At 48.8% G+C, this 71,472-nt stretch overlaps 1 protein-coding gene across 4 annotated transcripts; it reads right to left on the bottom strand.

Moving 5' to 3' along the window:
* Positions 1-33,968: 33,968 nt before the first annotated feature.
* Positions 33,969-67,575, bottom strand: UBE2V1 (ubiquitin conjugating enzyme E2 V1). 4 transcript variants are annotated; one of them, XR_008557819.1, is made up of 5 exons: positions 67,496-67,575; positions 49,223-49,371; positions 36,852-36,977; positions 34,575-35,675; positions 33,969-34,451 (listed from the first exon to the last, which is right to left on the bottom strand). XR_008557819.1 is itself a non-coding variant. In XM_008141173.3 (4 exons), exons 1-4 carry the CDS (start codon positions 67,515-67,517, stop codon positions 35,529-35,531), a joined length of 444 nt encoding a protein of 147 aa, XP_008139395.2. In that variant the 5' UTR covers positions 67,518-67,575; the 3' UTR covers positions 33,969-35,528. The 4 variants fall into 4 exon arrangements, 3 of the variants coding, with proteins under 3 accessions (XP_008139395.2, XP_054580475.1, XP_054580476.1); XM_008141173.3 differs by having other exon boundaries at positions 33,969-35,675; XM_054724500.1 differs by lacking the exon at positions 67,496-67,575 and adding an exon at positions 50,022-50,082 and having other exon boundaries at positions 33,969-35,675.
* Positions 67,576-71,472: the final 3,897 nt, after the last annotated feature.

The raw sequence follows: 71,472 nt of genomic DNA, 5'->3' as shown, positions 1-71,472 counted from the left end.
ACACTGTGCTAAGCACTTTTTCTTATTGTGGTAAATTACACATAGAATTTACCATTTTAAACCATTTTCAAGTGTGCAATTCAGTGGCATTTAGTACATTCAGTTATTGTGCAATCATCACCACTATCTAGTTCCAGAACATTCCATCACTCCAAAAGGAAACTCTGCACTCATTAAACAGTCCCTCCCCATCCCCCCTTCCCTCCAGCCTCTGGAAACCACTAACCTACTTTGTGTGTGTATGAATTTGCCTTCTCTGGGTATTTCATATTCATGGAATCACACACTCTGTGGCCTTTTGTGTCTGGCTTCTTTCACATGTTGCTCCGTGGCTTAGCATGTGTCAGGGCTTCATTGCTTTTTATTGCAGAATAATAGTCTATTGTGTGGATGTATCACATTTTGTTCGTTCATTCATCAGCTGATGGACATTTGTTTCCACATTTTGTCTATTATGAATAGTGCTACTATGAACATTTGTGTACTAGTTTTTGTTCGAACATCTGTTTTCAATTCTTTTGAGTGTATACCTCAGAGTGGAATTGCCGGGTCATATGGTAACTCTATGTTTAATTTCTTGAAGAACTGCCAGCTAAGCACTTTTAAAGTGTGCGTGATCTTGGGGAACTCTCACAGCAAGCTAATGAGGGAGGCTCTGCATTGCCCCCATTCTGCAGATGAGGAAACTGAGGCTCAGAAAGTGGAATTCACCAGTCGAGGTCACACTGCTAAGAAGTGGGTCCACTGGATTCCACACCACCTTGGACCCAAGCTGGGACAGGAGAGAGGGGAGAGCGAGGCCTCGGCTGTCTTCAGTCCATCCTTAGCCTCTCGAGTTTCCATCTACAGAGGAAGCGGAGGAAAGAGGTAAAAGCCAGTGTCTCTCCATTCGGCCTGGTGGGGTTCTAATCTCCCCTGCTCCTTCCTGGCTGTGTGCCTTCGGGCAAGCCCGTTCCCCGCTCTGGGCCTCACCACATGGCGCTAAAGAACCCCATGCTCTGAGTTGGGGTGACGCTGGGGCAGAAGGGAGTGAAGGACTCCCAGAATCCCCTCTCCAGAGGGGCTTGGGAGGCACCAGGGCCCAGGGCCGGAAGGAATGGGCAGCCCAGGGGTGGAGGTGACGTCCCATGGCCACACTGACCTGAACGTCTCGGAATTCCAGAAATGCTTGGGTGCCACCTCATCGAAGGAGAAAGGAGCCTGTGCTCACCGGTTCCCCAGAACCGCACTGCACTTTTAGCCAGAAATAACAATAACGGTGGCTTGTTCAGTGGGTTCCAGAGAATGAAATCTAACCTGGCCACGCAACTCTAACGGTGGGGGGGCGGGGGGGGGGGGACAGGGCGGCTGGGGAGTTTCACAGACGCGCTTGCAGCACAGACTCAGGGCTTGTAAACCCAGAGAACCACAGGAAGACTTACCTGCTGTGCGCACCGACTCATTCAACAGGAAAAGCAACCCTGGGCGGCGGTGCGGACGGGCCACGGAGACCCACGATGACACTTGTCCAGGGTTGACCAGCTAAGAAGTGGCCGAGCTGGGGTTTGAACCCAGACAGTCGGCATCTGGACGGAGCCCACACTCTGAACCCCCACGAGTCTTCCTCAGGGAAGGGCAGGGAAAATGTCCTTTTGTGTCCTGCAAAATGAAGGGACTGTGTCCGGCTGGTGGGCGGGAAGTTGCTGATGGAGGAAATGGGGGGGAGGGAGGATAAAGGCACCCCAGGAAGCACCCTGTGTCCCGTTGGCTGGGTATTTCCCGTCCTGGACTCTTGGCCAGTTGTTTCTGTGTGTGTGGCTTAGAGAGAGAGAATCCCCAGCTCCGGAGATGGGGGAGTTGGGCTCCAAGGCCGGGGCAGCAGCCCAGGGGCCCTCCTACCAGGGGGTGCCTGGGGAAGCATGTGCTCTGTCCACACTGGCGGAGGCTCGGCTCCACCACGCCTGCTGCCGGGACTTGCCACCGAGCACCGCCACTGTATCCCCAGGGGCCCAGTCCTGCTGGGTGACCTGGGCAAGTGCAGCAGACTCTCCGAACCTCAGTTTCCTCCCCTGGAAAGTGGGAATACCCATCGCACACAGCTGGGAAGTTCGTGTGGTTGGTGCTGCTGCCCTGAGTCCTCCCGCTGCCGCCGCCAATAAGAACCCACGTGGAGTGTCGGCCCTGCTGAGGGGAGGACACCCCTGGCCCGAGCCCCTTGGACGTCAGGTGGGAGGGCCCTTGGCGTCTGCCAAGACTGGCTCCTGCCTGGCCGCCCGGACGTGGGGGAGGGAGGCCCCTAGCCAGCCAGACTCCTGAGTCACAGTTTCCCGTCGCTGCCAGCACCAGGCGGGAAAGGGGGATGTGGGTGGCGGTGGGGTAGGGAGGGGAGTCTGAGGGGGCGTGGGCGGAGAGCTGAGATTCCAGCTGTGGCTGCTGTTGGGCAAGACAGACAGAAAACCATCTGTCAGACAGATGGGGGTCCAGGGGTATCAGAGTAGGATCTTTGTACCTCTGGGTTGCAGGCAGCAGACTCAATCCCCAAATTTCCTAACCCCATGCTTCCTGCTTCCACATTCACGTGGACGACACTCAGCGTCATGACCTTCTTTCTGTTTCCTGAGTCTGTGGATCAGGTTCCAGCCTCAGGGCCTTTGCACTTGCTATTTCTTCTGCCTCAAACATTTCAAGGGACTGGCTCTTTCCAACCTCAGGCTTCAGCTTAAATGTCACCTCGTCAGAGAGGCTCCCCCTGACCACCTGAGTTTTAAAGTGTGCTCTTTCCACCCCTGCCAGTGCCTCCAGCTCATCCATTCTTCCCTTTATCTGCCAGAAACATACTGAGCACCTGCTATGGGCCAGGTCTTGCTCTGGGCATGTGGGACAAAACAGTGACCAGAGCAGACAATCTCCCTGCCCCCATAGAACTGTCATTCTTTCTAGCAAGGGAGATAGACAAGCACCACTGAGTATGCGGTACAGTGTGCGGTAATAAGGGTCCAGAGGGAAGAATCAAGCACAGCTGGGAGAGTCGGGATGCCAGAGGGAGTGGCCTCCGTGTTGAGTGGGGCTGATGGAGTGTGTCTCTCAGGAAGTAATGCCAGGCAGAGTTGACGGAATCAAGGGAGGGGGCCATGTGAGTTATCTGGGAAGAGTTTCAGGCAGAGGGAACAGCAAATGCAAAGGTCCTGAGGCAGGAATACGGCTGGGCCTAATCAAGGAGCAGCAAGGAGGCCGGTGTGGCTGGAACAGAGTAGGTGAGGTGGGATGAGCTCAGCGAGGGAATGGGGTGCCACGGGGAGGAGTTCGCTTTTGCCCTGAGTGGGGTGGGAGCTCCTGTGGAATCCTGAGCAGAGGGGTGAGACGTGGTCCGATTCCAAGGAGGTGAATTGACCTGTCTCAGCGATGGAGTGGGGTGAGGGCTGAGGAGAGGGAGGCACAGAATAATGATTAGATTGGAATCAGGACCTCTCACACCTCCAGGCAGACAGGCAGGAGGGTCCCTCCTACCTCACCACTGCCTTGGCGTGAGGCCTGACCCTCAGATCAGGATCCCACCCCACAAATACATTAAGGCTTCCAAGGTCAGGCCTGAATCTGTGCTTCTCACTGGTCAGCCATCCCCCAGGGAGGGTACCCTAAGTCTTTTCTCCTTCTCCTTCATAACCAGCAGGCCAGCTAGGGCCTGGGTCAGCCTGGGAGGTGGCTGGTGGGAGGGGCGGGGCCTTTGAGAGCCATGCTGGGGGCTGAGAGGGGTGAAGCGGAAACCACTATGAGGCGGGGAAGCAGCCTGTGGCCAGCCCAGCACACCGCCTCCCCCCATGTACACTGACTGTCTCATCCCTTTGGCCACGGTCTCACCCCGCCCCCACCCCCAAATACGATCAAACTCATGGGATTCTGTCCAGAGCCACGGCCAGTGAGTCAGCAGGAATCACCACAGACTGGGGCCAGTACCCCAGTGCCCAGACCAGACACCACCCCTGACCTGTCCGGCTGGACAGGAACAGGGACTGAGTGGGTGGAAAAGCCCTCAGACCAGGAGAGCTGGGTGGAGGCGGCGTGGGAAGACCCCAGTCCAAACACAGCTCTGGGCCCCCAGTGGTGCCTGCTGGGTCCTTGGCCATACTTTTAGGAGGGGGGTCTTGCTGTCCTGTCAGTTCTGTTGAGGCCTTGAGGGTCGGCCTGGCTTTGCTGGGTTGTGCTGGTTGTCATGGGGTATCATGTCCATTCCAGTGCATTGTTTCTGCTCTGTTGTACGTTCTGGCCTGTTCTAGAGCCTTCCATTGCTTTCTTTCCTGTTGTGTTTATTTATTTATTTATTAATTCGACAGATATTTATTGAGCATCTACTATGTGCCAGGCAGTGTTCTGGGTGTTGGAGTTACAACTTTGAATAAAGAAGGCTCCCTGCCCCCGGAGTTCAGCAGGAGACTAGCAACAAATGAAAACACAGCACCAGGCGAGAGCTGTGAGAACAGCCGCAGCAAAACGACACACTACAGCTGGGGTGGGGGTGGGCACTTTCAGCGCAGAGATGGACAGAGGTCAAGAATGGCCTCCCTGGGAAGGTGACATTTGAGCTGAGACCTGAAGGAGCTAAGGGAGTGAGCCACACGCCTATTTGCAGACCAGGAAGAGCATTCCAGGCAGAGGGAACAGCAAGTGCAAAGGCCCTGAGGCCGCAATGTGCCTGGTGTGTTTAAGGAACAACAGCCCAGAGGCCAGTGTGGCTGCCAGCGGAGGATGGGGTGGCACACAAGTCCTCTGCGCATTTTGAGCAATAGAAGGATTTCCAATAATGCTTTTGCCTTTCCCACCAGATTTAGCAGCAAATTCCATCACCCGAGATGTGTCTGTGGCAGTCTGGTCCAAGACAGAATGTTGGGGCCTGATCTTGCTAAATGCTCTTCACGCTGCCGTCTTGCTGAGCTGGACCAGCGGTAACGGGTCCTGGCACTGGTCCATTCCTTCCTTCATTCTTTCATACGCGCATTCATTCATTCCACCAACATGTACTGAGCTGGAACAGTGAGGGGCCAAGCAGACAAGGTCCCTGTCCCTGACCGAGGGGAGCGCAGAAGGTCCAAAGGGGAAGCCTGGAGGAGGATCCCAGAAAGCCTGGGCAAAAGAGCTGGAAACCAGAGGGAGACGACACCCCCTCCCACACAGCAGGACGTACCGAGGCCCTTCCCTTCCCTCAAGCCACTGTTATTGTTCCCGTTGCACAGATGGGGAAATAGAGGTGCACGGAAGTGAAGGGCAGGACGGGCAAAGCCAGGCTTTGTTCCTGGGCGGCTGTTTCTGGTCCTGCTCTCTCGACCTATCCCACTACGACTGGTCATGGAGAGAGGAGCTTATTGTCCAGTTCATACTGTTGTGAGGTGTTGAATTCTTTTAAGTGATACGTCGTTGCCCCGGGCCAAGTTCTTCCCTCTCTGTGCCTTGGTGTCCTCACCCCTGGGTGAGGTCTGAAGGTGTTAGCAGGTACCAAGCACTTGGCTTTATATCCAACAGTGGAAGCCACTCTTCCTCCTGTCTGGTGCCAGCCCTAGGCTCATATCACCAAAGAGAAAACTGGGCCCAGAGAGGGCGAGGCCCTGGCCCAAGACCACACAGCCAGGAAATGACAGGTCCAAGATCAGTCCCCCAAAGTACTCTGTGCCCACGAAGACAGACACATATGTCTGCAAAATGTGTGCGGGACCCACAAACCCGCCCGGCAGGAGCGCGGAGCCATGCGCACGCTGCCCTGTTTGGAGAACGGCCCTGGGTCCGCAGAGGCTGGGAAGGTCAGCTCTCATGCAAAGCCCAGTGCCTCCAGGGCTGCTCTTGGGAGTCCAAATTCTTCCCCCCTCACCCCTGCCTGAAATTCCACCCTTTGTTTTTCTTTTCCTTGCTTTAGGCAAATGTCAGACAACTCCAGGGCCTGCAGGTGCTAGGCAGGAACAAGGTGTAGGGCAAGAGGGCTGGGTAGGGACTGTGGTGGGCGGATTCACTGTGGTGCAGGGAAGTGGGCCCACGGCCATGAGAAAACTGGAAGCCTGGATTTTGTTGGAAATCCGTGGGAAGTTGTTTCAAACCCTGTGGAGGCCAAAATGACTCCTCTGTCCCTCTGTGGGTCCGGCTCGGTGTGAGCGCCTCCCGTGTGGTCTCTGCCTGTCGGCTGAGGCCAGGGGCGGGGAGCTGCGGTGTGCCCTAGAGAAGCCCCAGCCTCTGTGTTCGGTCCCCCCCCCCCCCCCCCCCCCCCGCCGGCACGGCCTGGCGGAGCACACGCAGGGCAGAGAGCTGGGACAGTCCGGGAGAGCCAGCCCCGGACAGCAGGGGAGGCGCTGTCCTGCCTGCAGAAGTCATTTCTCACTCCCACCTCCACCCCACCCGTCTCCTGGCGTCTGCCGGGACCTTAATGGATAAAACACCCAGCCAGAGCCTAAGCCCTTCCTTGCATCCTGAGGTGGGAGCCGGCTCCAAGGAGTGGCGCTGGGCACCGTGGGTGGAGGGGCAGTGTCCGAGTCGGCCTGAGGAGTCCTAGCGTGAGGCAGGTCTTGGCAGGCCCAGGCCGCGTGGAGGCCTTCCTGGAGGAGGGGTGGGGCTGGAAGCAGCTCTGCGGCCGCCGGCCTGGGAGTCAGAACAATTGGGCTCTGAGACATTCCCACAAGGGCCGTGATCCGGGCATCTCGGCCACTCTGTGCCCCAGCTGCTCCCTCAGACCCTGGCGCACAGTTGGCACTGAACACGGTTCTGTAAAGTGTGTGCGGGGGGGAGGGCCCCCTGTGCCTCTCACACGGGCGCTCTCACGCCTCGGGGCGCTGCTTTCACGGGTCCGGCTCCCTCCAAGGCCTTTCTCCTCTTCCCATGGCAGCTCCTTCTTCTGTCTCAGCTCCAACGTCCCCTCCTCAGAGCCCAGCAGCCTGACTCACTCTGAAGTCCCCTCTCTCACCATCCTTATCGCAGCTGAGTAATCCCGCTGGCTTCTTCCTTTGCTTGTTTATTCTCTGTCTTCCCACTGGGAGGTCAGCCCTCCTGGGCCGGCGTCTAGCTCATTCCGCTCTGTGCCCAGACCCAGCACAGTGCCTGGCAAATCCCTATCTGCTGATGGACTGCTTTAAATGAATTGGGACCCACTTAAATGCCCGATGCACAGCAGGTTTTCAGCAGAGGTTACTGGGACATTGATGGCCCCAGGAGAGACGAGCTAGAGGAACAGGAAAAACATGCAAACGTGGGTCCCACTTCTGCTCGCTGTGTGACCTTGGGCAAGTGCCCTGCCCTTTCTGTCTCGGGCCTCCATGGGGATGGGATAAGGAAGGACCACAGACTGCCCCCAGGGTCGTTGGGAAGACTGACAAACTCTGTGAGAAATGGGAACCAGCCCGCCCCCAGCAGGTGCCCACGTGCCCCCTGCCCCTGGGCCCCGAGGCTCCCCAGCAGCTGGTGGGGGTGAGTGGGGAGGCTGGCGCCAATGGGGTCTGTGCAGGGGATGGAAAACTGCTCCCTTCCCGGGCCAGAGCCGGGTGCACCTGCCCCAGGTCACAGAGCACAGGCGGAGCCAAGGGCGTGGGGAGCGGGCGTCCTGGGGTCTCGGAACAAACCATCCATTGTGCCTTGTGGGTGGTGGGGGACGCGCAGGGCCTGAATGAGGGTGAGGAGGCAGGGGCAGGTGTGGGAGCAGGTGTCCACTGTCATCCCTCGGCTTTGCCCCGGGGTGGGGGGAGTCCCCCATACATGCTCCAGAACTGGCCTGGCTGGTCGGACACCTGTTCCCCACTGCTTCTTGTCAGGAGCCCTCACAGGCATCAGCCAGGCCTGGGGAGAGGGGGGAGAGGGGGCTGGAAGGGGGGGCGGGGCATGTGGGGTATAAGAGGAGATGAGAAGGCGGGGGTGAGGGGGGGTGGACGACACCAAGCAAGTCACATCACTTCTCTGAGCCTCAGTTTCCTCATCCATAAAATGGAGCTGAAACTCCCATCGGTATGCAGCATCTGTGTCTGTGAATTTTCCAGGGACATTCGAGGGTGGGAGATGAGGACTCTGAGAAACGTTCTGGGGCCTCAGGCTGCTCACAACTCATTCCCTCAAAAGACTTTATTACTCCCTCACTCAAGAAACCTTTATTGGGCACCCATTGTGTGCCAAAGCCACGCTAGGCACTGGGGACACAGCAGTGGTGAGACCGATGAGGTCCCTGTCCTGGGAAGAAGCCAGAAAATTCACAGCAGAGAGAATGAGCAAGAAAATTCCAGTGACACGGGCAATGAAGAATTAAATGGAAGCTGTGCTGGAGGGTGACCGGCAGGTCAGGGCCTCTCTGAGGAGGTGACACGGAGGAGCAGCGTGGCAGGAGCTGGGGCCGGGGCAAAGGCCCTGAGGTGGGGCCAGCGGGCTCTGCATTCGCAGACAACAGTAAGGAGGCCCCTCCAGGAGGGGCTCTGGCCTGAGGGGACCCTCTCACCCAGTTCCCAGGGGTGGAGGCCAAGGGGCAGGGCAGGGGCCAGGCTGGAGGAAATGGGGCCAAGACCCCGGCGGGCAGACTCCCCTGGGACTGCTCATATCCCGAGTGCCAGTGACGAGATGCAGTCCCGGTAGCAGGGGGTGGGGGCCGGGCCTCCATAAACAGCCTGGCTCGTAAAGCTGATCAAAGCAGCAGGCCTGTCCCAGCGCGGGCCACTTCCTGCAGGGCCCGCAGCCCCGGCCTGGGGAAGGGGCCTCTCGGCCGCCTGGGCTGGCTCCGGGGTCTCTGTGAGCAGGGCCAGTAGGTGCCGGAGCCTGTTCAGACCGGTTTCCCCATTTGTCTCAAAGCAGAGGCTGACTGGGCCTCCGGGCGCCTGCTGCAGGCTGTCATGGACAGAGCTCAGCCCCTGGAGCCGCTGGTCTGGGGTGCAAAGCCCAGCGCTGCTGCTGTGACTCAGGCAGGGACGCCCCGACTCTGTCCTCAGCTCTCCGAGGAGCTAATGGTAGAAATAAATGGGTTTTTATTTCTATGCCTCACCATTAGAGCTCATTACTTATCCAATATGGACGGTAACCAGCTCCCGGCACCCGGGCGAGAAGCTGTGTCCAGGCAGGAGGGCGGGCAGTCTGTGGGTGAAGGCGGGGGCTGCGGGGAGGGTCCGGACCCGCACCTGCTCCTTCGGGTAGGTCTGGGCACGGAGAGGCCCCACAGGCGAGGATTCCCAGGTCGAGTGGAGGCTTGTCCGGGCCACAGCCCAAGGCCCTGGTAAAGCAGCACTGAGGCTCCGGGTCCTCAGCGGCCAAACGGGGGTAAACATCTACCTGGGGACGGTGTGAGGGTGAATCCAGACCCAGGATCCCACGGCGGCGCCCCCCTCCCCTGCCACCGTCCTGGGCCCCGTCCTCTCCCACCTGGACCACAGCCGTGCACTCCCCGGGGCTGCCTGCCTCCCCTCCGCCCCCTCCAGTCCACACTTGGCCAGAGAACTTACGTCAGAACCCTCCGGGGTTCCCCCCTCACCCCACCCTGCCCACAGGCCCCACATGGCCTCGTCCACCTCCATCCTCCCCATCACGCTCAGATCCGGCCTCACCACATAGAACTAGCACAGACTGCGCTCTCGCCTCTCCCTCTCCATCCCCGCCCAGCACACGGTGTAAAACACCACTCATCCGGTCTCCCTGACAGAGTCGGCTCCATGAGGGCAGGGCTGCTGGGTCCTTCCTGTTTTGTTCGCAGTTGTACCCCCAGTTCCTAAGTGGCAGGCACTCACTAAGTATTTGTGGAATGCATGAATGGATCTCACCCAGCTCCGGAGGCAGGCGCTATTGTTGCTTCGGTTTTATGACGGAGGAAAGTGAAGTTGAGCATGGTGGGAAGCTGGTGAGTTGCCCCAGATCTCAGACAGCCGGGGAGTGGGGAAGTGAGGGTAGCAATCATCATCATCATCATCATAGTGCAATAGCCAGGACATATTGAGCTCCTACTATACGCCAGCAACTGTGCTGGGTGTTGGACCTGAAGTAGAAGAAAAAGCAAGGCACACAGTAAGTGCTTTGTGTGGGATAACAGAGTCCTCAGTGGGGCTCGGTCACGCCTGTTTTACGGATGAGAAAACCGAGGCTCAGAGGGATTAAGGAACAGGCCTCTTACAGCAACAGCCCCAGGTGACTGGCTGTGCTGGGGCACTGGTTGACTTCCGGTACCTGTCACTCTTACCACACTTCACATCTCACAGCACAGAGCCCCGGCTTCTGAGGAGCGCAGCAACCCGGTGCCTGTTAGAGGGTGGATGCAGGAGCTGGCGCCCACTTCCCAGGTTCTTCTGCCCCAGGACAGGCCTGGCACCGGGAGGTGGGCAGGCCCGAATACAGAGCCCACTGCATCTCTGGTGCCTCAAAGCCAGAGGACCCTCCCTGGCGTTTAGTTTCCCCACATCCGTTAGGGTCTGAGGCCCATGTTGTCCCCCAGCGTGGAACTGGTGGGTGGCCTCCTGCTCATCCACACGTGGGAGCCCGCCGTCTCTAGAGGGAGCGTGAAGATGTAGTGGCTACTCTGCTGGGTGGGTGAATGGATCCTCGCCCAGCTCCGGACCTAGGGCAAGTTACTGTGCCTCTCTGAGCTGCCGGGCACAAACCGGCTCCATGGAGTCACGGCTGGCTGAGAGGCTTCTGGGATCTGGAGCCGGGGTCCTGGGAGGAGCGAGAACTATGCACAGAGGCCTGGCCCCTGGGAGCGCCTGCTTCCTGCCTGGAAGGAACCGGAGGAGAGAACAGGGCCACCTTCGTCCCGGCCCCAGGCCTGTTTCTCCTTCCCACCTTGCCCCCCATTGGCACTCTGCAAGCTCCCAAGAGATGGGGTGCAGTCCTGTCCACCTGTCCACCCAGCCTTGTTCTGGCCGGCCTGTCTCACTAGGGAGGAGAGATGGATAACCAGGAGGCCCCATTCTCCGGCCCCACTTCATTCCCCGAACCCACTTCCTCTCACTCCTCCTGCTGCCCCTGCCCCTGCCTCCTTCGGTCACTCAGTCCCTACAGTTCCGCCTGGGTCACAGCTCTGCCTCTTTACAGACTGGGACACAGGTGCCCAGAGGGGTCCTGCGTCCAAAACACAGGACATCTTTCCCAGAGGGCCACAGGGCTCTTTCTGAAGGCAGCCTTCCCCACCACGCCCTGGCTGGGGTCATGATGGCTCAGTTGATGGAGCACATGCCCTGCGTACTGTTCCCCATTTTACAGAAGGGAGAGCTGGGCTTCAGAGGGGGGCAGACACCTGCCTGAAGTCACACAGCCAGGAAGTGGCAGAGCTCGGTCTGACCCAGGGCCTGGGACTACAGAGGGGCAGTCCGAGGCGCCAAGAGGGCAAGGGCCTTGCCCAAGGTCACGTAGGCCTCTTAGGGCCCAGATCCCCGTGGAGGCTGGGCTAGTGTTGGAATCACTGGAATCCAGGGGGAGCCTTCCCACACCCTGGGGTGGGGGCTGGGGGGACTGCCTGGCATTTCCTGTTTGTTCGGGCAGGACTCAGGACGGGACCTGAGCAGGGAGATGTGGGGACTTCCCATGGCCCCTTCCTGCTCTCAGGAGATACCCTGGACCAAGGGGCCGGGCCATGCAGTGAGTGGCAGAAGCCTGGGAGTCAAGAGTCCTGGGTTCCAGGCCTGCTCATGTGTCCTTGCTCCCATGCCCCCGTCCCACCCTAAAGTCTCCATATCCTTGGATGTCTCCATTCTTACCACCTAATGAACAGACTCAACAAAAGTTCCAGTCCTCAGGAGCGCCCTTGGCCATGACCTTGAGCAATCACTTCCCCTCTGAGCCTCTGTCTTCTCCTTTGTCAAGTGGAGTCATTTTGAGGGTAAATGAGAAATGCCAGCTTAGCACTTTGGGAGCTTCACTGTCCTAAGGAAGGGAGGGAGGAAGGAAGGGAGAGAGGGAGGGAGTCATCAAGTTCTGACACTGATCTGACATGCAGTTCCCAGATGTAGACAGGAGTGAGGCCTAGAGGTCAGAACACGGCCAGCTGAGGTCTCTCCACTGCCATTTCCTAGGAGACAGCTACCCAGGGCCAATTAGTGTCCGGAACCCTGACTTCAAACCCCAGCCTGGCTACCCACCAGCTGTTGGCCTGGCTTAGGGTCACCCATATCTCTGAGGCTCAGTTTTCTCTTCTGCAAAACGGGGAGAGAAGCAACCGGATGTCAGGACTTAATGAGGTAATTAACATGTAAACCGCCGATGGTGGAATCCGGCACCCAGTAGGCCTTCAAGGCATGGTAGGCCTTCTTCTCAGAGGAGACACTGCGCGTCATTTTGGCTCCATTTGGGGGGAGGGGGGCGGGTTGGGAAAGGTCAAGAGTCCAGCGGGGTTTGCTGGGAGAGTGCGGAGCAGTCGTTGACTCACAGGACCTGGATCTCCTGCATCTTGACCTTCAGTGGGCCCTTGGGGCTGGCACGCTGGCCCCAGCCTCTGTCCTGGGTATGCTCCTGGGTACCTGGTATTTCCCACTTCACCCCAACGCACTGGCACCCTAAGCTGTTCTCACACATGCCAGCCTTCTTCTGTCTCCCCACTCCCCAAGTTCATGCCAGCCCCCAGATCACCTTTTTATTCACTTATTTTGTTTTTAAATACTCACCCGAGGATATTTTTTTCCCATTGATTTTTAGAGAGAGGGGCAGAGAGAGGGAAAGACAGCGAGAAACATTGACGTGAGAGAAACACATCGGTTGGTTGCCTCCTGCACAAGCCCTGACCAGGGCCCAGGCCAGGGAGGAGCCTGCAACCAAGGTATGTGCCCTTGACTGGAATCGAACCTGGGGCCCTTGGGTCTGCAGGCTGACACTCTATCCACTGGGCCACAGCGGCTGGGGCACCAGATCGCCTTTTTTGATTCTATCATTAGAATCTAAAGCAGAATTTAGAATACTCTAGACATTTAATAAATATTTGTCCCATGAATAAATGAGTGAAATTTGATCTAATGTGAGTCTTTGTCTTTTAATAGACCCATTTAATTCATTTACATTTATTGTTTACATGAATCTGATTATGTGCCATCCTGTATTCTGTTCCTATTGACTGAGTGAGTGAGTGAATGAATGAATGAATGAATGAAGCAGAGTAAATCCCAGGTTGCTACAATGGGGCTTCTCCAAGCTGCCCTGGGCCTTTCAGGATAGAAAGAACATGAGACTGACCCCTGACCCCTCACTCTTGCAACCTTTTTATTCCACAGAACTTGGTCCCCCAGATCAGGACTTATCTGCCGTCTCTCCCAGGTCCTTCATCTCCCCCCGCCCCCCAGGGAGTGCCAGATTTAAGATTCTGGGTCTGGAGCCAGACCTGTGTCCCATCCCGCCCTCCCTCCCCCAGTACCCCCCCCCCCCATTAGCTGGTGGTGTGGCCTCAACCTAGACTTACCTCCCTTAGCCTTCATTTCCTTACTCGTAAAGTGGGGGTCGTAGTATTAGCTTTCCACACTGATGATTGTTGAAGGATTAAGTGAAATAATTTGGGTCAAAGGACTTAGCACAGTGCTTGGCGTGTAGTAAGTGCTCAGTAAGCATTTGATTTTATTATTGTTGGTGTCCTCAGTTTCCTTCCATTGTAAATGAGGCTGCTTGTCATTTCCTTCTAGGCACCTCAGGACCCTGCCTCGAAGTCTGGAGCTGGGGGACCGTTCAGGCTACGCTCTCATCTCCTCCCCTCCCCCAGCCCCAGGGAGGGTCATCTTGAGGACTCAGGAGTCCAGAGAGGTCTGACCCACCATCAGAAAGTGCGGAGAGGACATAGCACCGAAGTGGAAGGAGGGCTTTGTTCCCTTTTCACGGCCACACCAGTGTTCTCCCCACTGCACAGATGAGGAAACTGAGGCCCGCTGGCTCCTTTAATCCATGAGCACCTGTCGTGCGTAGTTGTGCTGGGCCCTCTCCCACGGGCCGACAGCCTGGCGGGGAAGACTGGGAAAACAAGCCACCCCGCAGGATATAAACCAAGTGCCTGGCCCCTCAGTGCTCCCAGAGAGCCTCCCACATCCCCGCCTGGCAGGGGCGCAGCTTCCTTCTCACAAAGGAGAAACTGAGGCCAGAGATGGGGCGTCCGGTGCAGAGGCAGCAGCTCCCGAAGGGATGCGGACGCCTTCCTGCCTTTGCCCTGGCCGGTGCCTCTGCCCGGAATATTCCTCCCGGCCGCTCGGATCCAGCTCGGTGTCCGGGCACTGCACGGGCGTCACTTCCTCGGGGGTGCTTCCGGCTGGAGGGCGAGGTCAGGCCCTGGTACCCCTGCTCTGTGACCGGCGTTTCCTCTTTCCTGACACGTGTCTCCTCACTCCCGCTGCTCTCCACGCTTCCCCGGAGGCACAGGCTTTGCTGGCATGTGGGGGTGCTCCGTGGATGTGTGGAGGGGTCACCTCCTGGGGGAGACGCCCCACCTCCCTGGAGGTCAGCCTCCCCTGCAGGTGGCAAGGCCCAGGAACCGCTCCCGCCCGTTCTGCTGCGGGCGGCATCGCGCGTTTTGTTTGTGGGATGACTGCTTTGTTGACCAGCGTCCTCTCTAGAATGTCTGGGCAGAGATCCTGCTTCATTCACCATTGTGTCCCCAGTGCTGAGTACAATGCCTGGCACATAGTAGGTGCTTAGTAACCATCTCTGGAAAGAAGGAAGGAAAGAAGAAAGGGGCGGAGGGGTTGCAATCCATGTATCCAGTTTTTCATTTGTTCCCTTGGCAAATACTGCGTGCCTGCCACCCAGATGGTAGTTCTGGGAGAGTGGGAACGCACTCAGGCTGATTCTTGCCTTCAAGGTGCTGACTGATTGGGTCACTGCGAACACTTGTGACGTCACGTGTTGCAAAGTCTGTGAGGAAAGGTATAGCTGGAGGGGCTGGAGAGAGGGCACCTGGGCACATCCCTGGGCTGCAGCAGAGGGGTCAGCGGGCAGAGGCAGGGGCAGGCCCCAGGCCCCTCCCCTCCCCCCTCCCCTCCAGCTGGCAGATGCAGGTGCTGTCGTCACTGTGGGCAGCCGGGTTGCCAAACTCCACCACAGCCACGTCACTGCGAGCCAGGCGGGCGGGGAGGCTAAGGGAGAGCCTCGGGGAGGGGGGCCTGAGTCGTCAGACAGAGCTGGGTCACAGGCTTGCCCCACGTCCACTGTTAGTCACTCCACATAACGTGGCTACACGGCTACGTGCTGTGATGGGCTATTTTGGACTTGCAAGAAGAGTTGAGAAATGGTGGCTGAGTGTTCATGTTCCCACCTCCTAGAGAGAAATAAAACCTGGTGCAGAGATCCCGGGGTGACCTTATGTATAATTTCATGTTACCTTCCTGGGTCGGCCTCCGTGTGTCCCTGGGCAACTCACTTGCCCTCTCTGGGCCTCGGCTTCCTCATCTATAAGATGGAGGTGATAGAAGCCCCCACACCCAGAAGACTAGTGGGAATTAAACGAGCTCACCTGTGGAAAGTGCTTAGCTGAGGGCCTGTCGCGTAGTGAGGTCATTGTTACCACTCAGCACCCAGAACAGGGGGCAGACAGACGTCACTTGTGTCAAGAAGACAAACTTTTGAACGAACTGTCCCGGTGGCGCCAGGATGCACAGCGGCGGCCGGCTGGGGGTGGTGTCCCTGAGCTGCTGAGGCGCCAATTCTCGTTCATTCCGCTCCACTTCCTGTTAGGTTTGCTTCCCCCATCAGCTCTGAGAAAACCAGGGTCCCGCCTGGCTTGTTCTCTGCTGTCACCCCAGCCCCAGCCCAGGGCCTGGAGACTCGCAGGATGGGTGTGTGGAGTAAATGAAGGGGCCTCAGTTTTCTCATCTGCTTAATGGGTCTCGCAGTCCATAGGCATGAGAAAGGCCTGATGCACACTAGGTGCTTGATAAACTCTTCTTTGTTTCCTCCTCTCTCCGCTCTATCCCCTTCTCCTTCTTCCTCCGCATACCCCCGGGCCAGGCCTGGACCCCACTGCCCTCAGGACAGCCATTATGCTGACAGATCCGGGCTCCCCACTCACTCATTCGTTCATATATTCACGCATTCATTCTTGCATGTTTCTTGAACACCTAGTGTGCCCCAGACTCCGCTGTCCGCGCTAGGGATCCTGAAATGCATAAACCAGGCAAACATCTCTGTCTTCCTGGAGCTGACATCCTATCAAGGGAGACAGACATCTGACAACAGTGTGATCCACGCTGAGATCCACTGGGGCCTGGAAACGGGGAGCCAGGGAGGCACCTGCCGGACCCAGCCTGGGGCTTTGGGGAAGGCTGTGAGCTCAGACAGGAAGGATGAGAAGTTAGACAGATGAAGGCTGGAGAGGGTGATCCTGATGGAGGGGCCGGCCTGGGGGGTGACATGGGCATGGCGATTTGGGGACCTGCCCGTGGCTTGGCCTAGTCCTCAGGGTGATGGGGTGAGCTGGGAGAGGCCTGCCCTCATTTAGATTTTACAAGGTTTGCTCCAGTTGCAAGGTGAGGCCCCAACTGAAGGGTGAGGCTGGAGGTGGAAAGACCTGCGGGGAGGCTGGAGCCCTGTCCACCCATCCGGGGAGACCGGCAGGAGGCACAGCCCCAGGAGCTAAGACGTGCTGGGCCTGGGTTACCCTGGAAACGGGCCCAGCATGTGGCTGCTGAGGAGCTTCCTCCCTCCTCCCAGGGGCCTGGCTCAGGCGTCAGCAGCACCTCTGCCTCCGAGGCCAGTTAGGCTGAGGCCCTGGGCCCTCAGACTGCTTGTCCTGAGCCTGGCCAGGCCCTTCTGGGAATGGACACCCCTTCTCCCCCAATGCTGTGTGGCATGAGGCCGATCAAGGTGCTCACGACATGGTTGGCACCAGCACAGATGGAAACAACCCAATGAGGTGCCTCTCTGAGGTCTCGTTGAAAACCCCGGGATCCATCCAGACAGCAGAATGTTCTGGAGCCTGGGAGAGGCCGGAGGTGCAGAGCTTTGGAGCACAGACCTGGGAGCCTGACAGCCGGGGCCTGAATCCCGGCTCTGCCAGGCACTGCTGTGTGGCACTGGGCAAGTGCCTTGCCACTCCCTGCCTCAGTTTCCCCATCTACAAAATGGGGATGATGAGAATAATAGAACCCCCTCATAGAATCACTTCACCCCATGGTTAAGAAATTAAGCCAGGCTAAGCACTCGGAACGTGCCCACCACATAGTAAGACCTAGAGAAACCTTTGCTGCTGCCATTACTGTTACCAACACTCTGATTGTTAGAAGCAGCCATGGTAGAATATGGATTAATCCAAGGGACAGAAAAGGAAGGGGCAGCACAGGGTGTAAGGTGGCCGCCACCTGTGGACACAATGGCAAGAAGAGTGTCTGGATGCCGCTCACACCATCTCGGGAGATCCCAGACACTGGCCGCATGCTTTCCCCTGGCGGGGGACATGGGGGCTCGCTCTGCACCCTTACAGCCTTGAGCTGCTGAGTTGTATATTGGGGGCATGCGTCCCCCAACGCACTTGTATGTGTATTCAAAACCAAACCCGCCAGAAAGCAATTCTGCAAGAGGTTTCCTTCGGGAAGGCCCAGCTCTCCGCCCACCACCCCCGCATCCTGGCCTGTGTGTGGCCCAGTCTCGCCGCCACTGCTAGTTTTCAGAGCTCTAGGCCTTGGAGCAGGTCCGAGCTGGAGTGCCCTGCAAGAAAGGGGGCTCCTCGGAGACCCCCAGAGCGGCCTCGGCTCCGGGTGGTGCGGGGTGGGGGGGGGGGGGGTGTCCCGACCAACTGATGAGAACTCCAAATGCTCCCCAGCCTGGGCCGCTAATCGCTTCCAGATTGGCCGGGTCAGGGCCAGGGCCGCCGCCGCCTGGCTCCATAAACAGCCCGTCGCTCCAGATGGCGGCTGGCTCCAGCCTGGCGAGCAGGTTCACGGGGGACTGGGGAGGGGGGGGCGGCAGCAGGTGGAGGACCCCCATCCCGCCTCGCTGGGGCAGGGAGGCCCCTGCTGCCGCTCATCCATGCTGGCCAGAGGCAGGAACACCGAGCCGGAGGGGTTGTAGAGGTTGAACCCATTGCTTGGAGGAGAAAAACTGAGGCCCAGAAGGGGCAAGGGACAGTTCAAGGTTAATGACCACTAGAGATGTGAGCGGGGGGGCTCCTGAGGGTTGACACTGGGCTTGCTTTGTCTCTGAATCCAGCACCCAATAAAGACGAGGGAGGGAAGGGAAGGAACGAGGAAGGGTTGCCTCCTGGGTTCAAATTCTGCCTCTGGCTTTTACTCCCTGAGGGGAATACATGATTTTCATTCCCCGGGCCTCAGTTTCTTTCTTTCTTTTTTAAAAAAATTTATTTATTGACTTGAGAGAGAGAGAGAGAGAGAGAGAGAGAGAGAGAGGGAGAGAGGGAGAGAGAGAGAGAGGAAGGGAGAGAGACAGACAGACAGACTGAGAGAGACACTGACTTGTTGTTCCATGCATTTCTGCATTCATTGGCTGATTCTTGTCTGTGCCCCGACAGGAGATTAAACCCACAGCCGTGGCGTATCGGGACAACACTCAGGCCACTGAGTCACGGGCCAGGGCCGAGGGCCTCAGCGTCCTGGCCTGTGAAACGGGGAAGGCTGGAGCACAGGCTGGTCCGCTCCCCGGAGGAGCCAGCGACGCGGCTCACGGCCCCGCTCGGGTGGCCGGCTGCCTGGCTGCAGGTGCTCAGCTCTCCCTCCTCCTGCTACTCCTCCACCTTGGAGCACACGCCCCCTCCAGGAAGCTGCCCTGACCGCGGCTCGGCACCGTGCCCTTCCCATGGCCTCCCTCACGGAGCCTCCCCCACGCGGTGGCACAACTGGTGCCCGTGCTACTGCCATCCGGCCGATGCGGAAACGGAGGGTCAGGAGACACTTGTGTGCTGTCCCCACCCACTTGTCCCTGCAGATGACGGGAAACAGAGGTCAGGGGAGCAGCAGGACGCACTGAGGGCCCCGCCCCCAGGAAAGGCAGAGCCGGCTGCGTCCTCCTGGTCACACGGCACCTGGTCTGAAGACAGACGTGGCTGTTTCTCTGGTCCCACCCACCAACCTGAGAGCCCACATGAGGGCCCAGGTCTGCTGCCTCCAGGCTGGTCCTGGGCCATGACCCCCAGGGGAAGGAGTATGGAGCCCTGGCCTGACCCCGGCTCCCATCCAGGCTGTCCCTGGATGTCCCTGAGTGGCTGGGCAGTAGCCTTGGCCCAGGGGAGCAGGCTGCAGGACAAGGGGGGCCATCTGCTCTCAGGGGTTCCCCTGCCGATCATCTCTTCCCACCCAGCTGAGCAAGGACGCAGATCCTCAATGGCTGAGCCCCATTTTTTTACCATTTTAACTTTCCTGCCCAGCACAGGACAGCTTTGTTGAATGAGTGAGTAATCGTAATATCGAGCACTTACGGACCAGGGACTCTTCTGAACAATTAACTTATGGTAACTTCCTTAATATTTACATAACCTGCCGGGGGAGGGGCTATTCTAATTGCCATTTTACAGATGGGGAAACCGAGGCTCAGAGAGGTTGAGTGCTCAAGGTCACACAGCTAGAGCTGGAATTTGAACCCAGGTCTTCTAGCTCCAGAGCACACACGCCTAACCACATGCACCCACTCGCAGGGCAGCAGTGAGCCTGAAATGAGTTCGGCGCCTGGCACACAGTAGGTGCTTTCCCAAAGCACCCTTTCCTTAGCCCCGCTCCTGGATTCAGAGGTAAGCCCGGCCTTGAGGTCAGCGCCCGTTCTGCCCTGTGCCAGGAGGAATGTTGGTGGTGGCCGCGGCTGGGGTCCGAGAAGAAAGGCAGCCTTGTGGGCGAAAGGTGAGCCGCTGGGTGGGCGCGGGACGTGTTTACCCAGGGCTGGGCGTGTGGCTCAGGGTGGCGCCGCTGTCAGCCGCGACGGCTGCCCCGGGCCTGTGCTGGCCTCCAGATGTGAGCTGGCTCCAGCCGGCCGGGCCCCCCCACCCTGCGCACAGAGGGGCTTTATCAAAAGCGGCTGTGAGGAGGCCCGGGAGGCCGCCTGGCTCCAGCTCGCTGGCTCCAAGCCCCAGGCTTGCAGAAGCCAGCGAGCTGCACTCGGGCTTTTGTGCCCAGGTCTGCATCGACGCCACAGCTCAGCTCCTCTGGGTCCCCTGCGTCCTCTGGGGGTCCGGCAAGGGGCGCAGCCCGCTCTCCCAGGAAGCCGAAGCCCCGGGAGCAATGCGAAGGGGGTGGCAATGCAAGAAAACATCTTTTTAATTCATGTTTCACATCCCTGAGGAGGAAAGGTAATCCACACAGAAAAAAAAAGCGCAAAACTCAATAAAATTCCAGGGATGCTAAGTGAGTAGCAAAGTGAAAACGCTCGTGGGAAGGGCAATTGCAAATTCAGAGTGGCGGGAGGGGAGTTAACTGTGGGGCGTCCCAGGGCCCGGCCCGGCTCGCTCTATAATATTTTCTTTCTTGGTGGTGGGGATGTTATTCTTTATATTTTCTTTGCTGGCCTGACTATTTTGTACCAATAAAGAATAATAACTAGAGAAAAAAATTAATTAAAAAAAAACACACGAAGACTTCCTCTTGCTCCGGACTCTCAGCCCTGGCCCCGTGTCTCTGACACTTTCTAGGGACTGTCTGAGGAGCCACAAACAAATCCACCGATTCTCTTTCCTATTTTGTTCTTGTTTCACAAATGGTCTCAAAATAGAGACTGTTCAGCACCTGGCTGCTTTCACTTTACCATGCGGCCTCGTTCTTTTTCATGGCTGCGTAGTACTCCCCGGCGTGAAGCCACCACGCCTCCTTCTCCAGGCCGGCTCGGTGGACGTTCAGGTTTCTGCCCGTGTGCACTCCCACTGACCACGAAGAGACGACCCCCCTTTGCACGTGTCTGTGGGAACTCAGGCAAGTGTTTTCTAGATGACCGACTCTTAGAAACAGAACCGCAGGGCGGACACATGTGCTCTTCTGAGAGCCATGGCTGACTCGCTCTCCCTGAGGTTTGTGTCCTTGTATGGTCCCATCAGCAATGCAGCCATGCACAGGGAAACTGAGGCACAGACAGTCAGCTGCTCTTACGGGTGAGCGGGAACAGCTTCACCTGATTCTCTCCTATAAAAACTAGCCCCCACGCCCCAACCCTTTCTTTCGGATTGCAAAAGAGAAACACGTTCAGAAACTTTAGAAAATACAGAAATCTCAGGGTTAGAGAATAAAGCCTCACAGTCCCCCTCCTCCCTGGCTCACAGGGCGATTTTGGCCCCACCAGGGGGACATGGGACAGCGTCTGGGGACATTTCAGGTTGTCACAGGGGCGGAGGGGTGTGCTGCTGGCATCGGGTGGGCAGCGGCCAGGGGAGCTGCTTAATACCCCACAGGGCCCAGGACGGCCCAGGACCGAGAAGGATCCGCCCCAACATCGTCAGTGCGGAGGCTGAGCAACGTGCTTTAGACCCACATCACGTCACAGCCGCCCTGGGCTCAGACCTTCCACAGCTCGCACCTCATCCAGGGAACAGCCGCGTCCTCCCAGGACCACGAGGCCCTCAGGAGGTGGCCTCCCCTCCCCCACTCAGCTCCAGCCACATCGTGCCTCCCTCTTCGTCCGCCTTAGCCCTTTCCTCTGCTTTTCCCGAACTCTTTCCCAGACATCTAACACTCCCTCCTTCCCCTCCTGACTCTGTCAAGTGTCACCTCCTCCCAGAGGCCTCCGTGACCCCCTTACTGAATATCGGCCACTCCCCGAGCGCTTCTGTCTTCTTTCTCCCCGGCATCGGGGCCAGACGTCTTACTGATTTGTCTGTGAGTAGCCCGCCTGGAACAGAAACTCCTTGAGGGAGGAACAGGGCTGGTCTCATTCACTGCTATACAGGTTAAACAGCTTCTAGCACACAGTAGGTGTTCAATAAATGCTAACAGCTTGACTAGTGGATCCCTCATCCCCACCCCAAGATCCTGATGTTAGTCAGCAGCTGGGGACAGAAGACCCAGTGGCCATCCTCACCAAGGACAGTAGCTAAGGTGGAGGGTCCCCATAGACAACTCCCCAGTCACTGCCAGCATTTATGGAGCACTGACTGCATGCCCCACTCTGGACTGGGCAGCACAGACACTGTACCTCCGTGAATTCCTGGGGGCCCGGGGCTTATCTCCCTGCCCCAGGGCCTATCAATAGCTACAATGTGTTCAAACATTTATGGAGCACCTACTGTGTACCAAGGACTCTTCTGAGTAGGGTATATCTGCCAAGAGAAAGAATTTCCAGGCAGGGGATTTAGGGAGAGGAAAAAGTCAGTGCACTTTTCTATATATCTTTATTGACTTCAGAGAGGAAGGGAGAGAGAAAGAAAGATAGAAACATCAATGATGAGAGGGAATGATTGGTCGGCTGCCTCCTGCACGCCACACCCTGGGGATCAAGCCCGCAACCCGGGCCTGTGCCCTGATGGGGAATCAAACTGTGACCTCCTGGCTCATAGGTCGACGCTCAACCACTGGGCCATGCTGGCCGGGCTATTGATGCTTTTAATTAAATGGTTTTTTTCCTACAGAAAGCATTATTCGTGTAAATAAATAGACACGAGGCCGCTCTCCCTCCCGTGCCATTCCCTTCCTCCTCGCCCCCACCCCACCCCCATATCCCCTAAAAATAAATAAATAAATAGACACGAAGAATTCCCAAGTATGAAGAGACACAGCCCTACCGCCCACCCATGCTGGGAGGAGCTCAGGAGGCCTGGGAGCCAGCGGGCCCTTTGGCTGGGGAGGCTTCCAGGAGGAGGTGAGCTCTGAGCGGGGCCCGGGACTCAGGGGCAGGACTCGCGGTGGGAGGATGACCCTGCGAAGGCCCTCACACAGACCTGGGGGCCGCAGGCACGGATGGTCAGGCCCCGCCCAGCCCAAGGCCAACCCTCTTGCCGCGTGTGTCCCACGTTTCTCGGCGGCGCTTATGGCAGTGTCGTGTCTGTGGGGGCCCGTTCCGTCTCTCCTCAGCCCACCCTGACCTGGAGCTCTACGAGGGCAGAGCCCACCCTGCCCTGTCCACCACTCTGTCCCCGGGGCCTGGAGCATAGTGGGCGCTCCTAGTGTCCCCCCTGGAAGCTCAGAATGTGACCGTAACTGGAAACAGGGACTTCGCAGGTGTCATTGGTGAAGGATGTTGAGAGGAGATCATGCTGGCTCGGGGTGACTGGCGTCCTTATAAGGAGAGGACACAGAGACACACAGGAGAGGCCACGTGAAGACGGAGGCCGAGACTGGGATGCACCTACGAGCCAAGGAGCACCGAGGATCCCGGGAGGAGGAGCTGGAGCCCTCAGGGCGGGCCGGCCCTGCTGACATCTTGATTTCGGAATTCTCCAGAACCGTGGGAGAATACACGTGTCTTGTCTTAAGCCACCAAGTTGATGGCAATCTGTTACAGCAGCCACAGGAGGGTCATACAGATTTCACTCCTGTGGCTGAGCTGGGCTCCGGCGGCCGCCCAGGCTGTCATGGGTGGGGAAGATGGCGCTCATCCCTTATGCCTGGGAGGCGGTCCAGCCAGGGGCGGGGTGGGTGTGAGGAGCTGCTGGGGTCATCCGGCCGAGGTGACAAGAAATAGGTCCTGGCGATGTCACCCCCCTCCCACCTCCCCAGAAGCCCAGGTCCACAGCCAGCTTGGACACTCAGGCTTAGGGTTCTGGGGGCCTGGCCCCACTGATGCTGATGCCTCTCAGATACTCTGCAGCCAGTGCTTGTCCCTCAATCCTGGACGCTCCTCAGAATGTCCACCCAAGTGACTCTCATCGCCTCCAGTCGGGCCCAGAGCCCAGGCTGCTGGGAGGGCAGCTTTCCACCTGCCTGCGCTTAGTCCCGCTCGCCGCAGCCTCTGCAGGTGGGGAGGTGGCGGGCTGCGGGGGAAAGAGCCTGAACCCGGCTCTGAGCCTCAGGTTCTCCGTCTGTAATGGGAGGAAAGTCCCCAGCCTGGAGGAGGCTGCTGTGAAGGGGACGAGACGAAGCGGGTCCCCGGCTGGCGGAGCCCCTGGCCCATAGGTTCCACTAAGACAGAGGCCCCGGGGCCTGATCCCCACAGACAGCCCCGGGTCCTAACGAGGCCCTCAGACTTCGCCAGCCTCAGGTCCTTTCAAAGTCCTGTGGCCTGCCCAGTGGCCCCACAAAGCCACCCCACCGCCAAGGAGCTCAGGGTCTTCAGAGGGACCGAGGCTTAGATTTCATGCCCATAAATGTCTAAAATCAAAGCAGGGCTCGAAACATGAAGGGTTTTGAAGTTGCTCAGGGCAGGAGAGGCCGTGAAATTCCCCGCGGTCTTGGCCCCTCTCTGGGACCCGTCACAAACAGGGTGCCTGGGCCCGGCCAAGGGGGGGTAGTGGCCAGGTATGGGGGGCACCTGCCATTTTACCAATGATCTGAATCCCCCAAAAGATTTAATCATCTCAAGTGTTAGAGAAGGCAACTGGGAAAATTCACCTGGCAACCCCCTTTACTTGATGTTAGAGGCAGTGAGCAAAGGAAGGGACCCACTGGTTGGACAGTGGGGACCTGGTCCCTGGAGCGAGGGTTCCAATCCCTGCTCTGCCACTTACTCACTGTGTGACATCAGGCAAGTTGCCTAACCTCTCTGTGCCTCAATTTCCTCCTTTGCCAAGGGAGAAATAGTAAGTTTCTCTCAAAGGGTTGTAGGGAAGGTGACCAGTGACTTCACGTGGCCTGGTGGCCCCTGGGCATGGCTGGAGCTCGGCTGCTGACACTGTCACTTGTTTTTCCTAAGGACATTCACTAAATACTTGTTGAATGAATGAGTCTGGAAGTGTGGATGCTGCTGAGTCCCGGGTTAGCCGGGGAGCTCCGGGGCACGGTGATCTGGGCCACCTGGTAACTGTCGACGGCTGTGCTCACTCGACACCGTGGCTGAGTCAGCATGTTCCCCGTGGGAGCTTGTGGGAAGCGGGCAGCGGAGGGTCCTGGGTGTTTACAGTCAGATTCCAGAGCTGGGCGCTGATCAGGAGCCAGGGCAAGGGGGCTTCTGGCTCTGGCTTAAAGCCTCTGACCACAGTGTCAAGTTTGTGGAGCAAAGGGTCAGGCAGGCAGGGAGGCCGGAAGCGGCTGGCCCAGTCTTCTGGCCTGAATTATCTGGGAAGAAAAATAATCACATTCCATGGCTTGGGCACTGAAGCCACTGCAAGGGGGGGTGGAGGTGGGGGAGGGGCAGGCTGGCCTGGGCAGGTGGTGGCCCCACCTGAGGTTCAGCACCCACCAGGTGCTACCAAGTTGTGAGTGGTGGGGCATGGCAGCCAGGACCGATGGCCTCCTAGGATGCTCCTGAGGCGTGTCCTCTCTCTGGGACTGGATGTGCCACCTTCGGGAAAGATCCCGTTCCCTTCAGGCTCGATTCCAGTGCAGGACAAGGGTGGGGAGGGGGCTTCAGTAGCCCCCAGATCGCTGCCTTCCTCCGAGGAAAAGCCTGATGTTTCTGAGACCCACTGCCCAACCTGGCCCAGGGAAATCAGCTCCGCTCAGCTCCCCTCACCCCACACCCCTGCACAGCCACTTGGACTCTGACCCAGTTTCTAGGCCATAGACAAGGGGCTCAGGCCAGATTGGAGGGGGTGTCTGGGGCTGTGCGAGGCTCTTCCAGCCAGAGGTGGCCCTGGAAAGGCATTCCCAACTGGCTGCGGCTGAGGCCAGAACATGTGTGGGAGAGCCTGGGATCAAGTTGATGAAACCGGGGCAGCAACATCTGGACTCTGTCAAATCCTGGATTCATTCATTCATTCATTCATTCATCAGCTATTGCCCTCCCCATCTTGGCCTGGCATAGCACATCCATGTTCATTTATCCACCTGTTCAAAGAGTGTCTACTGTGCACGATGCACTGTGGGCTTTTCATGTGACATGTGGCATGTACCTCAGAGCCTCTGCTCTTGCTGTTCCCTTTACCAGGTGTACCGGTTAATAATGCGGATTTTGTAATCAAAGACAACACGATAATTTCAAGAGAAACATCAAAAGTGCTTTATTCAAAGTAATGTCCATCGCTAGCTACACATTTCCCCCATCTTTCAGGTAATTTGTGGATACCGTCCCAATAGAACTTTTCTTGTTTTGAAGCAAACCATTCAGAGACCCAATTTTCCACTTCTTCGTACGTTTTGAAGTGCTGCTCAGAAAGTGCGTGTGCCATCGATCGAAACAAGTGGTAATCTGAAGGAGCAAGGTCTGGTGAATACGGCTGGTGGGTTAATACTTCCCAGGCAAGATCTTTTAACGTGTCTTTATTTATTTTTTAATTTATTTTTAAAATATATTTTATTGATTTTTTACAGAGAGGAAGGGAGAGAGATAGTTAGAAACATCGATCTGCTGCCTCTGCACAACCCCCACTGGGGATGTGCCCGCAACCAAGGTACATGCCCTTGACCAGAATCGAACCCGGACCTTTCAGTCTGCAGGCCGACGCTCTATCCACTGAGCCAAACCGGTTTCGGCTTTTAACGTGTCTTTAACTGGTTTTGAAGTGTGTGATGGTGCATATCATGAAGCAAAATTACTTTGCCGTGTCTTCTGGCCCATTCTGGTCGTTTCATGATTAAAGCGTGGTTCAAATTGATTACTTGTTGTCGGTAGCAATCAGTATTAACGGTTTCACCTGGTTTTATTTTTTTAAAATTTTTTTTTAAATTACTTTATTGATTAAGGTATCACATATTTGTCATCAACCCCCTCCCCCCGTTCCCTTAGAAGCTCATAATACCACACCTTCCTGATCCCACCAAACGCAGAGCATTGTCTTCTTTATGAAGCGATTTGGCCTTGCAGTCAATGTTGATGGTTGACCTGGATCAACCCATGATTTTGTTCGTTTGGGATTCTCAAAATAAATCCACTTTTCATTGCCAGTCACAATTAGATGCAAAAAAGACTTTCTTTTGTGCCATTGAAGTAACATTTTACTGATGACTTTTTGGTTTTTCATTTGTCTTTTGTTCAGTTGATGTGGCACCCATTTTCCTTCCTTTAAAATTTTTCCCATTGCTTGTAAACGATCAGAAATTGTTTGCTGAGCAACATTTAATCTTTCTGCAAGTTGTTTTTGAGTTTGACATGCATCTTCATCCAATAATGCTTGTAATTGTTGGTCTTCAAACTTTCTCGGTTGACCTGGACGTTCTTTGTCTTTTGCATCAAAATTATCACTTTTAAAGCGTTTAAACCAGCGTTCACAAGTATCTTGAGATGGAGCATATTCACCATAAGCTTCCCGATGTATTCCGCAGCACTTTTCTTCAAAATAAAGTAATGAATTAAAACTTCCCGCAAATGCTCTTTTTTTGGCACGAAATTTGACATTTTTAAGCGTAAAAATATCTATGATGTTAACACCTTCAGAAAATTTGACATATGAAGTTTTGAAGCTTGCTGTCAATACAACAAAATAGCATACATATCAAATCGCATATATATCAACATATGTGTAACTCCATCTATTGAAAAAATCTGCATTATTAACTGTTACACCTGGTACCTGGAACTGTCTACTGGAACTCCCTACCCAGAGCTGCCCTCCCATACTATTCCTTTGGGAATGTGCCTAATGCTCCAAAAATCACTTTGTCTATTGTCCATGCAAAGATCAGCGACACAGTCCTGGCAGGTGTGGCTCTGACATGTTGTCGGTTTGATTCCTGGTCAGGGCATATGCCTGGGCTGACAGTTCAATCCCCAGAGCGGGGAGGCGGGGGGAAGGGGAGAGAGAAGAGTGTGTGGGAGACAGCTTATCGATGTTTTGCTCTCACATCGATGTTTCTCTCTCTCCCTTCCCTTTCCTCTCTCTAAAAATCAATGAAAAATCTTTTTAAAATATTTTTATTGATTTCAGAGAGGAAGGAAGAGGGAGAGATGGAAACATCAATGATGAGAGAGAATCATTGATCTGCTGCCTTCTGCACGCCCCCTACTGGGGATCGAGCCTGCAATCCAGGCATGTGCCCTTGACTGGAATTGAACCCAGGACCCTTCAGTCCGCAGGCCGATGCTCCATTACTGAACCAAACCAGCTAGCGCAATAAAAAACCTTAAGAAATAAACAATAAAAGGAACAGCTCTACAAAGGTAGGGCTTTTGTTTGTTTTGTTCTGTTCCCAGCACAGGGGTCAGCACACAGCGCTCCATGAATACTTGTTGAATGAATGAGTGAATGAATGAATGAATGAATGACGAACCAACAGGTGAAAACTCCATTGGCAAAGCTCAGGGATGGGGTTTGGCTCCTAATCCAGCTGGAGATGACCTGTACACGGAGGCCTGAAGACGGGTGACTGGGTAGGCAAGTGAAGAAAGGGGGGAGATGGTTTTGTCTCAAAATGCTTTACTCCAAGGGAGCATTAAAAGTAGCTCAAGGGTGTCAACTGGTGATTTAAAAAAATTTTTTTTAAGCCTTTACTCCATTGCCACTGCAAAAATTGCGATTTTTACTAAATTTTGATGTCAGACTTCTCTCGAAAAATTGAAGCGTTAGGCCATCCCAAGCCAGCATTCCAGAGACAAATATGGTGAGTTCAGCAGTTCACATGGCCCTCCTGAGGACCCTGAGGCTTTGCGTTTTCCTCCCTGCAGCCGGAGGCAGCGAGGGAGTCTGGGCATGATCCCCTCCCGCAGGCACACCTGGGCTGGGCGACCTCAGTCACGCCCTTTCTGGACCTCAGCTCGACTTCAGTAAAAAATGGGCGGGTAGCACGGGTGCACTCGGTAGGGGTAGAGCTCCTCCAGGCATGGGGGTGGGGAGGGGTGCGCACCCCCGTCCCTGCGTTTTCTGCAGGGTTTCCCTGAGCCAAATGCTCACAGAAAGATGCGAGAGAGCCCAGCTCAGAGATGGTGTTTCCCAGCCTGGAGGCCACATCTAGCGCCTCCTCCACGCCCAGCCCTGGGGCCGGGTTGGGAGCAGACTTGGCCGGAGCTGAGCCGGGCGGATCCGCAGCGCGCGGGCGCCCTCTGCTGGCTCGGGCCTGAACCGGAGCCCTGGGGAGTTTATTTTTCTCTTCCTGGAATGGGGTAGTAACAGTGGCTAGTGTTTACTGAAGGTCTGTTTGTATCGGGGACTGTGAGAATCCCACCACGCGAGAAAACTCACGTTATCCTTACAACAACCCTGGAGAGTGGATACCGAAAGGCACAGAGAGGTTAAGGACCTGCCCAACAAGCTGGGGTTGGCCTACCGACTCCAGGTCCTACGCTGGGATCCGGTGAGGCAGAGAGATTACCCAAGGCCTCACCTCTACTCACTCACTCATGCGTCTCTTCCATCCACTCGCCCATTCAGGCTTCACCTGGAACTGTCAAACTTCTTAGCCGGTCCTTCTGTTTGTCCCCCGCACCAGCCAACCAACTGCCCTACTGTCTACCCATCACTTAATGAGTACAAGGCTGAGGCAGCAGGAGGCCTCACAGGCCACCAGACCCTTCCCTTGTCACTCACTACCCAGGCCCGGCAGGTCCGAGCTGAGAGGAAAAGACCATGTTGAGAAGGCACCCAGACTCACACATAAGAAATGCATATGAGCCCTAGCCGGTTTGGCTCAGTGGGTAGAGCGCAGGCCTGCGGACTGAAGCCGGGTTTGATTCCAGTCAAGGGCACGTATCTCGGTTGCAGGCTCCTCCCTGGCCCTGGGCCCTGGTCAGGGCTTGTGCAGGAGGCAACCAATCGATCAATCAATGTATTTCTTTCACATCAATATTTCTGTCTTTCCCTCTCTCTTCCACTCTCTCTAAAAAAATCAATGGAAAAATATCCTCAGGTGAGAATTAAACAAAGCAAAACAAAACCCCAACAACAGCAACAAAAATAAATGCATATGAAAACTAGAAAATAGCATGTTCAGCTCCAAGATGGGCAGGCAGAGAAGCATGATCCTAGAGCAGTGATGGGCAACCTTTTGAGCTTGGTGTGTCAAACTTCGCCAAAAAACTGAGCATAACTTGGGTAGTGTGTCACTTTGAGGAAAAAACATTATTTCGCGATATTTATAGTTTAAATAACATAAATGTATAATTGTTATATATAATTGTATTTAATAAACCAAAAACTAAATATTTAGTGCTGACACGCGTGTCATAGGTTCGCCATCACTGTCCTAGAGAGAGGGGGAAGGAACCTGTCCTCCCGTGTTGGTGGTAGGGACAGTTACCACTTTGTAGGCAACTTGAAAATGACCAAAAAAAAAAAAAAAGAGAATGACAAAATTAAAAATGTCCCTGTCCCTGGATAAATTCACTTCTAGGACTTTATTCCATGGATGCAAACGCGCCTTCCCCCGCCCCCCCCCTCCTCCCAGGCTGGTGAGCAAAACCACCTCGGTGTGTCAGTCAGGGCCTGGTCACCGGGGTGATGGTGCATCCAGTTACCAGCACCCCGGGGGGTCCTGTGAGGGAGAAAAGTGTCCTGTGAGGGGAGAGCAAAGTGGAGGCCACATCCCCAATGATGTTTATGTTTTTAAAAGTGGGTGGGAGGAGAGGAGAGTTGGGGAGAGCCCCCCACCCATAGGTGCTTGGAAAGGATGGGGTCATAAGCAGGAGGGAACTTCCATCCTATTCCCGTTCTGTCTGACGTTCTCTCTAGGTTCATGGATTCTCTATTTAGTGAAAATGAAAACGGCTCTGCAGCTCAGATTTGCCCATTGGAGTGTAAGGGGCAGATTCATTTGAACAGGGGCTGTGATGTGGTCTGTTCACCACCAGTGTGGCCGCCACCTCTGCTCTTATCCCCACTGACAAATACACCTGCTTCTCCCAAACTCTAACATGGACACCCACATCTTAATCCAGAATTGGGATGTTTCTTAAAAATCACGTCTTGCCTGGCTAGTGTGGCTCGGTGGTTGAGCATCGACCTATGAATCAGGAGGTCAAGGTTCAATTCCCAGTTAGGGCACACGCCAAGGTTGCAGGCTCAATCCCCATTGTGGGGTGTTCAGGAGGCAACCGATCAATGATTCTCTCACATCATTGATGTTTCGATCTCCCTCTCCCTCTCTCTCTGAAATCAATTTTTAAAAATCGCATGTCTAGCCCTACCTGGTTTGGCTCAGTGGATAGAGCATCAGCCTATGGACTGAAGGGTCTGGGGTTTGATTCCAGTCAAGGGCACATGCCCGGGTTGTGGGCTCGACCCCCCTCCCCCCCGCCAGTAGGGGGCGTGCAGGAGGCAGCCAATCAATGATTCTCTCTCATCATTGATGTTTCTCTCCCTCTCCCTTCCTCTCTGAAATAAATAAAAATATATATTTTTAAAAATCGCATGTCTTACACTTATAACTGGCAGCATTTTTTCCTGGTGGCACATAAAGGTGCTTCTCACGGAGGACAGGGCTGCAGACTCAGTGGAATGTGGGTGTCTCCCGTGGCACCTCCATCTGTGCCATAGGTGATGCTGCTGTGCTCCGGACCCACGGCACGTCCCTGCAGAGCGTCCAGGACCACAGGCCTCCGCGAGGTCGAAGGCTGCCATGATGGTCTCAGCTGTGGCCTGAAGCAGTGACAGCACTTGGTTCTGCACAGGGAATGAGGAGTTGTGTGGCTTGCTCTTTATTGTTGACACAAACATTGGGAGATTCTACATAAAAATTCACATTCACGGCTTCTTTTGGCAAGATCTGGCTTTTGTGGAGCCCATGTCCCTGGCACCGAGTAGCGCCTTCACGCCACCTGTCATCAGTCACACACCAGAACCTCAAAGATGTGGCCCACGTTCCCGGTGACAGGACCAGCGGCAGCAACGACGTTGACTCTAGCACCAAGATCCCCCTTCCAAGGTCACTGCAGCCCATGGGCAGCAGCTCTAAGAACAGCAGGTGACCTCCAGGAACGCTCACACAGCCGTCACTCGGCTCCGAACTACGCAAGCTGCCCGTCCCCAGAATTCCTTGTGCTGAATGAGGAAGAGGAAACCCTAATGCTATGTCCTGAGTCCTTCCACTGGGCTCTGTGGTGAGGGAATAACATGGAGCAGGCACACCAAAGGGAACATGACCGAGGGTCCACTTACTCCCCAAGGGGGGAGCGGGGGCAAGAGGGCAAGGGGCCAAGCAGAGACCTGCAGCAGCTGGAAGATCCAAGGCAGGGTCTACGCCAGGGGTGGGGAACGCCCGCCCTCAGGCTCTATGAGGCCTGTGAAATCATCTGGTCTGGCCCTGCCAAGGCATGAGGGGTGTTAATTCAATGTTTGACCCAATAGAGCAGGCTAATTTTTAGGTTGATAACTTCTATGGCCTGCGAATGATGTTATAAATATCCAAGGGCCCTTGGCAGGAAAAAGGCTCCCCACCCCTGCTCGACACCGTCCACAACTGGGGAAGCTGTGCATCCCCCCACCCAAACGGCCAGGCGCTTTCTGGGCAGAGACACAGCTCAAGGGACCTTGCCCTCACCCCGAGATTGCGGTCAGAGGTCATGGGAGACCCCTCACGGGTTTCAGGAACAGAAGACCTGGCGTAAGCTGGGAACTGGAGTGTGATCCAGAGAGGCCACCTGCTCCTTCTCTGTCCTAAGTTTAGGCCTAAACTCCAGCCATACACGTGACCACTGTGAACCCACCAGGAACAATAACGAGCAAGTCACACGACTGTGGGGCACAACCACCACAGCTTGAGGATCCAAGCCGTCGTCACAGGAAGTCTGGTTGTGCTCCTGACGCTGAGCCGTTCCCTGCAGCCTAAGAAGGCAGAGGGATACACCAGGATTTCAGACGGGACTTGTTTCCTCGCTGGAGGCCACTCAGCACAGAGCTGCCCTCTGTAGATTTAGCCTGACCTTGCTTTGGGGTTTCCAGCAGCGTTCTGAAATACTTTTAGAACCTGTCCTTCCTCCCTTTGGAGTTGACTGAGGGTACAGAACCCACAATGTCCCTGGCCCAGCCCTCTTCAGGGAAGTGAAAGACAGCAATTCACTTGCGAGCTGATAGAGGGCCGATGGGCAGACTTGGGCAGTGCTTTCTGGAGGGTGGCCTCTTAGGAAACAATCTGGCTCTTTCCAGACAGCCAGGATCTGACATCTGAGCTGACCCCCACAGCCACAGGGGAATGGCCTGGCTCCTACCACAGGACACCAAGGGCGTGCCTGTTGGCGGTTGGTACCACAGCAGGAAGTTCAAATCCTGGGTAAAAACAGCCACAGATGCTCCCACCCCTCACACAGTGAATGGTTAACAAACTGTCAATCATCAGATCAAAAATCTCTTTCCATAGGCTAGAAACACGTGTGAAAAACCCTTCCTCAAATCCTCCCCCCACCCTCTCCTCCAAAAGACTAAATGCCGTCAATACATAGCTTCTGGTGAATAGCTCGAGTCCCACAAAGCTGCTTAAATCAAAGGATGCCACCCTCTGTCCTGGCTGGTGTGGCTACATGGTTGGAGCATTGGGCTACATATGGAAGGGTCTTGGGTTCGATTCCCGGTCAAAGGCATGTACCTGGTTTTCAGGTTCACTCCCACCCGCAGTTGGGGTGCATGTGGGAGGCAACAAATCAATGTTTCTCTCTTCCCCTCCTTCCTTCCCTCCCACTCTCTCTGAAAAGCAATGGGAAAAAATAACCTTGGGTGAGGATTAGCAACAAAAACAAACAAACAATAAGAATGCCACCCTGTTTGTTTACTACAATCTTTTAGGACAAGGGTTGGAAAATTACGGTCCACAGGACAAACCTGGCCCACTGCCTGTATGACCCCCTGGAATGAAGAATGTTTTACAGATGAACATTTGCAACTGATTTGATAATAGGGAATACAAACTTTATATTCCAACTAAGCAAAATGTTCTCCTCTAAAAAAAGAATTCCCACTACAAAAAAAATTACACTCAATTATTATATTTTTAATTTCATCAATAAAAATAATTTGTGGAAATTTGTTTTCTCTCATGACATAAATACATTTTCTATCTTGCCTCTTGGCCCACGAAGCCTAAATATTGACTAACTTAGGCCCTTTGTAGAAGAAGTTTGCCAACCCCAGCACTAGGAGGTCTACCGGAATCCCACAGCACCTAACACATCACTAGTAAATGCCGATCCTGTTACATGCCAAGAGGAAGAAGAGCAGAGCTTCTTAAATATTAACGCACACTTTTTTTTTATTATATTAAAATCAGGCAATGGTCTGACAATAAAAAGGCTGCTTATGGAATACTGTTATGTTAAACTTTACTTACAGGATGTTAAATCCTTACAACTAAGGTTTTCCCCAGAAAAAGATTAATGAAAACATCAATTGCTTTTCAGACTTGATAGTTGCTGCTTCGAAAGGTGGTTTTACACAAATACTAAATTACAAAAAAAAAAAAAAAAAAAATCCTTTATAACACAATGAATCACTTTTATTTCGGTATGCATCCACATCTCAGCAATTAGTGGTCCTGAACAGAAAAGTGGAAAAACGCAGCCATTTGCCAGGAAGTCAAGCCCGCCAATTTTGGGGTTCTGCCGTGCACATCGAGTTCTTTCTTAATCCATGCTGAGGACCATGAGAAGCTGCAGCACCAAAACCAAAGTATGCACCGAATTCAAGGTTCTTTTTGTTCCAGTTGTCAGATTCCAAACTAGACCCAAATGGATTGCAAAGATGACCAAATGAGATCTCTGTTTAAAACTTCAATTTGTAAAAGCAAACGCAATGATAGGAACAACAACAAAATTCATTCAGAGGGATCATATGTGCTTACAAGTGTCTTCTGTGGCCTTCCTGAGCTTAAAAAACAAACATATCAGCTGATGATGACAGCAGAGTGGCAGGGCTGAGGACCCAATTTCATTTCCTGGGCTGCTGGAGAATAAATGAATGTGGTTCCAAAACTAAAGGAGGGAGGTCAGAGACTCTTTCCAACCTTACCTGATGGCTTCTGGCCAAAGCAAGGGAGTGTCATGGAAAGTGTTGGGTGGTGATGGTGCAAGAAAGGGACTTGAAGAGGAGGAAGGAGGAAGCAGCACCCCTCGATATAAAGGTGGTGGGGGAAGTTATGGGGAAAGCCCTGAATTCCTCACCAAAGGCCAATTTCGGAGGGGAGCAGAGGGGGTTACAATCTATGCTTCGGCCAAGGGTGGTAGTAGAGTGGGGAAAGGATGGTGGCTTGGAAGGGGGAGGGGCATCATTTAAGACTTAAAAAAAAAGAAACCAGGGGTGCGAAGGAAGCACCCACACACACCCAGCAGTAGTCCCACAGGCTGTGACCTGAAACCTTCACATCTACTCTAACAAGCCACCCCAAGCTGGAGGGCTGTTGCAGGGAGGAGGAGGTGGGGAGGGAGAAGGCAGAGCCCCCAGGCCATGTAATCAGCAGCAAGGTGATTGTGTGATGTGTCTTTTCACAGTTGAGTTAGATGTGCCCCACCAGTTATGATGGGAATCAATTTAAATATACTTTCTTGATCCCAGAAGTTCAACTATGTGGACAGTGGTTACACTTGACAGGATGATTTGTTATAGCACAACTTATATATTTCAAATGGACAAAAAATTAGTATCATTTACAGTGTCTTAAGATAAACTGCCTTTGAACGGGAGCTTCCTTTCCAGTACTTTGAGGTCTACAAGACGTATCTAGAAAATTTACTACTGTGGAAAATGAAGACTGCTTAAATCGAATGGGGGAGGGGCGGGCCTGTGGTTTTCTTTTTAATTAGTTGCTGTAACACTGTCCTTCGGGTGGCTGAGGGAGTTTCATATTTTCTTTAGACATCATTAGGCGTCGAAGCTCCTGCAGGACAACTTTGATACTATATGAATTCTGCCATTTCGCTAGCACTGATATGGCTCTTGGGTCCACCTATAAAAAAGCAAATAAAAACAAATTACTGCTGGGCTCTCAAACAAAAGAACTGTTGTACACCAGAGTTAACCTACAGTATAAATTTGAGTAAAATGCATTTTTTAAAATTGAACACGCTGATCATACAATATCTGACATGCAGAATACCTGCAAGATCCCTCCCACCAGTCTGTTTTTCCCTTTTTATGTCCCAAACCCTCACTGTTTGGGAGACGTAAATTATGGATAAGTAAAGCCACCTTTAGAGAAATGGCCTGATACTCGGCGAGACTCAACCCAACCAGCTCTAAAACAATGACCTGCTTCTGGGCGGGCTGCGCCGCTGCCGCTGCTCAGGGCTTGTCCTTTCTCCACTCTACACCCAGGTGGTGGATGATAAAGATATGCAGGGCAGTTGGAAGAGCAAAGACAACGGGTGGCCTGGACCCAAGCTCTAGTGACAAGGGCCTGCCTCAGAGTCATAATCTCTCAAGTTAACGCAGCATTCCCTAAAAGAAATTTCCCAAAGCATGGGTCAAGTTCTGGTTCTGGACTTTAGGTGGAACTTGGATACAACATTAAACAGTGAACACACAGTACAAGGCTCACATCTTTTCAAACCACCCCCCCCAAATCTTTGGAACACCTCAAAATTTAGGCTTAGCTCACGTGAAGTTAACTTATGCCACACCCTCCAACACCTGCTGATCTCCCCTTTGAACAAGAGAGCTCCAAGGCTCCAAGCCCTTGGCAAAGAACATAAGGAGGAAAAATTTATTCACTTTGCTTTGGTTTTGTAGTATTTCTTGTTGCCATTACTGCCTTATGGCAAGTGCGACTGGTTTTCGTTTATGGCAGTAAAAATAAGTTAAAGAAAGCAAGGACATTAAAAAAAAAATTATATACCAGTGGTCCACAAATTAGGCCACAAGGTAAAAGTGTGACCCTGGGCAAGATCTTTCACCTCTGTGCCTGTGTCCTCATTCTACCTCACAGGGGTATAGCATGAGGACCGATGAGCTCATATATCAAAGTGACGAGCACAGTGCCGGCCCGATGCGTGACCCCACCTCAAATGTTCACACTACAATATATGTCATCGTCATGTAACCAAGGAACACGTGGGGTCAGGCCTAAAAGCACAAGGCATTGCTCAATCCTGGGGAACACGTAGGGGCAGGAAAAACAACTTACCACTCCATTAGAACTATTAACTCCGTTCATATTAATTTTTGTTACAAATCTTACAAAGGGGGGTGCTTCTGGGTATTTGGGTCCACACTCTATTTTAAGGCTGTATATTCGGTTTTCATAAATTGTCTGGAAAAGAAGGGTAGAGATATCAGCAATTACAGAGAATTCAACAAAAAGGCAGACCTTCTGAAAGCCCAACACCCCCGACTGCAGAACGGCTGCATCTGCTTCCAATACGCAGTCTGCCTGTTATTTGGTAAGTCAGTCCCTATACTAGTGCCTGTGTATTCTGGCCTTGGGGAAAAGTTAGCATCATTAAATTTTATTTTTTTAAATCCTCACCCAAGGACATGCTTAGAGAATGGGAGGGACGGAGAGAGGGAGGGAGGAACATTGATCAGTTGCCTTCTGTACATGCCCTGAGTGGGGGGTTGAACTTGCAATCCAGGTATGTGCCCGACCAGGAATTGAACTGGCAGCCTTCTGATGCATAGGACAAGACTCAACTAACTGAGCCACTCCAGCCAGGCACTGAAGTTTTAAGTTAGTATTATTAAGTCCAATCAGGTGGACCTGTTTTTATGTTAATTTTTCTACTTTGCAGAGCTGCCCTACACTCTGGGGATGGTGTGGTAAGAGGTGTTCTCTATTCTGGGAAGCCACACTATATGTCTATTCACTCCAGGATCACAGCCAATGCATTAAGTATCAATATGTCCAAAGCACAGAACAGGGATCTCCTCTTTACAGAACTTCAAAATGAAGCAGAAGGTAGGGGTGGGGGTGCAGAGGGTAGGGGTGGGGTGCAGAGGGTAGGGGTGGGGTGCAGAGGGTACAGATATGAGAGCTGCTCTCCCACTTCATCATCACTCCGGGGCTGTGCACTGCACAAGGGATCCCAGCGGGCAGGTACCGACCCTCCCTTGTATTTTCACAACGGCCCAAGAGATTACCAGTCTTTAGTGTATGTGTGTGTGTGTGTGTGTGTGTGGGGGGGGGGGGGGAGTGGGGAGAGGCGCCAAGGTCACCAGGTCTGCATAAAAAATACTCCTTCTTCAAACACCAGCCGTGCTTTTGTTGGGAAACACTGGAAAAGCCCAATGCCCCACGTCAATGAACTTTTCACTGCAATGTCTACCCAGTAAGCAGTAAAATGTGCTGCCACTGCCAGGCTGTTACTTCTGCCTACAGTACCCTGCCCTCACCTGAGCTACCTACCTTTAAGACCCTGTTCAAACATTACCTAGTCAAACACCCCCCAGTTCAAATATGATACAGGACAGAAGGCTAATCCACAGCTGTCTGTCCTATATTAAATCGCACTGTTATCACTTGTGTCTGAAGACCACACTGTGGTGACGTCTCCCCATCACGTGGCACCTCCTATGGTTCCCTTCTTAGGCACCTGTGCCCTTTCCTCATTGCATGCTGCACAAATAACTGTTCCTGTGTAAACAGCGACATCTAGCGGTCCTTGGAAAAATAAAATTAGAAGATGTGGTTTAAACCCCTGAAAACATTGTGTCTAAATCAAGCATGTCAAACTTGCAGCCCACAACAAATATTTTTGCGGCCCAGCCAATATAACGGTACGTAAGAAACGTTTTAATAAAAAATTAGTAACTTAATTTTTACAATATCCTGTTATACATAATTATTAATAACGAACTACAACATTCACTGATTACTATAATCATGTTGCATTCATTTCCCTTATGTGCAGGCGCACCATTTCTCTCCACTAATACTAGCAGCGAACATTTTAGCAGTCAATTGCCACATCATTAGTCTTGAACTGACTTGTTTGGTGTGCGCAATTCGGAGAACAAGAAAAATAGGTTTATTTGAGTTATGCCTATTAATTTGTGTAGTTATTCAGTGCCTGGTAAGTTAACGTTCAAGAAAAAAATATTAATTTTTATTAAAATGTTCTATTATTTTATGTTAACGATTACTCATTTATTTCAGCCCTTTGTATTCAGCATGTCTCTATCGAAATAAACCTACATTTCTATTGACAACTGAAGCTTCCCAGGACCCTTCAGTCTCCAGGCCTACGCTCTATCCACTGAGCCAAACCAACCAGGGCAGCTCACATAAACTTAAACCTGTTTATTTGGCCTGTGTTAACCTTTGAGTTTGACATGCTTGTCTAAATATTGGCCTGTCCCTAATAAAATAAAAAAAACTGGAACATATTTTAAGATTCAGAAGGTATTGATAATATACCCACAGAAACCCTTCACATCCACTTAACAGAGACTATATACTATAACAAAACCAAAACTCAAATCTGGATTTCCACCCACCCTCAACCTGCTCCAACATCTGGCAGTTAGTTAAAGCAAAAACCCTACCTTCTAATCATCAAAAAGTCTCACATCCACCCACTTTCCTCTACCCCTGTACCTCATCTGAATCTTCCAGGTTTGATTTTCCTTCAGCTCCCTACAATCTGTTCTCCATACAGCAACCTCACTGACCTTTTAAATCCAGAAACTGTCCTTTCAGGCTTAGCCTTTCTACTGGCTTCCTAGTTACCTGAGAAGGAAACCAAAGTTTCTGAATCGGACCCTAGGCACCCTTGCCTTCCTCTCCTTTTATTTTCTGCCCCCCCATCCAGGCCCGCTGGCTTCCTTACTCATCAAACACTCCAAGTTCTATCTTGGGCCCTTATGCCAGCTCCTCCTCTGCATCCTGCAGCTCCCAGGCTCAAGTGAACTTTCCTCTCACAAGTCCCACTGACCCCGCATCTGAAGACTCACACCCAGTCTGGTATCAGACCTCCCTCATCAAACACAGAACAAGGAGGGCAGGATCCCAACAGAATTAGTATTCAAATGTTCATTGAATGAATGAATGTTGCCCTTCATATTAATGTAAAATGAGCAGCTTGTTGCCATTAAGGAGTTTCCTCAGAGGAAAAAAAACCCCACTCAGTAAACATAACAAGTAGGAAGCAAACAGGAACATGATTTCCACACAGATTTATGGAAAACATAAAAGGTCTACCTTAGCACAGTCTCTATCAGCAACTACACACTAAGTATCTGTTGACTGCATGGGTCCCAAATCTATCCCTATGTGTGTCCTGCATTCATGCTCAATGGTTTTGTCTGTCATAAAACTCAAAGACAGAATTTCTTACATAAAATGTCCTTGGGGGTATGGGCACAAGGTAATTGCCAAAGTCACAAAGTTCTTTAAAATATCTGATACCACATTTTGGAGGCTCTGATGCACTAATATCTTAATCTACTGGTACGTTTGTGGCTTATCAGTATTGATAAAATTTCACAGATATCTATTAACAATAATATAAAAATGGTTAAAAAGGTGGGCAGTTTAATAGGATTCTGACTATTACACAGATTAAATATTAATATTACTTTTGACACTATGAAGTCTAATTTTAAAACATCCATGCTATGACTGATTTCTAGAAAGAAAAAAAGAAACACTGAGTTCCGACCACTGATGTTCAACTGGAAATCTCACTGGACACAGTATAAAAGGCTCAACTCAGGTAAACATAGAGACCCTGAAGGGTCATTAAAAAGCCCAAAGTACGATTTTTTATAAAAACAGGGTTGTAATTTGGATATGAGTTAGAAAATTAATCTTGTGTTTGTGCGCTATCCAGGGGACCCTCCAGATTCTGAACTTGAGCTAGACCAAGAGGAATCCATGAGGTGCTATCTGGTCAGACTTAGGTGGATTCTATATCCTTGGTTCTCCCTCTACCTAGAACCTCTTATTTTATTGCCCCCTCTTTTAGATCAACTCTCCTTTGATTTGGATATATTGAGGTTTGTTGAGAAGGATTTTGTAGAGTAGATTAACAAAGTTCCAAGAGTGAAATTACAGTGTGTTATGTGTTATTTCTAATTCATCTTATTTTTCCTCTACATGGGGTACAACACTGTGAAATTCAGTCTTCAACTGATGGCCCTGCAGTTCTCCTAAAACATAGATCTTTGTTTCTTTCTTTAACAAAGTTTAAGCCAGTGTTAATAAATTAAAAAGAGAAACTACTTGTCTGTCCACTTCAGCTTTGTTTTAAGCCCATTTCATATTGTTGTCTGTGTTGTAATTCATACTTTTGATACCATTTCTGATATGTAAAGTTGGTTGCATTGTAAATATCTTAAAGACTTCAATCATAAATAAACTACTGTGGCTGTTAGCAAACAAACAAACCAACCCAACAGGGTTCTGGTTTTCTTCTTTTGTTTGTGAGTGCGTCAGGGACCTCCTGAAAAGGTTCCATGGGAAAAGGAAATGTGCCTGATGGAGAATTGTTAGGGTATCTGTCTCTGCATGGTACACAGTTCTTAAAATTCGTTATTTGATCACGAAACAACACTTCCCACATTGATGACGTGGCTTGAGCTTCATGGGACAATTTGGCAGTGCCTATCAAAATGTGAACCAGGCATGCTCAGACCAGCAAGAGCATTTCTAGGAACTTCCTACAGGCAGACTCAGACTTGTGCATAAAAATGTGAAGCACTGTCTGCAACAGCAAAAATAACTGTAAATAATCTAAATGTCTACATGCAAGGGACTGACTAATTATGGCATATTCATATAATCGGATATTTTGTAGCCTCTTCAAAGGCTGAGGCAGAGCACGCACGCACACAGCCAAGGCAGAGCTGGTGGTAGAGCCAGCAAGTTGCAGAATACGTACAATCTATAAAAACAACAGGCGCCTCCCTCCAACTCTGGGTATATTACGTGCACACAGGCTCTTTCTCCATTAGGCACAACAGGTCCAGAGCCTAGAGATTACAAGCTTTTCCTAGTCAGTGATGGGCAACCTTTTGAGCTTGGTGTGTCAAACTTCGCCAAAAAACTGAGCATAACTCGGGTAGTGTGTCACTTTGAGGAAAAAACATTATTTCGCAAATGTTTCATCCTCAAGAGCAGCAAATGTTTCATCCTCGGCATGCGGTAGCCTCAGCGGCTGCGTGTCATCAGAAATGGCTACGTGTGTCAGTGCTGACATGCGTGTCATAGGTTCGCCATCACTGTCCTAGACCCAAATATATATATATATATGATCCAGCCATGGATTTAACCATGAGGAAAAAAACATCAGGCAAATTCCAACAGAGAGAAATTCTATAAAATACTTGACCAGTACCCCTCAACATTAACAAGGGCAAGAAAAACCTGAAATTGTCACAGTCTCAAGGAGCACAGGATATGACGACAAAATATAATGTAGTATCTTGGGTAGAATTCTGAAACGGAAAATAGACATAAGGTAAAGACTAAGACTACCTGAATAAATTATGGACTTTAGTTAATAATAATGTATCAATATTTGTTCATTGGTTCTTACAAATGTACCACACTAGAACACTAATATACTAACAATAAGGAAAACAGGAGGGAGGTGTATGGGAACTTTCTGTACTATTTTTGCAACTTTTCTGTAAGACAATTATAAATTAAAATTTATTTGAAAAATGCATGATATGGGTAAAGGGAAACAGTACTGACTTAAAAATATGCAAAGAAAATTATAAAATCTAAATTAACATATAATAAAATGGTGATACTAGGTCATCTAAACATTACCCGCGCTACTCAATTCAAAACTTATATGTAGTTAAATGTGGCAGTAAGGGGTACCAGGAGAAAAGAAATGGCACTAGGTATTTTAACAGAGAATTTAATATAGGGAGTCGGTTACATCAGTGTCATTGGACTAAAAAAACTTTAAAAAGGGAACACGAGCTAACACAGGGGCAATAACTGCAGGGAGCAGGTGGTAACCCTTAAGGTTGGGGGAACAAAGGGAACAGGCTGCAGCTGATCAGACCTAGAGGCTGAGGAGTGGTTTCTGGAGCTGAACGAAGAACTCTGAGGAGGGGGCTGTGAGGCCGGTGCTCGGGAGTGTCTCCCAAAGCTGAGGCTGGAACCCACAGGTGATGCCTGAATGAAGGGCGATTACCAGAGTGGCAGACACAGAACAGTCCCTTCTCCCCGCCAGTCAGGCCCTCTCCTGTGTCCTGAACAGAGAAAGCTAACAGGAAGCCAGCTGACAAAGGAAAGACGCAGTTTGTAGCATCCAAAGCAGGGCAGGCAGAGAGAGGTGGGCTTGGAGCTTACTAACCAGCACCTGCACACGCCTTCCAGACAGTGACAAGACACCAGTTTCCTCTGTACACACACAAACTCGCTCTGTCCACCAGTCAGAGTATCCTTCCGAGTGAGCCCCAGGACCCATCTAGAGGCCATAGTAATTACTCATTTCTCTATTCAATCCCATGCTACAGGAATATTCTACAACCTAAAGACTAAACTGTCAAGCTTACCACACAATACTAATAAAATACAAAGGAAAAGAGACACTTGCCCCTTCCCACTTACTTTGTTTTTGTCAGTGTCACCCCAGCATGAGCCCCTCCTCTTGGCAGCAAGAGCTGCTTCTGGCCTCTAGTGCTCTCCTAACCAGTCCCTCTGGCCTCCAGTGCTAGGTTCTGATGGCCCTAGCCTCCTCCCCTGCCCTCCCAGCCCCAGAGAGTGGCTGTTTTCTATAGTGTTATCTTTGTGTTCCTACAGTGTACCTTTTTTGCTTTTTTTCAGTCCAACATCTATTTGATCAACTTCCTATATTAAATTATCGTTGTTGATATAACTAGTATGGTTTCTCTTTTCCTGACTGACACAAAGTTAAAGGGAACAAAGTGACTTCTTACTCCATACTCTGTTTTGTTTTTTAAAAATTTGAGATCAGCCGAAGCCGGTTTGGCTCAGTGGATAGAGCGTCGGCCTGCGGACTCAAGGGTCCCAGGTTCGATTCCGGTCAAGGGCATGTACCTTGGTTGCGGGCACATCCCCAGTAGGGGTTGTGCAAGAGGCAGCTGATCGATGTTTCTCTCTCATCGATGTTTCTAACTCTCTATCCCTCTCCTTCCTCTCTGTAAAAAATCAATAAAATATATTTTAAAAAAAAATTTGAGATCAGATGTAACTTGAAGCTATTAAAAAAGAGACAGGTCAATATGCACTGATGTGGAATGACATCCATCATTTGTTGAGTGAAAAAAAGGTGTTGAGAGACAGTAAAGCATCAAACAGACTGTCAAATTACAGGGGGAAAGTTAGGGAGAGGTGGGGGAGATAAGAGATCAATCAAAGGACTTGTATGCATGCATATAAGCATAACCAACGGATGCAAAACTCTGGGGGGTGAGGGCATATATGGGAGTGGGGTGGGGGGTGGCAATGGTAAGATATGTACACATATAATACCTTAATAAAAAAAATTGAAAAGAAAAAAAAAGAAGGAAAAGAAAAAAAGGTGTTGAAAAACGTTATACAGAGCAAGGTCTCACTTGTATTAAAAAGGTATGTACTTGGGTACTCTCTCTCCAGGGAGCACAACCATGCCATTCCCTTCCCCTTTTCCTTCCTCCACAGGCATGTATCCAACCTCTAAGGGACCTCATGAGACTTGCAACCAGAGCAATGGGCAGCGGCAGCTTGTCCCAGGCTAACCCCCTAAACCTGTCTCTAAGGTCCCCTATCATTTGGCTTTCCAGTGAGCCAAAGCAAACCCAGCCTAGGCTCTCCTGTTCCTTCTTCTATGCCCTTCCTTTTTTACTCTCCTATATATAGTTTTGCTACAGTCAATAAATTCTTGCTTGCTTTTCTACATTTTGTCTCGATTGAAATCTTTCCCTCAGGACAAAAAAAAAAAAAAAAGGATATGTATTTGTGTACCCACAAAAACAACCAGTTGTTGTCACAACTGGGGGAGGGAGGTACTACTGGCATATGGTGCGTAGAGACCACGCTAAACATCCCCCAATGTACAGGACAGCTCCCCAACAACAAAGAATGCTGCAGCCCAGTACATCCTGCTGAGGCGGAGAAACCCTGCTCTGTAACCTGGCTACTGTCAGCACCTCTGTGGTCAGAACTGCACTTCTAATGCTGTGAACAGTGGACATTTGCCTGAATGTTACAAGGGGCACTTGGATGGATTTAGGTTTGGAGAACTTGCTTTCCTTAAAAAAAAAAAAAAAAGGCATTCACATAGCTAACATACACATATAAATAAAGCATACTCGAAGAGTACAAAAAGATATATGGTAAAAAGTAAGTCTCCTTTCCACCCTGGCTCCAGCCAGCCAGATCCCTTTGGAAGAGGACAAATACGGTCACCCATGTCTTTTATGTACCCCCAAAAGTATCTGAAGCACAAGAGCACAAGTACTAATGTATGACCTCTTCCTCTCCCACCATGGCCCCCATCCCCTGTGGCAGCATATTCTGTATACTGCTTTGCACCTCCCTTCTTTTCTTTTACTTTTATTAGTATTTATTTTATGCTGAATTTACTCTGGGACCATAAGTGTTTGTTTCTTCAGCTTTTTCTTCTGTGCAACTCCCTCTTCTGGTTTACGAACAATGTGCTCTTTTTCAGTAAGGATCATCTCAATGTGGCAGGGAGAGCTCATGCATGGGTTAACCCGCCCATGAGCTCTGTAAATTCTACGCTGCATCTTGGGAGCCTTTTTCACCTGGATGTGCTTAATGACTAGAGAATCTACATCTAAACCCTTAAGTTCAGCACTGCTGTCTGCATTTTTAAGCTTGTGCAGCAAAAATTCAGCACTCTTTTGGGCCACCAACCCTGCGCTGAGCCCCACTGTTCTGCCTGGGCACACCTACCAACTCCAACATTTTAACGACGGAATGGCACACATTGCTGCTGTAAAGTGACGTCCTTCAGATACTTGGTGGCTTTTCAAATATGCATAACCTTGATGGTCTGGGAAGTCTCATGAGTGTTTTTAAAGTGAACACGAAGATTTGAGCCTCTTGATTTGCAAGATTTTGTGGGTTTTTCTGGGTCAAGTGAATAGAAAACAATTTTCATAGGTCACCTCTGGCCACTTTGGGGAAGAGGAATAGTGGTGCACCTCACTTTTTTCACTTAAATATCATAGGGATTGTCCCATTTGCAGCACATAAATTTGTTTCATTCATTTGAACAGTTGAACAGTACATAATATAGTCAATTGAAAGACCCTGAGGCAGTTTCCAATATTTTGCTACTGTTGAAAATGCTGCATGAAATAACTTTGTATACGTAGGCTTTTTGGCAATACATTCAAGATAAACTGAGTTAATTCCCAGCAGAATTGCTGGATCATATGGCATACATTTAAAAAAAAATTTTTTTAATCCTCACCTGAGGATATTTTTTCCATTGATTTTTAGAGAGAGTGGAAGTGAGGGGAAAACACAGAGAGAGAAACATCAGTGTGAGAGAGACACATCGATTGGTTGCCTCCCACACGCGCCCTGACCATAGTCAGGAATCGAGCCTGCAACTGAGGCACGTGTCCTTGACCGCAGTCAAACCCACAACCCTTCAGTGCATGGGCCAACACTCTAACCATGAGCCAAACTGACTAGGGCTACATCTTTTAAATTTTAATGGCTTTTCTTTTTAATAATACAATAATAAAAATTTAATAGGGAAATGAGTTACTCAAGTGCTCTATTAAATGCTTTAATAACTGCATATACCTTGTATTCTAATCTTAAAACATACTGGTCATAGGAACCACCTAGAAGCAAATAGTTCCTTTTAAGACTAGCTTTTAACCTTGCAAAGTCAGGGCAATCAAAATTATAGGAATAAAAAGACAGACAATAACAAGTACTGGTGAGGATGCAGAGAAATTGAAACTCTTCTGCGTTGCTGGTGGAAATGTAAAATGGTGCAGCCACTTTGAAAAACAGTTTGGGCAGTTCTTTAACATGTCAAACACAGAATTACCATATGATCCAACAATTCCATCCTAGGTATAAAGAGAATCAAAAACATTAGTCCACACAAAAACCTGTGCACAAATGTTCACAGCAGCATTTTTCATGATTGGAAAAATACAAATATCCATCAACTAATTAATGGATAAACAAATATGGTATATCTATATAATGGAATATTATTCAGTCATAAAAATGTACATGCTATTACATGCATGAACCTTGAAAACATTATAGTAAGTAAAAGTCAGTCATAAAAGACCATATGTTATATAATTCCATTTATATGAAATGTCTACAACAGATAAATTCATAGAGGTAGAAAGTAAATTAGTGATTGTCAAGGGTGAGGAGTGGGGGACAGAATGGGAGTGACTGCCAATAGGGATGAGGTTTATTTCTGGGATAATTAAGATGTTTTGAAATTAGTGATAGTTGACAGTTCTACTAGTAAGTATAATAAAACAACCACTGAACTATTTTTTTATATTTTAGAGGTATATTCTATGGTAAGTGAATTCTATGATATCTAAATTATATCTCAATAAAACTGTTATTTTTAAAAAAGGATGTATGGAAAGCAGCTTGCATACTGAAATTATTTCATGAAAAGTTAGCCCCTTTTGAAAGAGATAAACTAAAACTCAAGGTGATCTAAAGTGCTTTAGGTATAACAGAATATTTTCCACAGAACTTAGTGGTTCTTTTTATTTGTTGATTTGTTTAAATGTGTAATTCAGTGGTATTCAGTGTATTCACAATGTTGTGTACTTGGGTTCACTATTAGGTTGTTACAACCTGAAAACCGATCTGTTGATTAACAAATCTACCGAACAACTAGCCCATTCTGTCATTTCCAGGTGTTCTGGAGAGTAAGGAGTAAGGCACAATAGTTCTCATCCTCAAGAAATCTAAACCACTCTTAGAAAGAGATGAAATGTAGTGAAGGGAGCCATCACCATACAATGGACTTTCAGAGGCAGCAAGAAAAATGATCTCCATGAAGAAATGAGTTTTCTAGATCAGGTTTTCCCCAGTATTTAACAGGTCCAGAAAATCCTAGTTTTCATCGATTTTAAAAAAGATCAAGAAATGAGTAAAGCCCTGGCCGGCTTGGCACAGTGGATAGAACGTCAGCCTGAGGACTGAAGGGTCCCGGGTTCGATTCTGGCCAAGGGCACATGCCTGGATTGCGAGATCGATCCCCAGTGGGGGGTGTGCAGGAGGCAGCCGATCAATGATTCTCTCTCATCATTGATATTTCTCTCTCTCTCTCCTTCTCCCTTCCTCTCTGAAATCAATAAAGAAATATATTTTTTTTTAAAAAGAAATGAGTAAAAACATTTTTTAAAAAAACCTCCAAAACAAAACTATAGTGTTACAAAAATTACTCAAGCAGTAACATTAAATGGCAAAGTTAGTCACTTGCCGTGAGTGTGTGACAGCCTAAGATCAACATTAAATTGTCCTAACACTTTATGAGCAGGACACTTTCTTTTCAGTTGGGGCCACATCCCATGTGACTTTCTATCTCCTACAGAGGTGGTGCAGAGCCTTACATGCAGAGAAAAGAATGAACATAATCATCCTTAAGCACAAGCAGACACAGGAAAGGCCCAGCTGCATTCAGGCAGAATCTCCTACTGCTTGTCTGAAAAATGTATCACATTATGGTAATCTATTTCTTCACTCCTACATCACATTACTACTTAAACTGGATAATACTATAATGGGAACAGAGGAAAACTCAAATTATAAACAGGAGGGACACAATGTAGCAGAGTGGTTAAGAGCACAGGCTCTGGAGATAGACCTGTTTTGGAAATTATCAGCCACGTGATTTTGGGCAAATAACATTTGTGAGTCTGTTTCTTCATCTGTAAAACAGAATGCAAGTACACAATAGTAGCACCTAACAACAGGTTCTAATGAGAATTAAATGACATTTCTGGGGGGCTTACTATGTGTCATTAAAAAAAAGGTCAGCTGATTTTATGAAGAGTGGGAACTCTCAAATCACAAAGCTCGAAAAGAGAGGTCATTTTCCACTGTGTCTTCTTTGCAAAGGCCTCTGGGCCTAACAGTGCCTGGAACAGATCAGAGCGGACCAGGCAGGCAATAACCCTTCGTTGAATGGCCCCCAAAATTAGGATACAGATGCATATTAGACTGGGAAACAATGAATAAAAAACCACAACTGTAAAGGCTTTCCAAGGTTCATCTGGACACTGTCTTCAGGAATGTTGGCTACATCTGGAGCCTTGTTATCTGATAAACCCAAGAGTTTGTTCTAAACTACATCTGAGGGTACAATTACCTCAAACCTCACTGTCTACATTGTCATGTAAATTCACACTATGAGTCTAAACAGGTTTTTGCTTACCATTTAGAGGGATTAAACAGCATCAGAGGAGGTTCAAATATATAAACTGAAACTGGTCAAAAAAGAATAGCCACATTTCAGAAAATATACCATTGGTGAGCTTTTTCCGTGATAAGGCTAATATTTTTAAAAAGGAGGCACAGTGAATTTAAGACATTGACATTTATAGCCGTAGCTCGACGCTTACTCTTGGAGGCCCAATTATCATCCCTGTCCATCTTGTAAGTGTCATGTCTTCGTCATCTTCTAGACCCCAGCTAACTGTGCCATCTCCTACTCCTTTCTGGCCTTCTTCGAGTTCTTCCAACAGTCGAAAATTGCGAGGGACTTTTACTCCTAAAATAAATGGAAAGAAATTCAAGATACTAGCAACTCCAGGGGAACTTGTAAACCTAGAGTTGGTTGCTCATTATCACTACCTGGGAATGAAGACGCTAACATGCAAATAATGCTGAAAGTTGTTGCACCTCACTATTTGTAATTGACCAGCACAAGCAGAAGGAAGAGACTTAGGTTTTGTTACAGGTGAAGTAACAACTGAACCAAGAAAGACATACTCAAAACTAGAAAGACACCCCACCCCATTTCCGTGGCTTTGACGAACTTCATAAAGGGCTTACATGTGGAAATGTTGATTCATTTGGGTCCATTAGTTAGATGAAAACCATCAATATCAATTGCTAACAAAAGTGCCTTGAAGACAAGAAGCGATTTCTTTTGTTTTGATCTTATTACACATTTCTGTGCTCATTTGTTAGAATGACTCTCAAACTACCTTAGGAGGAAGAGTTGTCCTGACTGCATCAAATAACAACTATGTCCTCTTGATCAGTAAGAGTCAACCAAAGGCACCAAGGATAACATTTTCAATTATTTAAGCCATAGTTTCTCTCTTAAAAGAGAAAGCTAAAAGAGTAAACAAGTCAGTTCTCTGATTTCCTTGTTTCTAAAAACCCAAAGCCTGACAAGGAAGTACACAAACACACCTCACAGGTTCCAGCCACTACTCCCGAGTTCAGACTGAGGCTTGAGCCGTTGTTTCTGGGTGTCTTCCAGAACAGAGCGTAGGTACTGGGGCCAGAGAGGGAATGAGGCGGTGGGAGGGCACAGAGCAACTCTCCTAGGGTTGCTCTCTCAACCAGTCCTGACTATCTCTCCTTCCTCCCACCTCTTTCCCTGGAATTTGGACTATTCCTCTGGATAAAACTCAGGATCCAGGCAAAGCGTTCTTTGCCTTAAATGCTGAGCCCCCCAACTGGCTAGACTCTCAGAGAGATAAGTAACTCAACATAGGACTGTGAACAAAAACCCACTGAATGGACGGTGGAAGATGTTCCCGGAATATCTCAGTATTTCCCGAAGTGTGGGATGCATGCTACTATTAATTCAATTTGAATAAATATCTGAGCATTGACTATATATCAGACACTTTTCTAGGCACTGGGGAATAAGTAGTGAACACAAAAACGCCTGCCCTCATGGTGCTTACACTCTAGTGGGACACATATAATTGATAAAATAAACATGCAGATTATGTAGTATGAGAGATGGTGGTGTTCTGGAGCACAAAGTAATGACAGGAGGAGTTACAATTTTAAATAGGGTGATCAAGGAAAGTCTCACTGCAATCAGGAGTCATGACTACAGACCTGAAAACGAGGGAGCCTGACTTATGGAGGGGGAGGGGGAGGGAGTCTTCCAGGCAGAGGAAAAGGCAAGTGCAAAAGCCCTGGAGGACCTTGCCCACAGCGTCAAAGAGCAACCATACCAAGTTAGCTGCAGCAGAAAATTAGGGACTTCAACTATTATTGAGTGACATAAAAAAGCCACTGGAGTTCTAAACAGAAGAGTAACAGAATCTGCCTTGTTTTAACAGGATCCCTCTGACTCCTGTGTGAAGAACACAGTGAAGGGAGCTGGGGCAGAAACAGCTAGGAGGCTATTCCAAGAATCCTGCAAAGGATAATACCGGCTTGGACCAGGTATGGCAGTGAAGGTGGTGAAAGTAGCACAATTCTAGATATTTAGAAATCTGAACTGAGAAGATTTGTTGTCAGATTGCCTATGACACATGAGAGAGAGAGGAGTAAACTATGGCTCCCAGGCTTTTGGTTTGAGCAACACATAGATGATTTTAGGTGCACATGAATGAACTTGCTTTTATAGTCATGTATTTATTTTTAAGAATAAGTTATTTAGGGCACATAATATTATACTAACTTCTCATTTATGCTGATGGTAAAATTTTCCTTTTAAAATAAATGTAAGTGCCCTTGCTGGTTTGGCTCAGTGGATAGTGTCTGCCTGCGGACTAAAGGGTCCCAGGTTCCATTCCAGTCAAGGATACATGCCCAGGTTGCAGGCTCAATCCCCAGTAGGGGGCGTGCATCAGGCAGCCGAGCAATGATTCTCTCTCACCATTGATGTTTCCATCTCTCTCCCCATCTCTGAAATCAATAAAAATATATTTAAAAAATAAAATAAATGTAAGCAAAAACCTGAAAGCATACTTGAATGGCTTGTCTGGGAAACTGCCATTTTTCATCCATAGAACAGCCATTAAGTCTCCTCCAGCAAACACAAAACTGAAGGATGTCTGTGACATTATAAGCAAAGAGTCAGAGAATACATCTTTTGTTCAAAAAGAGTTAAATATAAATCTTTAATAATCCTAACTAATTTGGATTAGGGGGGAAAAATCAATGTGCATTACTAATTGGTTAATTTATAAACCTAAACTAATACAAATGAATGGTCAACAAAGAGCATAGAATCATACTGATAGGAAGACTGATAAACATCTGACCACCTTATCATAGATGGTGTAATGGGCTGAATTGTGTCCTCTTAAATTCATGTTGAAGCCCTAACTCCCAGCACTTCAGAATGTGACCATATTTCGAAACAGTGCTTTTAAAGAACGGATTAAGTTAAAGTGAGACTATTAGGATGGGTGCTAATCCAATTTAACTGATGACCTTAGAAGAAACTTAGACACACACAGAGACAATAAGGATGCACCTTTGCATGAAGTAAAGACCATGTGATGAGGACACAGTGAGAAGGCAGCCACCTGCAAGCCAATGGGAGAGGCTTCAGAAGCAACCAAACCTGCTGACACTGACTTTTTTTACTTCTAGGCTCCAGACCTTGAGCAAATAAATTCTGTTGTTTAAGCCACCCAGTCTGGTATTTTGTTATGCAGCCCTTGTAAACTAATACAGATGCTAAGTGACATCTTAGGCTTAAATTGGAAAGGAAACAGACCAAGATAGCAACAGTGATTATCTCTGGGTACAAAGATTATGGGTGATTTTCTCCCCCTTTTCTTATTTCCTGACTTCTTTTACCTCTCTTATTATTTGCATAGCAAAACAAAACAATAACAATATATTCAGGGCCCACATCAACCACACTGTAGGCAAGGGTCCTACTTCTGGGCCTTTGTACTTGCTATTCCCTCTGCCTGAAACACCCTTCCCCCAGATAGCCACCAGTCTTGCTCCCTCACCTTCTTCAGGGCTTCAGTTGTATGACACCTGATTGCAATATGGATCGCAGAATCTTTGAAAGTGGGAATCTCACTTAATGGTATTCCCTAAGTGACCAATAACTGTGTCTGTATTTTTTAAAAATATATATTTTATTGATTTTTAACAGAGAGGAAGGGAGAGGGATAGAGAGCCAGAAACATCAATGAGAGAGAAACATCGATCAGCTGCCTCCTGCACACCCCCCACTGGGGATGTGCCCGCAACCAAGGTACATGCCCTTGACCGGAATCGAACCTGGGACCCTTGAGTCCGCAAGCCGATGCTCTATCCACTGAGCCAAACCGGTTTCGGCTGTCTGTATTTTTTAATATTACCAAACTTGTTCAAGTCAAATGAACAATGGCAAAGTACAATAACTTCCATAGCTAAGTCCTTCACTGAATGAAGTTGCTTCTTTTGGCAAGATAAATGTGCTGCTTTCTTGTGTCAGATAAAATTTAAGTCAGGCTGGATTATCTACTTCTGGTATGACTATTCCTCTTGTAAACTTTGGCAAAGAACATCCTGTGGCTAGACATGTTATCTCTTCATCTAACAACCAGATATCACAAGCTCATTGTTAGTTTCAAAACAGGTGATGAATTCAAGGTATATTTTTCTGATGTTTGAGTCTTACTTGTGAAGTAGGAGAAAATATATTAGTAATGAATCCTATACTTCCAACATACATTCCCATGGGGTTAGACATTAAAATAGTTTTTAAAAAGTGTGCAAAGCCCATATACACAATTGAACAACAACAACAGAAAGAGTCAGTTAAACAAACTTATTTTAAGTTAGCCTTTGGAACAGTAACTGAGCACCACAGAGGGTAAAGTCAGCTTTTTATTACAGCAGCACTGACGTTATAGGATACTTTGATTTGAGTTAATTATAAAGAAGTCACCAGAAATCTACACTAATAAAAGAGAAAGATGCAAATTGACCATACCTCCGTGACACCTACTAGCCAATTAGGAGCGAGCATGCAAATCAACCCAACAAAATGGCGGGTTAATTTACATACGCAGGCACGGAGCGAAGACTGAAGGCTCTGCCTGAGCGAAGACTGAAGACTGAAGACTGAAGGCTCCACTGAGGCCGGAGCCAAGCCTGAAGGCTAGGCTCTGCTGTGGCCCGGATCTCAGGTACTGGAGGAAAACCGGTGCTGGCAGCCATAGGAAGGAAGGCCTATTGCACGAATCTTTATGCAATGGGCCTCTAGTCCTATCTAATAAAGAGGGACTATGCTAATTGACCCTCATGCCGTTGCAAAGATGGCAGCGCCCAAAGCCAATAAGGAGGGAATATGCTAATTGACTGCCCCACCCTCAAAGATGGCAGCACCCACAGCCAATAAGGAGGGAATATGCTAATTGGCTGCCCCACCCTCAAAGATGGCAGCACCCACAGCCAATATGGAGGGAATATGTTAATTGACTGCCACGCCCTCAAAGATGGCAGTGCTCACAGCCACAAGATGGCGGTGCCCAGTCCCCTCAGCCCAGCCGCCCAGGGCCGGCCTGAGGTGCAGGCAAGCTTCAGATGGCAGCTTCCCAGAAGCCCAAGGCTTAGGTAACCAGGGCCGGCCGAGGCTTGCACTGCCGGCAGTGGCAGCAACAGAGGTGTGATGGGGTGTCGCCTTCCCCTGATCGCCGGGTCGCCTCCCGTGCCTGAGGGCTCCTGGACTGTGAGAGGGGGCAGGCCAGGCTGAGGGACCCCCCCCCCCCGCTCCAGTGCATGAATTTTCATGCACTGGGCCTCTAGTAGTTTAATAAATGAAAAACTTAGGATTGGCTAATATCTATTAGGCATTCTTAAAATAGTCCAAGCAGGAGTTGGAATCCTATATATATAAATATCAGAATAATTGTACTTTATACTGATTAATGACAATAAGCATTTATTCCATTTGAACAGTAATTCTCAAACTTTTTTGGTCTCAAGACCCCTTTATACTTTTAAAAATTACTGAGGACTTCAAAGAGCCTTTGTTGATGTGGGTTAGAGCTATTGATATATATTGAATTAGAAATTAAAAGAGATTTAAAAAATATTTAATATTAATCACAATAAACTATTGCATGTTAAGATAACATATCTTATGAAATAATTATATTTTCCAAAGAACAAAGTAAGTGAGAAGAGTGGTATGACTTTGCAAATTTATTTAACGTTTGGCTCAAACAGGTTTGAGAACTGAGGTGAGCTGGAGAATACACATCCTGTCCAAAGGGGACAGTCACTCCTTTGCTCTGGCCAAATGTCTGTGGGTCATATTCTGTTTGAGGTCCAACACTTTGCAACATCCCTGGGGTCACCTAACTGTCCTCAAAAATCCCTCTGACACTCAACATCCTAGGGTTAGCTCAGCAGATCATTTTAAACTCTTCTGTCAGAACGATAAATAAAAATTGATAAACGTTGTGCTAGTTAGGCATCAGGCAGTTAAGTACTCTAACTTCATTAACTTTTATTTAGCTAAATCTTGAATGTAAGCCCACAAACTGGATAGCATTTAAAGACTTTTTTTTTTTTTTAAATCCTCACCTAAGGATATTTTTCTATTGATTTTTTAGAGAGAGTGGAATAGAGAGGGAAAGACAGAGAAATATCTATGTAAGAGAAACACATTGATTGGTTGCTTCCTGCACGAACCCAGGCCAGGGAAGAACCTGCAACTGAGGTATGTGCCCTTGACTGGAATCGAACCTGGGACCCTTTGGTCTGCAGGCCAACTCTCTATCCACTGAGCCAAACGGGCTAGGGCTAAAGGAGACTTACTTTTTAATTCATTTTTTTCTAAGCCATAAATTTTTATTTTCATTCAAAATTCATTAGAAGCAAAGTTTGGGGAATAAACACCAGGCAGAAATCAGGAATTTAAAAATATTTTAAAATTATCAGGCAATTCATTTAGTCTTTTCTGATATTTAAATAGAAGTGGCTAATTAGCACCAGGTTAGCTGGTATACTGAACTCTACTTGGTAAGGGACTACTTGGGAGCTCACCATGTTTAATGTACGTAAGTCTGAGCTCACTTCACACTTACAAGTAAAAAAACCCACATATTTCAGGACTGCCATTTAAAAAAAAGTTTGCTAGGCTTTTTAACTTAGGCTTTTTTCCCTTTACATAAATTTGTCAGTAACATATGCATACACACACCTTTTTTAATGCAATAATTACCTAACACCATGCTAGACCTTATAGGGGCTATGAAAGAAAAAACAAAAACAAAAAACAGGCCTAATCAGAGTATAAAGTTTCACTATGGAAGCAAGATATAAACATACCAAGTTCAACAAAATAAAACAGTATTAAAATATATGAGAAATACAATCTATCACAGGGCAATGTTTCTTAACTTTTGGGGGGGGGGGCGCTCATAGAACCCTTTGAATTTGATGAAAGCTAAGGAGGTGGGTTCATGTTACTGGGAGGGACTGGACTTTATCCCGAGGATAATTAGTGGGGAGCTGCAAAAGGCTCTGAGTAGGACAAGAGATAAGGCAAATCTCCAGGGTAATGTTCAGGATGGGCTGGAAGGCTTAGAGGCCAGGTTAGGGAAGTGCTACTACTAACAGTCTCTAAAGCCAGAGGCATTTGCTTAGAGCAGGGGTGAGGAACCTTTGTTCTGACAAGGGTTACTTAGTTATTTATAACATCATTCCAGGGCCATACAAAATTATCAACTTAAAAATTACGTTGCTGTTTAAAAAGCTCCTAGATTTATTGAATTTCAAGTCCTTTCTGCAGTTGCCTTGGCAGAGCCAGACCAAATTATATGGCCCATGAGCAAATACTGTGAAAGGATATGTTATCAAACTTCTTACAGGCCTAGATAGGTAGAAAACAGAAGGAATATTAAGAGATTTAAGGCAGGGCATATTAATTTGCATGACTGTCCTGGTAGTTGCCATTTTTACAATGTGACATAAAAACAACTGGTCTTCACACCTTAGGCTTCAGATAAAATATTTATTGGGGGGCGAGGGGGGGGGTGGATGAGTAAAGGATAAAAAGGTATGCACACTCCACTGCTGGTGGGAATGCAGACTGGTGCAGCCACTGTGGAGAACAGTATGGAGTTTCCTCAAAAAACTGAAAATGGAACTCCCATTTGACCCAGTAATCCCACTCCTGGGAATATATCCAAAGAAACTAGAAACACCAATCAGAAAGGATATATGCACCACTATGTTCATAGCAGCACAATTTACAATAGCTAAGATTTGGAAACAGCCTAGGTGCCCGTCAGCAGATGACTGGATCAGAAAACTGTGGTGCATCTACACAATGGAATACTATGCTGCCATAAAAAAGAAGGAATTCTCATCATTTGCAGCAACCTGGATGGAATTGGAGAACATTATGCTAAGTGAAATAAGCCAGTCAATGAAAGAAAAATACCACATGATCTCACTCATTTATGGATAATAAAGAACATTATAAACTGATGAACAAAAAGATAGATACAGAGACAGTAAAGCATCAAACAGACTTTCAAATTACAGGGGGAAAGTTAGGGAGAGGTGGGGGAGATAAGAAATCAAACGAAGGACTTGTATGCATGCATATAAGCATAACCAGTGGACGCAAAACTCTGGGGGGTGAGGGCATGTATGAGTGTGGGGGGGGGGGGGGGCAATGGTAAGATATGTACACATATAATACCTCAATAAAAAAAATGTCAAAAAATAAATAAATAAAAAATAATTAAAATAAAAAGGTGAAGTGTCATTCACAAAAAAACAAAACAAAAAAAAAAAACAAAGGTATGCACACTCCATTTTATAAAAGATGGAGTCTTTTATACAAAAATTATACAAAGTCAACCCAGGCTTCCCCGTATGTATATACTCATATAAATGACATTTAGATACTTTTTTATGATCACAAATAAGATATATGATCTACCACTCCATTTCAAAAAGACTGGTCAGGGTAATGGCTATGTTATCTTTTACAATTAAGAATCAGAATATAGTATACTTTAGGTAAATTTCTTTAATCTCTTAGCAGAGAATTAAGAGCACAGGCTTAGATTCAAGTTCCCACTCCAGAACTTTCTAGCTGTGTGACTCCAAGTTACCTTGAGCCTCAGCAAAACAGGGATCTCAATATTCCCTGGCTCTATAGGTGACAGAATGAATGAATGAAGTAAAACCTGTAAAGCACCTTCTGTAATACCTGAATCACCTTTATCAGCACTGAATTATCCATCATAAGATTAAAAAAACCCTCACTTGACCCCACATCCCCTTTTAGCTGCCATCTCATTTCTTTGTTCCTTCTTAGCAAAAAAAACAAAACAAAACACCTCAAAAGTGCTGTCTAAACTCCTTGTCTACAATTCTTCACCTTACTTGCACTTACTCCAATCAATCAGCCTTTTCTAAACAGTCTCTCACCAAAACTGCTTGTCAGGGGCACCAAGCAGCACCCTCTAGCCAAATCCTAGTAAATTCTCAGTCCCCACTCCAAGTTCCTGGAGCTCTCAGTAGCACCTAATTACTCCCTTCTTTAGGTCTTTCTTCCTTTAGCCACAGGTTCTCTTCTTGCCTCACAGAGGGCCTGGCTTCACCTCCCTGACCTCCAAACACTGGCTGCTGGGCCTCAGGGCACAGCCCACCGACCTCTGCTCCTCTGTCTACTCTACTACCCAAGTGATTTTACCTAGAAGACCAAGGAAGCTGATGACTCTTCAATTTATATTTTCAACTAACTGCCAGCTAGACATCTCCATTTACTAGTAGATGCCTAACAGGCCTAACTCAAAACACCTCCAAACAGAACTCCCTTACACTCCTCAATCTACTCTAAAAACTACCTACTCCTCAATTTCAAAAATATAGCACATTTACCAGATTGCTCTGGCCAAACATCTTGGAGTCATTAATAAGAAATCTTTCCTTTAAATCCCATACCCAACCTATTTCCAAATAGATCCCAAATAGGATCATTTTCACCATCTCCACTGGGATCACTGTAGTCCTCAGCTTCCTACCTGGTTTCTTAGTCGAACTGGTCTCTACTTACAGCCTATTCTCCACAGTGAGCCTTTAAAAAAGTAGGACATCACTCCCCTAGATCCATCAGCCCCCTCCCCACTCAAAGCCCTCCCTACTGGCTTCTCCTTGCAACCAACATATATTCAAACTCCTTACCTCCCCTACAGAGATGCACCTGCTTCTCCAACATCATTTCCCACCACCCTTCCTCTTGTTCTCACTCTCCTTTAGCCATACCATCAATCCTTACGTTTCTGAATAAGCAAATTGACTTTCTTCCTTTGCACTTGCTGTTCCCTCACCCTAGAATTCTCTGTCCCAGAGCTGTAAATAGTTGGCTGGCTCCCTTAATCCTCGCTGAGGTCTAACTTCCCATTACCTTATCTTGCTTTTTTTCTCTTCATAGTAATCATAACCACTTGACATTAGTTTATTGTCTGTCCCATCTGAACATAAACTCCAAGAGGGTAAAACTTCATCTGTTTTGTATACTGCTGACTTTCCAACTTGAAGAGTGCTTTGCTGAATATGCACTCAAATGCTGGGTGTTAGCTTGCTGTATTATTTCAGAATGAATGATGCTCAATGTCACAAAATTCTAATTCTTTATTTCTAAAAATACAGCAGGGAAACATTCAGAGTACTATTAAAAGGAAGTCTAACATTATAAATATCGCCAGAGGGGCTTAGTATGGAATTTAAATAGCCCAAGAAAAGTTATCCATTAAATTTTGAATTTAATGATCTCAAAAAGAAACACAAATCTTAAGTTAGAAGCCAGGCAGTCTGCAGAGGTCCTCTCAGAGCCCTCCCTCCCCCATATACCTTTACCTAATTTCTATGCTGTTCTCTTTCTTTTAAGTTTTATTTTCTTTCTTTTTTATTGTCTGACTCACTCTCTGAGCTTCTTAAGTTAGAGCTGTGACTCATTCAATCCTGCCTCCCCAGAATCTGGTATGCTGCCTGGCATATAATGGTACTCAATAAATGTTTTCCTGATTAAACAGTATCTCTTCCGTTCCTACTGTAAACTCTAATATGGTCTATTGTGGACAAAATGTTGGACTCTGATACTGTTTTCTATTTTGAGATAACTATTACTCGATAACTAGTTTTCTTGTAATTTTTTTAGTTTTCAGTTTTATTTTTTTACTGAAGTGTGCTTGAGACTTTTAGGGAAACAAACTGTAAAACAAACGATTCTTCACTATAAAATAAACTTTGTTTAATAGGATACATATGCTAGTATGCTACTGATATCCCAAACCATTTAGAAACTGCATGTAAGAGCATTTTACTCCAAATGGCCCAACCACATCCTAGGTCTAGAATTTTAGAGGTACTCCAGGGACATAAATCAAATATTAGTGGAATTCAGAGATCCTGTAGACCTTGTGAGTACTAGTATATCAGTCACAAGTGAAGACTTCATCTCATCCCAAATGTAGATAGAGTATAAGCTCAAAATTATAATATATTAATTTTAACAAAAGATTTGTGACTATATTAAAAAATTAAATCCACATATGCAAAAAAAAAAAACAACAAAAACACCCAGAAGCTTATCACATCAGAAACCTCAAGAATATTCTAACCTATTTTTCTTCCTACAGCTCTTTAATCCATTGAATCAACCTAAATTTTAAGATTCCTAACATTAATGTGTGAACCTGACTCCTAAAAGGCAGCTGGAGAAATAGCTTCAAGTGACAATACAGAGGATGTAAACATGGACTATTGTCAATCTTAACTATTAAAAAGTTAACCATGAAAATGTTAAGATAACTTCACCAAGGTGCTATATGCTATAATATAGCAATCCAAGATTTTTTTAAAAAGCAAACATTTGTTCCTGTTACTTCAGAATTCTTCTTTCAAGAAGGATTTTTTTCTGGATCTGTGTCAGTATCAAAAGTCAGCCAGTTATTCTCTTGGCTAAATATAAACTGAAAAGTCAGCAGCTGCAGGATATTACAAAGAAAATATGACAACTAGGTTGAAAAAGCATGAATATTTGATAGGGTCTTACACCATGTCATAGTAAAACATTTAATGCAGCAATTTGAAACTCACAACATATTAAAATATTTCTGGTACAATGAACAACATAAACTGATGAACAAAAATAGATCCAGAGACATAGAAGCATCAAACAGACCATCCAACCTCAGAGGAAAGGCAGGGGAGGGATAGGGAGGTAAGAGAACAACCAAAGGACTTGTATGCATACATATAAGCATAACCCATGGACACAGACAGTAGCGGGGGGAGGGGGAGGGCATGTGCTGGGGGATGGGAAGGGCCAGGGAGAGGTCAATGAGGGAAAAAGGAGACTTATGTAATATTTTAAACAATAAAGAATTAAAAAATATATAAGTACCAAGTGAAAAAAAATATTTCTGGTACAAAAAGGATTTTGAAACATCTTTTAGGAAAAGTATGATCACAAAGCAGCAGCTATTACAGCATAACAAGATTAGAAAAACCTTGGCCTGACCTGGGTCTTGATTTAAAATGGCAGAGCCTCAGAGGTTTCTACTGAAAAGAAAGCTGCTAATTAAAACTGGTTTGGTTGCCCAGTCAGGAAAGACAGTGCATTGAGCTAGGAGTCTGGTTGGAAAATAAGGAGGCCTGGAAGGTGTACATAGATTCAATGTTCCTGAAGTTAGATATAAAGTTAGGGAAGTTAACTTCTACTTCTGAGTAACTGGCAAGTGCAGTCTAGCTACTTAGTTAGTGCCTGCCCAGAAGCATATTTTTTCTCTCCTTTTCTATAGCATCATCTGGGAACTTGCTAGAAATGCAAAATTTCAGGCCACACACCAGACCACTATACTACACCACAGAACTATTAAATGTGAAACTCGGAGGGTGGGGCTCAGCAAGCTGATCAAGATGCACACTAGTTTGAGAACCACTGACCTAAGAGGAAGAAATAGTGGCAATCATTCTTTACAATCAAGACAATGTGACAACAATCGGCTGATGACAAAACCCGGTGGTTTTTTTGCTGCTAGGGAGACCAAGGCCAAAGATTAGATTTTCTCTAATAGGGTGGAGACAAAGAATTAGACGTGGGAAGCGTCAGGACAGTAAGGGAAGGAGAGGACAGAGTTAATTCTATGCTCAAGTTGCTTTATAAATACCAACTAATCAAGATAAGAGCTGTCCTTTTTGAAAGGCTGAACAGCCACATTTGCTTCTGCCCTATCAGACATATTGTTTCTTCAAATATGTCAAGTTTATATATCAAGGTAAGACCTGGATTAATTTACTGTAACTTCAATATTTATGAAGGACCTACTATATGTCAGGGACAATGCTGAATGCCAGGGACTAGCAGAGAACAAGGCAGAATCTCACCTTAGTAGAAAGGCACAGAAAATATTCAAGAAAAACAAATGAAACTTCAGATAAAGTTAAGCACTTTGACCAAGACTATTGAATGAGGTGGTCAGAGACGGCCTTTCTGAAAAATTAAGACCTGAAGAATAAGAAGCAGTTAGTCATGTGAAGATATGCTGGCAGAACATTCATTCCCAAAAGGAGAAGAGCAAAAGCAGAGGTGTGTAACATCACGTGAGGTCAGGGAGCAGGCAAGACCAAGACCACAGAAGGGTTTGTGGGCCTTGGAGAAAAAATTGATTTTATTCTAAGTGCAATGGGAAAAGCTTTCTGCAGGGGCGCGGCAGTTTCTGTTATATGGATCATTCTGCCTTCTCTATGAAGAATGTACTGGAGAAGGGCAAGACTGGAAACAGGAGGCTTCTGCAGTCTTCTAGGCAAATTCTATGAAAGATGGTTCTGGTTGGACAAGAATGACAATAATGGAGATGGAGAAGAGGAGGATTTGGCATCTGTTGTCTGGTCACACCTACTGGGCTTGTGATGGAGAGAATGTGAGGATGAGGAAAGAATCCTGTGTGACAGTCATTACTACCTATCCATGAAAAACTAATCAGCCAAGGCAGAAATGTCAACAAGCGTGCCAATGGCTGAAGGAACTTGAGATGCCTAGCTGAAGAACAGGCAATGGGGACTAGAGGAATGATAATACAGCCAAGAGCGTGTGTCGTGGTTCTGTACCCTGGCTCTGCAAGTCACTGGTTCTGAGCTCAGTTTCCTCACCTTCACAACAGTTACCTGCCTCAAAGGCTTGCTCTGAGAAATGAGATAATGTATTTAATACAGTATCTAGCACATAGTAAGCCTTAGAAGTGCAGCTTAGAGAGAAGTCTGAAGGGCTTGCATATAAATGAAGACTAGAACCTACTTTGTACATGATATGAGGGGGTCCCAAGCCCAACGAGTATAAATTATTGAGTATAAGGTATAATCAAAAGCTTCTTTAGAAATAAACTTCACATTACTCAGAATGGGATTAAAAAAGGGTTCCTGCTACCGGTGGCAGATGCTTCTCATGAAAGCTGTAACCCTGTTCACCAAGCTTAACCATTCCAAAACCTAGGAAGAGAATATGCCCAACCCAAGCCTTTCTGCTTCCTTCCTAAGGTACTGAAGCAGGGGGCGGAGGAAACTGAAGTCAAAACTCCTAGGCTCTAGTCCGAGTATCACACTGCTCCCTCAGCCAGCCACCAATCTCCCTCAGTTCATACTATGGGGCCAAAACCTCCCTTGGTTAGCTTACTGGGTTGTGGAGAGTTGGATGAGATGACACAGCAGGTAAATCAAAGTGCTTGGAAAACTCTAAAGCACTATACAAAATATAGAAGTGTTAAAATATTTACTTCACCAATGTGCTGTATTTCACTGGGGTTTTTCAAAATTAAACAGAGGATTCCTGACCTCACATTTTGTATTCCACTTTTATCAAATTACTGTAGAGCAACACTCAGGTGAAAGAAAGAAAATGTGGCGGTGGAGGGAAAGGGTGGTTTTCAAGTTACTGTGAAGGGGAAAATAATGATCATCAAAATTAACCTTGGCAATCCCTAAGGAGAGCAATAGGTTGTACTGGCCCAGCAAAGCGTTCCCCCCTTCACAGCTGCAACAGATTGCTGTTTCTTCAGCTGAGCAATATATGAAGCAGCGTTCTTGAATGCAAGGCTCATGTTGTACAAAAGGCACTTAGCTACAACAGGCACAACAAAATGCTCACACAATGAGACACTCGGGAACAAGACCAACTAAGAGCCTACAGGTTTTCATCGCCGCCTCTCTCTGGGGAACACCCTTGAATGGAATGGAAGATTACTTAACCTCCACGGCCCATATGGTTAAATTTTCATAAGCTGAGTGGGTGTATGAGGCCATGTCAATGTATGCAAATTTAAAATCATGCCCAGCCAGGGCTTACCCTTCTGGCATCCAGTTTCTGGTTATCTGTCAGGGAAGCCTGTGGGGTACTGGGTGAGAAAAAGGACCTGGCAGCCAAGAGCTACTGTATAAGGTCCTGCAATCCTGGACAAGGCACCTGTCACAACAAAGGCATTTGGAGGGATTCTAGTGGGCTTTTCCCAATCCCACCCTCTAGCATCTATGCAGAAATCACACCCTGCAAAACCAAGGGAGGTGGGAAGGTGTTGTAGCCAAGTGTGAAAGCAGTGACCATAAAAAACTAAGTTCAGCCCTCACAGGAACTCAAAGGTTTCACAGCTGTTTCCTGGCAACCAGGAGCAGATTAATGGAGGGGCCTGTTCTAAACCTGACTAAGGAAGGCCTCAGAGCCCCTGACCACACCTCAAAGACTTCTCAGGATCAGAAAGCAAAGAGGGTACACTCATTTTAGTTAACCCAATTAAAATCCTTCTGCTTCCACTCTTAGCACTCTGCACTCCTCTCATTGCCTAGGGGCACAGATCAGATCTTGCCATCCCTCTTTTTCAGACTCTTTACTCATTCATTCATTCATTCAACAAATATTTACTGAATGCCTACTTCATACCAGGCACTTTTTCAATGGTTTCTCTTTACAATGAATAAAATCCAAAGCTACAGTTCTCCAACTCACCATCCTTAATAGCTTCCCTTGTACACTAAGGCATTTATTTATTTATTTGTTTATCTCAACATGCCAAGCTTGATCCTGCCACAGTGCCTTTGCACTCACTGTCTCCTCCTCCTGCCTGTGACACATGCTGTAGGGTTGGCTCCTGCCATCATCTGTCTCAGTTCAAATGCCTTCCCTCAGAGAAGTCTTCCCTGATCACCTCTCCAGACACCCTTTATCACATCATACAACCTCCTTCCTGGTATTTACTGCTATCTGAAATTGTCTTTATTATTTACTCCTTCCTGGCCTTCTCCCTGACTAGACTAGAAGCTCCTCAAGGACACGGGCTATGCCTATCTTGTTCACTATTCATGAGACATAGCAGGCTTGTTGTATAAACAGATAAAGGAGTTTGGGGAAACTCACTTTAAGGCACCTCTATCCATGTTATCTAACCCAGCAGTCGCCAACCTTTTGGACCTCATGGACCACCGGCTGGCGACGGCTGATCTAAACCATGCCAAGTGCTCCTGTAATTCCTCTAGACAGCGGCTGACATTGCTTTATCTGACCACCATTGCATTTACAAACCACTCTTCACTGGCAGGGCATCAAGAAGTTAGAATTAAGTAGCTGTTACAAATTGCAGGTAGCCCAAGTGGCTGACAATAGGGCTGAGATGCAATACCACCATAATGCTGGCTGCTACAGGTACCCCGCTTTGACCCAGTGCATAGCAACCTGGCAGGGGTGTTACTCTGGTGAGAAGTTTTCCACAGGAGTCTGGCCTGACTCAGCCTCTCTCTTCTGACAGTGTCTGTGGCAGTATCTTGGTAAATGAATTGACTCAGCACTGTTCCGACTGAAACCAAAATCTATGAAGATTGTACGGTCTCCTCTAACCTCTAGGAAGACCCTGCTACTTAAGTATAAATGGTAACTTGTGGTAGGTCACTTTAGTCAGATCCCCTACATCCATTTCCTTCTTTCCCACCCAACAATCAGACAAAGATGACACCGTGGGTTACCAGAGGAACAACATCCTGGAAAGATGAACTTCCCTCACCCTGTGCATTTTGTAAAAAAATTATTTTTTATTGATTTCAGAGAGGAAGGGAGAGGGAGAGAGAGAGAGACAGAAACATCAATGATGAGAATCATTGATTGGCTGCCTCCTGCACACCCCCCATTGGGGATCGAGCCTGCAACCCAGACATGTGCCCCCGACCAGAATCAAACCTGGGACCCTCCAGTCCGAAGGCCAACGCTCTATCCACTGAGCCAAACCAGCTAGGGTACCCTGTGCATTTTAGGTCATCAACCCTCTTCTAACAGTGCTGCTGCTGTGTGGCCTGAAATAGCCAGAGGATTTCAGTACCCAGGCTAGTAGACCTGTTTACTTCCTCCATCAGAGCTCACCCTTACCTGGGAGGACCTCCTTGGCCAACTTCACTGGCCGGCACTTCAGGGTACACTTCACTGTCACCCCCAAATCCTGCACTTCCAAGAATCCGATTCTCTTGTCTTATCAGCCCCTCTGGTGCTTCACCAGCCAATCCTCACCCCTCCTCCTCAGGAAGGCCAGTCTGGGTCAATCCCCTAATGTCCAGCTGCGGGATGTTAGGTCTGAAACAGACCTGTAGGATTTTCATTCTCAGGCCCACATTAGTGTGTAGAGCAGGGAATCCAGTCTCAGAATAAGTGCTGCTTCTCTTAACCTACTAGGGACTGGAGGAACGCCCCTCCCCCAAGGTGGAGCCCCCTCACTCCCTGTGGCCCAGCTTCCTTCCCCGGAGCAGTCACCCAATAATCCGCATCTCATTGGTCCCTCTCTCTCTCCATGACCATCCGGCATACGGGGAACTTCTGACCTGAACCCACACGTCCGCTACCAATGTCCACAGGAGTGGAAAGGGGTGCCAGGCTCCACGAAACAGACACTTCTAGGGGTTGCTTCCCTCACCCAATTAAAGGAGGAGATGCTTTCTCTCCCAAAGAAACAACTCTGAAACCTGGCCGTTTCCCACTCTCACCCACTCTGCATAGGCCTCCCTCAGTCGACCCCTCCACCCCCACCCAACCAGACGCCTTTGGGGCTCCCAATTCACCTATTTCCCACCCAATATAGCAAGTTTCCAGCTAGTGCCCCGCCGGAGTGCCCTGTGTATGTCCTTCCCAGCTCTAGCCTGCCTCCTAAAAGCTAAGATCCGTGTCCCCAAGCAGGGGCTGGCAATGACGGCGTCCTTTCCCTAGCGGCCGCACCAACCAGCACCCTCAGGAATCTGAGAGCTCTCCCCCCGCACTCATCGCCCTCAAACCCCGCAGAAGCAGCCGGCCCAAGGCTCCCCTTTTCTAATTAGAGATTTCCTCGGCTAACCCCATCCCAGGAACTAACCCTGGAGCCGTCCCCGTGGCCAATGGGAGATCCTTTCAATTACCCCTCCGCTTCCCGTTTCCTCCGCCCATCCATCCAGACCTTCCCATCCAGACCCAGCCAAACGGGCATCCCAAGGCTCCCCTTCCCCCCGGACCCACGGCACTCAATAAAGGACTTCCATCCGCCTTGGGGAGCCTCTCCTCCTCTAGTGAACCCCTCGATCTCCCCCAAAGAGCCGCCGGCCCCAACTCCTCAGGAGTGCCTCAGGGCTCCCCATTCGTCCGCTCCGGCCGCGCAGCAGCGCCACAGGGCCCGGCCCTTCCTCTCTGCGGGGCCCTCACGCCGCCCCGGGGAGCTTCTGGGCCTCACCGCGCCGCCCACAGGCCCCTCGGGCCCCCGCCCGTGCTTCCGGCCGCCGCCTGCTCCTCCTCCCCGCTCAGGCCGGCCGGGTCGCCGCCGCGGAGCCCGGCGGACCGATTCCGCGCAGAGGCCCTGGTCACACTGCAATGGCCTTTGCGAGCCCCTGAACCCCGGCCCGAGCCCGCGGTCCCCCAGCCGGCCGGGCCCGGCGCCCCTGCTCACCCGAGCCCGTGGTGGCTGCCATCTTGCGTCGCTGTCGCTCGAAGGCCGGCCCCTTCTTCACCCCCCGCCCGTTCCCGGGCGCTTCTGCGCAGGCGTGAGCGAACGCGCAGCCGCCGCCGCTGACGCCGGCTCTGCGGACCACGCGACCGACGCGGGGAAGCTCCCCCGCCGCTGTAGAGAGAGGACAGTGTGTGCGTGCGCGATGGCCCGGCCACCTGCGCGTCCCTCCGGGCTCGGGTGCGAAGCAGGTGCTGAGGTGCTCGGTGAGAAAGGCAGGGTGATCCGTTTGGGAAGGCGCGATTGTAAAAGAAAAAGAAGAAACGAAAGCTGTAAAAAAGCTCCTTTTCGCTCCGGGCACTTTGCTATGTGGTTGCATCCTCACAGCATCTCTACCAGGTGGGCATTAATGTGAAAAATGAAGCTGAGAGGGGTTAAGCGATTTATCTACACTCAGCTGTTTAGTAAATGAGTCAGGGTTTGAACCCAGGCCAGGTCGTCTTGCTTCCAAAGTAGATGCTCCCGCGCCAGAGGAGGCTTGTAGGGTGTGCAGCTAAATGATTTAAGGCCATTTAAGGTGGCAGGGAAAGCATTCATTCATTCATTCATTCGTTCGTTCGTTCGTTCATCCAAACAATTAAATAAGCATCTACCACTGTGCTTGGTGCTGGGGTTGGATATACATCCCTGGAGAAGCAAGTCCCTGCTCTTAGGGGGTTACATTCTAGACGGAAACAAAGTAAATAGGAAAGAACATAATTATGATAGGATAGAGAGTAAACCAGGGAAGGGGCAGCAGGGTGGTCAGACTCCTAACGTGGTCACATTTCAAGGGAACTTGAATGATGAGAAGTAGGTCTGAAGGAGGAGGAGGCAGAGAAAACGGTTTGTTTGCAGGCCCTGGTGATACAGCTCCACCATTACTGTAAATGTTCTGAGAGGCCTTATGTGGTTGTGAAAACAGGATGTGAGAAGTGAAGGGACTGCTTCAAGGTCATACACCTAACGCTGGCAGAGGAAGCACGGAGGAACAAGAAAGCTGTAAGTCCTTACTCAGCACATCCAGTTCATCACCTTGTGCTGACAGCAGTGCTTCCTGAGCATTTCTCAACCCCATCCACCTTTCCTGCTTAGGGTAGGTTGCCCTTGTCTTCCACTCGGGTGACCTCAGCAGTTGTTATTCCTGCCACTGTGGTCCATTCTCTATATCGCACCAGAGTTTGCTCAGAAACCCTTCTGCTAAAAGTTTCAGTGATTCACCACTCCCTTGGGATAAAAATACAGACTCTACAAATTGAGCGACCATAGAATAATCATCCAACAAGGACAATCATCAGAATGAAAGGGGGCCTAGTATAATCTTGTCAGGACAACAAGAATAAACCAGGATTCTCCAAGGCAAACCAGGAGGGATGGCTACCCTATCCACAACCCCACACATAGGACCGGTATGGGGCCAATGAGGTGTCTAAGGTAAGGTGACCAGATTTTAACATTGGTAAAGCGGGACACCATTGACCAGGGGGGGGTTCTTTTTAAAAATATATATATTTTATTGATTTTTTACAGAGAGGAAGAGAGAGGGATAGAGAGTTAGAAACATCAATGAGAGAGAAACATCGATCAGCTGCCTCTTGCACACCCCCTACTGGGGATGTGCCCGCAACCAAGGTACATGCCCTTGACCAGAATCGAACCTGGGACCCTTGAGTCCGAAGGCCGACGCTCTATCCACTGAGCCAAACCCACTGAGCCAAACCGGTTTCGGCCCGGGGGTGGGGTGGGGGGGTGGGTGTGTCTTGATTAAAAATTTGGTCTATATTGTAATCGCTTTTGGTTTTTTTAATAAAAGGAAATTCACTTCTTAGATCATCATTGAATTTGCATCCTCTTTTCTTACTCATGTTAAAAATCTAAAAAAAAAAATTTAAAATTATATTGTAAATTATTATATACATATTGCTTAAAAACACAGTAAGTAGGTACATAATTACATGAACAGATTTTATTGTTAGTTTATAAATTAAATTAATTTGATTGTTATAAAGTAACTATATTTTAAAAATTATTTTAATCCTATATTTCTTTCTAAATAATAACAATACTAACTTGTATTATTTTTCCTCTGAATTTGCCATAACGTAAGTTGTAAGTGTCACTTTCAAGGCCGGCGCTAGATGTTTTGCCGCCACTATAAAATATAAATAATACGAGTGCTGTCTGCTAAATTCAAGAAAATTTATGTATTTATGAAATAAATAAATAACTTACCTAAATTATCTGAATAGCTGATTTGTAATGACATCACTTTTTTAACTAGCTTACTAGCACGCAGTACGATGTGTATCGTCTGAGAGAAGGTTACAAAATGTTTTCGTCGTTGCCAATCGCCAAAAATGCCATTGTTCATTAAGTCCAAACAATGGTGGTCGAATGCTAACAACTGATCAACAATGCGAACTTTGATAAGCAGTTCTCGATAATCAGTTCTCAACAACTATTTGTTATTATTAAAGTTTAACATTATAAAATTAACAAAAATAATATAAAACTCATATCCTGGCTAAATAGCCACAAGGCCGCCAAAAACCGTACATTCCCTTCCTGTTCTCCTGCCGTTCCCTAGCTTGTTGTGCATTCTTTCCAAAAATTGGGACTTTTTTAAAACGCCGCGGGACGCTGGACAAATTGTTAAAAATCGGGACTGTCCCGCCAAAAGCGGGCCGTCTGGTCACCTTAGTCTAAGGCCCCAAATTTAAGGAGGCTTTCACTCTGAGGTCCTAGCTCTGTACTTGCATGACCCTGTGAGTGAGTGCCTTCCTAACATTGGTACCCTGGGAACCTCACTTTTCCCCCCCTACATGGCACTGCCTGCACCTCTGAGACTTGCTGTATCTCTCCTGTTACACTGGCCCTTTTCAAGGCCTCTGGAACACATGTCCTCTCCCTCCTCAGGGCCTTGGACTATGCTGTTCCCACTCTTCAGGTCTCACAGCCAGCATTGCCCTGTGAATTTGATTCTCAGAGTGCCATGTGTATGTCCTTCCCAGCCTGGCCACACACAATTATCTAGACACTGGAGGCCCAGTGCACAAAATTTGTGCACAGGTAGGGTCCCTAGCAGCTGCCGGCCACCGGCCGGGGCCTTCCTTCATTCCACGCCGCTCCCTGGTGGTCAGTGCACATCATAACGAGCGATCGGATTCCTGGTCGGTCAAACTCCCGAGGGGACACTTTGCATATTAGATTTACACACACACACACACACACACACACACACACACACACTGAGTGGCCAGGTTATTAAGATCTCTGAACGCATAATAATCTGACCACTCTGTGTGTGTGTGTGTGTGTGTACATATATACATACATATACACATACACATACATATATATACATATATACACATACATATATATATCCTATCTAATAATAGACAAATATGCAAATTGACCATACCTCCAACACACCCACAAGCCACGCCCACCATCCAATCAGAGCGAGTATGCAAATTAACCCAAACCAAGATGGCTACAGCCACAGAGAGCAAGGTTTCCTAGGTAACAGAGGAAGCCAAGTTTTCTGCCTGCCCTGGCCAGGCCTAAGCCTCCACTCAAGCTACAAAGTTTCAATTATAGAAGGTAAACGAATTCAAAGAAATGGCGGCAGAATGGAGCTTGAGAGAGCAGGCCAGGGTTGCCGCCGGCAACAGGGGAAGCAAAGCTTTCAGCACACCCTGGCCGGGCCCACCCGCTTAAGGCAACAAAGTTTCAATTGTAGAAGGTGAATTAACTGCCACAGAAATGGCTGCCGCCCTGGAGGGAACAGCAGGCTTGGCTCTGCTTCAGGCTACAAAGTTTCAATTGTAGAAGGAAAATAAATTCCAGATACCAGGGCCTCCGCTTGGGTCGCCAGGGGGCATGGCCGGCCTGCAAACCACCACAGGCCCCTCGCTCAGGCCGCCCCATGCCCCAAG

This window comes from Eptesicus fuscus, chromosome 12 (genome assembly GCF_027574615.1).
Source record: "Eptesicus fuscus isolate TK198812 chromosome 12, DD_ASM_mEF_20220401, whole genome shotgun sequence".
In the NCBI taxonomy this organism is placed as follows: Eukaryota; Metazoa; Chordata; class Mammalia; order Chiroptera; family Vespertilionidae; genus Eptesicus; species Eptesicus fuscus.
This window is presented reverse-complemented; position numbering and strand designations above follow the sequence as displayed.

What these genes read in the sequence shown, in the direction of transcription:
- UBE2V1 (XM_008141173.3), bottom strand. Translation starts at nt 67,517, where the DNA reads ATGGCAGCCACCACGGGCTCGG. An exon ending in GGCAGCCACCACGGGCTCGG is followed by an intron (nt 49,372 to 67,495) that starts GTGAGCAGGGGC and finishes CATTTATTTTAG; the next exon opens with GAGTAAAAGTCCCTCGCAAT. An exon ending in TGATAATTGGGCCTCCAAGA is followed by an intron (nt 36,978 to 49,222) that starts GTAAGCGTCGAG and finishes CTTCTTTTCCAG; the next exon opens with ACAATTTATGAAAACCGAAT.